The 72,089-nt window shown below is 42.2% G+C and overlaps 1 protein-coding gene across 4 annotated transcripts; it reads right to left on the reverse strand.

Moving 5' to 3' along the window:
• Nucleotides 1-21,386: 21,386 nt before the first annotated feature.
• On the reverse strand, nucleotides 21,387-44,842 carry rb1cc1 (RB1-inducible coiled-coil 1). Of its 4 annotated transcripts, XM_048242284.1 has the most exons (25): nucleotides 44,473-44,842; nucleotides 43,457-43,486; nucleotides 42,924-43,009; nucleotides 42,621-42,738; nucleotides 42,194-42,320; nucleotides 40,025-40,195; nucleotides 39,628-39,830; nucleotides 39,021-39,447; nucleotides 38,015-38,185; nucleotides 35,879-36,063; nucleotides 35,083-35,269; nucleotides 34,442-34,523; nucleotides 34,252-34,316; nucleotides 33,957-34,060; nucleotides 33,618-33,768; nucleotides 31,517-33,387; nucleotides 30,690-30,891; nucleotides 29,292-29,400; nucleotides 28,900-29,191; nucleotides 28,037-28,091; nucleotides 27,658-27,705; nucleotides 24,237-24,295; nucleotides 24,005-24,132; nucleotides 22,824-22,894; nucleotides 21,387-22,514 (listed from the first exon to the last, which is right to left on the reverse strand). In XM_048242284.1, exons 4-25 carry the CDS (start codon nucleotides 42,689-42,691, stop codon nucleotides 22,437-22,439), a joined length of 4,857 nt encoding a protein of 1,618 aa, XP_048098241.1. In that variant the 5' UTR covers nucleotides 42,692-42,738; nucleotides 42,924-43,009; nucleotides 43,457-43,486; nucleotides 44,473-44,842; the 3' UTR covers nucleotides 21,387-22,436. The 4 variants fall into 4 exon arrangements, with proteins under 4 accessions (XP_048098241.1, XP_048098258.1, XP_048098250.1 ...); XM_048242301.1 differs by lacking the exon at nucleotides 43,457-43,486 and having other exon boundaries at nucleotides 33,618-33,744; XM_048242293.1 differs by lacking the exon at nucleotides 43,457-43,486 and having other exon boundaries at nucleotides 22,824-22,891.
• Nucleotides 44,843-72,089: the final 27,247 nt, after the last annotated feature.

The following is a 72,089-nucleotide window of genomic DNA, read 5'->3' on the forward strand; positions in this document are numbered from 1 at the left end:
ACCAAATGTCCAGTCATCATAAAATTCAAGATTTACAAATAGAACATTAATATCTCAGAAAATATGCTTAATTTTGCTTAAATTTAGTTAACTAGATAAAATAATACACTGGGTGATGGGTAGAGCCCCACTGATACTATAAATGTATTCAGAGTCAGACCTTAATTAATCTGCCCCTGACAACATCTTCAAAGAAATGAGTGGTAGTGCCACTTATGTAAATGATTTAACTGCAGAGCATTTGTTTGACTTTTATAGTATGTCTGCAGTAATCCATTGGTTATGCTAACAAGTCCTCTGTGTGTAGGAGAGCTGAGGATAATTCTAAGAATGGTTACAAATCTGAAATTATGTCTTTGTTTACAGTAAAAGTTTTCCATTCTAACATTATCACAACCATCCATGTCACACTGCTGACAAAACTTAAGACCACCCTACCCTTACCACGTTTGTGGCCTACATTTCGAAGTTGACCAGTGCTCTGTTGCCATAGAAAACATGTCACACAAGCAAAGACAAAAGAGTTACATCATTCCACAGCGCAGTTAATCCGATCATGGGCAGTCTTTGTGTCTTTGCTATCTTCAGCAAATGCCCCGCAAAAGTGCCAAGTAAACCATTTAACAAGACTCCCTCGGAACGATTACAGAACCAGTACCGGGATACAATTTCACACTTCAGGATCGCTCAATGGCATAACCTAAGCAGGCTTACCAAGAGCCAGCACTCCAGAGCACAGAGCTGCACTTCCTCCAAACGCTTCACACAGCTCAGTTGAGAGGAAGTTAGGTAACTTCACTCTAATTATCACCGAGCAGAAACACACACACACACACACACACACACACACACACACACACACACACACACACACACACACACACACACACACACACACACACACACACACACACACACACACACACAGACACACACACACACACACATGTACCATGCTGCACAGATTTACTGAATTCTGATTACTGACAAATCATAAACAGTTATTGTAACACACCGAGGAGTAAGATAATTATGAGTTTTGTGTAATTTAAAAAAAAACAAAAAAAAAAACTAAGAAACACAAAAATCTAAAATTACACTTCCCCTATCATAATTGGTAAAAAGGATTAGGGTTTACAGAAAATAAAGTAAATACAAAGCTATTAAAATGATCTGGGGAAAAAAAAAATGATGCATCAATTAGTTGAAGCTTTTGATTCAAGCATTTAGGTATTCCAAGCATTTGGTTTTTCACTCCATTCCAAACACTTAAACGTGGAGGGAAAAGGCAGAAATAGTCATCTCACCATCACGAGCCCCTATCTCTGTGCTGCTGCATTACTACCTGGCAGCTGTCCTAGTCCATAATTACACCACACATTCAGCACTACAGGGTTATGGCAGAGATGGGAGCACTGTCCACCGGGACCGCCCCGCCTAAATGAGTCTGCAGAGGAGAGCCAAAAGGTGCAGATGACAACGCCTTTGATGCTATTTCTAAAAGACCATATAGAGCAAGCGTGGAAATGGGCTTGGGCAGCGCTGCACCTCGGCAAGCTGGAGAGTGCAGGTGAGAAGGACACGGAGTGGGAAGCACTGAGTCTCTCTCTGTCTCTCTCTCTCTCTCTCTCTCTGTCTATCTCTCTCTGTCTCTCTCTCGCTCTCTCTCTCTCTCTCTCTGTCTATCTCTCTCTCTGTCTATCTCTCTCTGTCTCTCTCTCTCTCTCTGTGTCTATCTCTCTCTCTGTCTATCTCTCTCGCTCTCTCTCTCTCTCTCTCTCTCTCTCTCTCTGTCTATCTCTCAGAGTGTGGAGAGATGGAGCATGGAGAGTGATCCGGAGGTGGTGGTAATGGGAGATTTTCAGAGGAAGAAATATTTTAAAATATAGAGAAGCCGCAGCAGATAACAAATGTCCACATTAACAGATATGATTTTTACACCTTGCTTGTTTTCGTGCACAGGCATAAACTGCAAGGTGGGATTTTAACGGAAACTGTGAAGGCCCATGTGTGCCCATTGGGATATTCGTATCCCTGAGAGGCCCATGTTTGCACCAATGTATGACTTCTGAACCATAAGGAACAGTTTAGACCCCTACTGGGGCTGTCGTTTTTATACTATGATTTCCCACTTTAAATGTGAGTTAAACACTCTTATTAACACAATCTTGTATTTACACCAAATGTATCAGACAATGCAGGTTGAAATGGATGAAGGTTAAGTATATTCTGAAAGACTCCTATGGAAGGATTAGGAATGAAAAGAGAGAGAGAGAGAGAGAGAGAGAGAGAGAGTCTATATGACAGGAGCGTATATATATTAAATACTCTGTACAAAACACCATTAAGAGTGTACAAAGTTCAAGTGTAGTCAAACATAGCAGTGTCTGTGGCCTTGCCCTTGCAACAGTACTAACGGCGGTAGTGTTTGGAGGGAAAACATTTGTGATTGGAAAAAAAGGCAGCACAAGCTTTCATTTTCGTAAGTCATTTTCGCTTTCCTCAACCCCTTTTACATGTGCAGGCAACCCTTACACGTGTGGACTTCAATTTATTTGCAACATGAATATGGTATGACATGACTGACTTCAACAGAATCTATGCAAACGCAAAGAATTAGTATAAAACTGACAATTGGGTGCCATCAGGTCGTTTTTTTGGTATATTAATTCAACAATTAAGTAAAGTTAAGGGGAAGGGAATTTAGTCAATACATGTATGACCTGCCTAAGGTTAAATTATTATGGTGAACTCCAGTTTTAAAAATGTTAATCTTTTCAGCATGAAATAAAATTCAGCCTCAAGGCCATTAATTTACACAGTTGCAACAGAGCAATTATCTTGTACTATTTAGTACAAAGGGAACAAGCAGTGCACATTATGTGTGGAAAGTAAAAAGGGTGAAAAATAGAACAAAATAATGTCTAATTGAATGGACACTACATTTGTAAAACCCTTCCCATCTTGATTTCTCTGATTGTTTCTGATATAGTAGATTTGGATAGCAGTTAAGCTTTTTAGTGAATTTAAGCATGCTGATTTCCACATCTCTAATACGTATAGCGTAATGGACACTAAAATAACTGGAAGACCAGTTTGCTTTTGTGCAATTTCTGTTGGTCTTAATGCGTCCTGCGGCAGCCCTATAATTATTTGTCCGCAGCATTGGAGTGAAATAAATAAAAAGTTATTTTTTGAGCCACATTAGCATATGAATAGGAGTTTATGGGAGCATGCTCAGTTAACTGCTCCACCTGGCTCTAAACAAACGTCCTTGTCAAAAGTCCACCCACTGTACTGGCGGCCAGTGAAAGGCCTCCTGCGGGACTTCAGTGACCATTCAGTCCGTTTTTCTCTTTTCCCAAGCACCTGTGACTGTTTTTGTGCTTTTTTGCTTTGTCTTTTTTTTCTGGCAGGCCCATATCATTAGGGACACACTTTCCCTCTCCCTCAAAAAAAAAAAGGAATTCTCCTCCCATCTAACAATGCTATTTGTTTGTTTATACCGGGGAGGCAGGCCGCAGCATCAGTCCAAACGAGTCACAGTTAATCGCAAAAGCAGCCACTGAGCAGCAATAGCTAAAGTTGTGTGTGTGTGTGTGTGTGTGTGTGTGTGTGTGTGTGTGTGTGTGTGAGTCTGTGTGTGTGTATTTACGGCCTATGTATATGAGTTTGTGTATATATGTATATGTGTCTGTATTTGGTATATATTTGTGTGTGTGTGTGTGTTTGTTTGTGTTTACACATATGAAGAAACAAAACGTGGGGAAACTAGTCTCTGCTCTTGATGCCTTGCCTTTTCTGGAGGACTCACAGGTGCAGCTGGAAGGGCTCTCGTCCTCGCCTTCCTCCCGAGGCTCATCCGGCTTCTCCATGGTCCTGGACCTTTGAGAGCTGCTTTGCCATTTTCCAAAGGACTTTGCCACAATCGCTTTGTCCGCTCCTTTCATTGTTTTCTGTAAAACACATTTACAGCATGACTTCCCAGGTTTATCCCTCTTGTGAGCCATCAACCTCTGTTCATTCTCTCTCTCTCTCCCTCCCTTTCTCTCTCTCTCTCTCTCTCTCTCTCTCTCTCTCCTCCCCCCCCCCTCTCTGTCTGTGTGTATCTGTGTGTGAATAAACCTGGTATCATCCCACTAACCCAAACTAAGAGAGAATTATATGATTCTTGGCCACACACACACACACACACACACACACACACACACACACACACAGAGACAGGCACACACACACACACACCTACAGCTTTCCAGAAAAAAATACCCTGATTGCCATGTTTGTGGTACACAGAAAGCGTTGTGTTTTGCAGTGTTTTCCCCGACTGACACCAAGCTAAATGCTAAATGCCGACTTCAAAAATCAAACAAAATATGCAAATGAAAAAGTAAACATTGGGGAAGAAGTGCAAAAACAACCATATTTTCATATTTAATCCAACTTAACAGAAACAAAAATAACACATTATGCCCTAATTGGGTGCTGTACAGTCCACAAATACTATTACAAGGCCGATCAGGATTAGCTGTGGAACATACCTAGTCTATCTATTTTGGAGTGCCAAGACTGCTAGCAGTGGGCAACTAAATTTCAAAAGCTGGCAAATCCAGTTGTCTCCTAAATACAGAAAGTACTTAAATCCAGCGCTAACACAAGAGAAAGAAGGATAAAGGATGCTCTGCATATCACCAAAAAGCTTGTGCACTTTTCAGAATCACTGGCTAGGTTAAACAAATATGCTAAGTAGAGATCAAAACAATCCTTTGATCTGTAGCCTAGTTTTCAGAGGAATGGCTTGGCTCTTGTTGTAAATAACTTGTATAAATCTGTACCATTTGCCTTCAGGTAATATCAAAAGTGCCAGGGATTCACAGGCAAAATAGTTTTGTGGTTAGAAAATAGATCAGATAAAAAGCGTATAAATTATTTAGCTTGAGCTACTAGTTTCTGTTTGCATGCGCTGTGACATCCAAGAGAACACAGCATTTTGGGGTTGCATTTGATTCAGAAAAACACAAATATTTGGAATATCTCAGTCACGTTCAACTGCAATTTTTCCAGCACATTCAGTTATTTGGAAAAGTCCCTCTCTTACCTTCAGCATGGCTCTGGGCAGGTCGCACACAGTGAAAAACATTGTGTCCAACTTCATACAAAAGAGGCTTGAAGAGTCAGAATGCAGAAGCTATGCAACTTGCTGACTAACTTTGCCCCTCTGTTTTGATCGATGGACACAAAGGGAAACGCTGTCTATTCAAAACACACAGCAGCAGCATAACTCTCTGAACAAATGGGGCCATGTCCTGAACTGCCATCAGACTCACAGCAGCTCCCCGTGAGGGCCATGCTGGACTGGCACTGACCGACACCACCACCACCAACACACACACACACACACACACACAATCAGAAACACACACACACATGCGCAAGACTAACAGAGAAACTTTTGTACACATCGCCTCATCTTTCAGGAGTAGTTTTCCTCCCTTCCCCTCCCCCAGTCGCTATCTGTCTTTTTTCCGGTCTTTCTACTCACACAACTTGGACAGAAAGCTTTTTCATTCCCACACTTGGCAGTTGGTGTATACCTCCATTTAAATTTCTCCCCCTTTTTCCTGGAAGAGTAGGAACCATGTGTGTCGTCTTGTCACAACTAGGGGTCAACTGGGCCTTCTGTTGCAACTGACTTCTCTGCTTTCCTGTAATGGAAGGACAGTAGTTAAGTGGTTTGGACATCAAGGCTTCCACCTTCAGCTTTGGTCTTGCATGCTATTGTCTTTATGCAATCACGTATTGTGTGGCTTCTGAGTACAGAAATGCTATAGTATAAACATGTTTTAAAAATCATTTAGTGTCATAGGAGAGGTTTTTGTTGCTTGAACTGTTAAACTGGTATTGTTTCAGAAACAGTTATGGCTGATAGTAATTCAATCATAGCCATTTAACAGCCACCACAGTCATAAACTGTTATGACACGCAATTCAGTTAGTGGAAGTCATTTCAGAGTATGAGTTATTTTCTAATATTGTATACATACATACAGAAAATAACTCCTCAGAAAAAAAATGGCCAAGAAACTGGATTAAACACACCCTTAAAAGCAAGTGGCTAAGAAAGAAAAGAAGGAAAGGAAGAAAGAAACAGTTGCAGTTTTAGAGTAAACAGTACACACTCTTAATCCCTTAGTCTATGCCTTTCCTCTCCCTAATCCTAATAAAATAGAAAGCGTCAACAACGCAGCGTCTGTTTGGGGGGAGGAAAGTAAAACGAGGACCTAATTTAATGCATCTGACAATTTATGGCAGCAGCTTCGGGTCCCAGATTTTTGAGTGTAGCCGAGCAGTGCTGTTCTATATTACCATGTGAGATGGCAGCCCCGGGTTCGTTAGGCAGCGCGAGCTGTGCATATGCATTACAGGACAAAATTGTGAGATGACAGATCTCTGGTGTGATATTGGTAATGACTAACTAATAAGAAGGGGAGGCGTCAGTCTGTTATCAGAGAGAAGTATTAGCACTTTCTGTCAATCAGATCTTTTTCCAAGACCAGTGAAGGACAAGGGGAGGCATTTCTATTCTAACGCAGATCAGACTTGACAGTTTTCGTCTGAATTATTCATTGGGCAGGGACAAGCCAAAGTGGGCAGTGTAAATGAAAGACAAATTAAACCAGGATAAAAACACACTGATGATACAAGTCATGTTTGAAGGGAGTGTGTCATTTCAGTTGGTCCATCAGAGGTTATATTTTTGCTCTAAGAGTTATAATGATAAGAATTCTTAACATCATTTGTTTTCTTAGTTTTTTTCCTCTACATGTGCTCTGGTGGATCTCCCTGTTCCGTGCACGAGAGCTTTCACTGCATTAACTAAGAAGTTACTGGGTGCGTGCATAGCGGCAAATGGCTCTTTAGCAGTGAATGTGAAATTGTGAACCAAACCGATTGTGGGTGAAACTTCAAGGCGCCATGACAGAGGACACATTTTCTCCAACGAGAAGAAAAATCAGCTCGAACTTCTAACGGGGAAGAGTCTGCCAGGTGGCGAACTGGCTGTACCAACAGAACGCACAATCTGTCTGCTTCTCTTTCCAAACCATTGACAGCTGCCACCGACAGCCCCACACTCACACTCACACACACAGACTCTCTCTCTCTCACACACACACACACACACACACACACACACATACACAAACAGACACACATACATTCTCTCTCTTGTTCAGCCCTCCCTCTGAGGCGTTTCATCCTCACAGAGACAGTCACCTGTGTCCTGTGCTTCAGTCTCTCAGGTCCGCTCCACTCAGCTCCATGACCCTTGCAGTACATGACCAACTAGCAGTGTCAAACTGACACCCTTAATTACACTGGGCCGGTGGAGTCACTAGCTGTAGACTATTCACTTCATTACCCACAAACAGAGGGTGGAGCAACACCCGTAGGAACAATACCCTACCCAGGGACCTTGTGGAGAAGCACTAGCAATGCAGGCAAGATTTCAACTTTCTCAGGTCAGACCAAAGCCACATTTGAACATGGCCATAGTGAGTCATAGAGACCATTTCAGCAGGCTCACTGTCTTTCAGGAATGATTTATGAACTATTCAAGTGAATTTGGATACATTTGTATGAGGTATTTGCCTATTTGTTTATTTGTTTATTTATTTATTTATTTATTTCAGGAAAAGTGAGTACCAAATTTGCTATTAAACTCAAGATCAATTTATTATGTCCTGTGCTTTACTGACCTCATGGCTGTATTCATGACTTTCACCCTGTGAAGACATTACTGGTTGTTAGCAGTGGCACCATGAAAAGCTGCTCTGAAACAATGGCATGGAGTACATATATGTGTTTCTCTTTATAATGATCTCTCATTTTTCCAAATAAGGTACAGGGCGTATCTACTGCATCCTGCGGCTTTCTCCACTTAAATTCAGTTTCACTGTGATGTGAAACAGACTAAAAATCTTTTCTTAATGTCTTCTTTTCCATTTTCTTTTTGGGAGCGTAGGGAGTAGGAGGGGGCAAATCATGAACAGAAAATCCCTCCAACAATTCTTCAAAATCTCAGAGAGGCAGAGGACGGCCATATAACTCTTGCACTGGCTGTGCAACCGTGGCTAAAAATAAAACCTGGCAAAGTTCTCCTGATCCCTTATTGGTCCCGTAGTTTGATTTCACATTTTTCAAATTTGCATTCCCCTCCGCGTAAACAATTCATTCTTCTCTCTCCCGCTCCACAATGAGGACTTGAGTGACTCTGGCAGACGATTTTGGATCGGTGCTCCTCAATCCACCAGTGTATGTTATCAGCAGGTAAACAAGCTTTCGAACAAAGCCATAATGGAACTGCAAGCAGCATGAAGAGGCTCATCTCAAAAAGCTATACAGCCCCATCAAAGCCAGTGTCATTTCTGCCACACTGCATTGCAACTGGAAAGCCATGGCTGTTAGTCACCACTCACAGTCATTTCTCCGGCTATTTTCAGATGCTCCCCAACTATTTGGATCGATTATCTAACTTGTCAGAGAGCAAGCAGCTTACTGAAGTAAAACAAAGGATGATTTCCAAAACGTATCTCGTGTTTACTGGATGCTCTGTGTCCTATTTGAGTTTTCCTTTTCTTTCATGTCTTTTGGAGATGGTTGCAGACGTGCTTTAAAAAAGCTTAGACACTCTACAGTGAGATCTTTTAACAATAATACAATAAAAAGCTGGAAGAGTGCTTCTAGAATTCTAGAATGATAGGAAAAAAAGACACAAATCCAAATGATATGTACAGTTAAGCATGAACTCCTGCTGTGTTGTTTATGCTGCCCTGTCATGCTGTATACAGACACAGTCATCTGGAAAATCTAGAGATGACTCCCTGTGAATTTCCTCTCTTTGCTCTGTGTTCAAAGTGGCTTCCTCCTGGTCTGCAGTTGGTACTAACCTTACATGGCTGCGATGAACAGAAAGTCAAGTCATGAGTGACAACTTACTTAACACGCTTACACAGCCATAAACACTGGTCACTGTCAAGAAATGTCCAGCTGAGCTGTGGACAGCACAAAGAGGCACAGACACATGCGCTCATTGAACACACCGACATACTGAGCGTGGCCTGGCACCATGAATCCATGCTTTCAAACAGCTCTATAGGGGAAGCACATCAAAACATATCCAGTCACCAAACTCTATTGTCATCATTATTCCTGCAATGTTGCAGACCTCATCTGTCAATCCCCTGTAACAATAAACAGTGGCAATGTAAACGTTGGGGCCTCTTTTTGATAATTTTCTGCCCTTTTGAATGTAATGGCTTGACTACTCTTAAGGTGTGTGACACTATGTGTATTCTCTCTGCTCAATCCTTCTCCCCCATTTAGCCCAATGAAAAGGGGGAAATTTGATGGCATTAAGTAGATTTCGCTCCATGGTTTACACTTCTTGCCTCATTAATGCAGACTCTGAACTATATTTCTTCCCTCCTCCACAGTCTCATTTCATTTCCATTTCCAGAAAATATTTATACTAAAGAGACATTCCCTTTTATCCCCCCACCCTTCCACAATCCTACAGTCACAGTACTTGCGTATATTATTAACTGAAGATAATACTTGTTTATGTTATTTCTGCTATATAATACCATGGTGTAGTTAGAAACCATCTCAGGGTTAGACAAGGGGAATCCAAGTCAGAATAGGACCGCTTCGGAGACGCCATCTAATCTCCATCAATGCGCCGGGTCCGTTTGTGAGGTTTGCCATCAGGCGCCGATCCTTCGCAGGCAGGTTAAGAGTAAACAACTGTTCTGGAACCTTTGTGAGGAGTGTTAAGGAGAGCACAAAGGAACCAGAACCCCTTCTGACAGCCCAGGGGAGCTTCACTGACACTTTGTTGACGTCGGTACAATAAGGACTATAGTCAGTTCACCGTATGCAATCACTCCACCTGCTTATGAGCCCATCAACATGGCACCACTGCCTTGCTTCTAAAGCCATCCGCCTCATACCGTCCTACTCACCATTTCTATAGGGGTCTTCCATTTGGCTCTCTTAATCTGTAATTTTGTATTTTAATCTTAAAGGTGTCTGTCTATCTTTTAAATGCATGTATTACTGGTCTGTACAGGCATTCTTGAAGAAGGTTATTGGAGTATTCTATTCCAATGTTTTTTTTTTGTTGTTGTTTTGTGAAATTCAGCTAATTGCTCTCCACAGTCCTTTAGATGTTCTGTCAGACAGCACAGAGCAATTGCAGTCTTGAGTACAGTTAAAACATTAAAATCCAGTAGTTGACAAATTAATTGTACATTTTGTCAAAGTGCAACATAGTAGCAATCTATAGTATCAACAAAATAAATTGTCCATAAGACATTTAAAAGGTTAATTAAGTTAATATATCACACCCCTGCATACTGTCAAACATGTATTGTTGTGCCATTGCTAAGGTGTGGAGGGCAGATGATCCATATTTCCAAGTTCTTCCTTCCCACATAAAAGGTTGCGTGAAAACATGTGCACATTTAATTCTATGTCAAAACATTCAGTACATTTGGGCATGGACACCTAGACACAGATTTGAGATTTTCACCATGGCAGGCAGAGCTGCACACACTCCTTTGAGTGGACCAGTAACAAGGCGATGAGGAATTCCATTTTGCCTGTGGATTGTTACTACCAGCAACACAGTAGGGGGTTGTAAACATTTACACAGAGAGCCTGTCCATTGCACATGGTAGCCTGTCGCCAGCAACCCCGGTATCAAATGCTCTGGTGCGCATTTAGTCATTCGGCCCTATCCCGAGATTCTAACAATCACACCATCGACTCATGAACGACCCACCATCCAAAAATGTGACAGCAGACTTATGCTAAGCGGAGAAAATAAGGCAAAACATTGTTAAAACACCCTTAGGCCCACATGGTACCGAGCATCTCGGCAGAGAGCTGCTATGCTCCCTGCTGAGAACTGGGAAAGTGATGTTGGTGTGCCTTTCTCATGCACCAGGGCACTGCCATGGCTGGGCCCCCCATTCAAGCCCTTTTGAAGTCTGTTGCCTGAGACTACATGCCAGCGAGCAGTGTGCCACGTGGGCTAATGCCTCCACGCGCACTAAAAGCCAGGAACCTGGGGCTGCCATAATGTCATGCCCATATGTAGAACGTGGGGAGAAGGCTAGTGGGCTCATCGCAAAATGCTATCCCTTCCTGGACCGATATGATTGCCTTTGGTGTTTAAAGTGGAATTCAATGGGTAATGCTGGTTTTCAGTATGCAGATGATAAGGTTGAATAATTAGTCAGGAGATTTGTAAAATATTATACATAGTATTTGTCCAAGTGCACCAAGATCAAATTGACATTACCATGCAAACTTCCAGGATTTAAGGAGATGCGTGGTGGTGTTACTTCGCAGAACTACACTACAACACTAGCTGTGTGACGATGTGGGTTTCCGACACTCCACATTGTACAGTAATGATTTGAATTTTTCAGTAGTTTCTCACATTTATTTATTCAACAGATGCTTTTATCCAAATGCTTTCATTTAGACTTTATCTAGATATTGTAATCCTGATTATAAGTATAGACTGTCATTTAGGATCTATTTTGATTGAAATTAAATATCTCTATGTTTCTGTTTATGTGCTTTAATGGATAATTTCTTAACTGTTTAAACCAGCACTCATTCAGAGCAGATTGAGTGTGTTAGTAATTGGTCTCATCCACATTATTGCGATTTCATCTTAAAACAGTATAAAAAAGAGAATTAACTTCGTCCAGACAAGCATATTCAGTTTGATGTTAGAAACAATCTGTGTGTCCATAATATACCCCAATAACACATATCATATGACCCATGTGCCCAAATCACATGACCTTTCATGCAAATCACTTGACAGCATTGTTGCAGATGGCTAAAATAAAAGCTTCTGTCCTGTGTAAGTAGGGCGGTGTGGCATTATCAAATGTAGAATTTAACTGCACAACAGTAGCTACTAAAGCTGTTATTGTTCCATCCATTTAGATTGAGATAGGTTTAGGTTGATCAGTGTTGATGTTGAGAAGGCGTGCAATGATGTGAAATAAAACAAATTGATAATCTGCAAATGCATTAACACAAAAGTAATGAGTTTTGAGTCCTGCAACGAGTTTTGAGTACTGTAAGTAATAGAAAGCATATCTGTAGGGGAATAAAGTAAAAAGTAGAAAAATAGAAAAGAAAAGTCAGAAAAAAGTCAAGTACAGTACTGGGACCTTAAAAAGTATTTAAGCACAGTACTAAAGTATTTATGCTTCGTTACTTCCCACCTCTGGTGCAGAATACTTAATAGGGACAGGAAGTTCCTGAGAGGTGGATGAGAACTGTGTTTCTGTTTGCGTGAGGTTGGTCTGTCTGATTTAGACCAGAGCCATTTAAAGGTAGAGTTGCGACAACTCCATTGACACTAATGTTCCATTTTCAATGGCAGCTAATGGAAGCCTCAAATAGTTCCCGGAAGTTAACAATTAATAATAGCAGCAGTGCAGTTACAGCAGTATAGACTGTTTGTAGCCAACATTTCAGACTCAGATTTACATTCCTTTGCCTCATCCGAATAATAATAATAATAACAGTAATAGTAGTAAAGTAATAGTAGGCTATCAATAGCCTAATTATAATAATAAACGATGTATCGACTATGAATTTTCTGCTGCTCAGTCTTTATCAGTTCCTCATCAAATAGGCCTAAATTAAAAGAGGCTAAAAGCCCAATAAATGTGCCACACGTAATAGCCGAATATAAGATACTTGCCTATCCCATTTCAATTAGGCAGCACTACACCACCACAAGCTGTCATTAAGTTTTTGCGTTTAGTAGGCCTACAACTTGACGTGACGTTTCTTGGGCATTTAACTTCACCATCACGTCAAGTTGTAACGTAGCCTATGTGCAATGCTCATCTAGGCTATGGATTTAAGTGGCTTAAAGGCAGCAAAAGTGGGATATAGTGCAACTGCTTCCCCAAAACAATTCCTCCATAACTGTGTATTTAATCGTTTGATATGTGGATAACTTTCAGTGGACTAAACAAAAGGTAAAGATTTTGTTATCACAAGGCTAGCTGGTTCGTTATATGGCGAAGCATAGCCAACTTTGTTTGCAGCAGTGAAGCTGAGTTTGTTGTTAACATTGTTGGTAACTGTCAGGGAATTTAACCCCAACATACAAGAACCACAACACGTAGTAGGCCTATGGCTTTGCCCACAAACTCTGGTACCAAGAGGAGAGCCTGCTAATGTAAGGAAGAATTCCTCACACCATCAGTCTCTGACTCTGCAGCCCAAAAGCTGTGTCTTTTATTGTACAGATGCACATAGAAAATAGAAAGCAAGACATAGCGACTTCATTGTGACATACTCTTATCTCACCCACCCACACACACACACAGACAGGGCATACCTGTCAACACTCCCGTTTTTCCCGGGTTTCTCCCGTTTTTCAAGGTCATCTCCCAGCACCCTCCCGTTTTGTTATTTCTCCCGGAAAACTCCCGTAATTTGCATGGCCATCAAACTTCATTTTAAAATCATTGATGCATTCAGGTTGCCAGATTGTGTATGAAATACATCCTACACATACACGATCACTTAGTTTCAATTTCAACCGTTTTGTCATAGGCTAAAACCTGGCAACCCAAATAAGGAAGCGGGTGCAGCCTGACGGCTCCTACACACAGTTGCGTTCCGTCAACGCATGCCAGTGGGTGTTCCCGATGGTCGCTATGCAAATGACTTGAAGTATAACCGTAATTTGATTGGTTGGTGCTGTCAGTCTATTGGCTTGATTGGCCGGTGCCGTCTGTCGGTGCAGCAACAGCTGACCGTCACGGCTCCCACACACAGCTGCGTGCATCGCGTTGCTGGAGACGCATCCCATTCACTTTAAATGGGCTCACGTGATCCGTTGCCGAACTGAATTGTGGATCCGTCGCGTCGCGTTTCTCCCGCTGCTCGCGTTGAGGAGTTCAGCTGTTGCTGCACCGACAGACGGCACCGGCCAATCAGGCCAATCTACGGACGGCACCAACCAATCAAATTACGGTTTTACTTCAAGTCATTTGCATAGCTACCGTCGGGAACACCCACTGGAATGCGTTCACGGAACGCAGCTGTGTGTGGGAGCCGTGAGTCTCATCGTAAGCAAGCGGGCTAGATGAATGGCCTAGGCTACTCCAGAACTAGCTGTTGTGAAATCAGTGCGATTGCTCGCGACGCGCACATCACGCACTGCGCGTGGGGGCACCAAAAAATCTGGGTCGAGAAAAATCACCACAATAAGTATTAATAACAAATAAAATATGTCTAAAGCATGTTAATATGCAAAAGCAATACAAAAGTAATAGGCCTAGACCAAATTAGTCGAGAAAAAGGTGAATCTCCTGTGCAGCCCTCTCTCCAGTCTCCCTCTGGTGCCCCCCTCCCCCACCTCCCAGTGGTCTGTTGATTATTCCTCAATCCCAAATTTGGCAGACAGTAGACATCGCCTTGAAAAGGCACTAAGAGTCGGGGGCGGAAAAAAGAAAAAAGAAGAGACAGCGGGATGATGCTCGCGCTTCACTTGCAGTTAAGACAATGTTTTAAATAAATAAATAAAACGTTTTGTAGCCCTTGCGTGTATGCATGTCTATGCTTATGCCAGGTAATACTACTACCGTCAATACACTTTGTAACGTAAACTCCTACTAGCCATGTTCATGTTCAAGAGTTAGGCCTACATTGCAAATGACTTGATGCTGGCTAGCTAGTTATTTTACGTTGTGGATATGGATATGGATTATGGGTTATTGAATGCAATTCAACACTTTCCTTTAACGTTAGCAATCGGTGCATAAGACTAGCAGTCCTTCCTCAGGTTGCTAGCTAGCAATGCTATTTCTGATTATGCTTAATCTGGGTTTGCTATTTCTTTGAGCCATCAGAGATATAGTCAGGTAACGTTAGCCTATTGGCCTAGTTTGCTTTGCATTTCAGGACGCTTTTTTGGCGTTTGTTATTATGATCAAACGATCTAATTGTGTGAAAAAGTAACGCTACAAGTGACACTTTCACAACGTAATGAAATGATGATTGGAAACAACTCTTGGTAAAGTGAACTTTGGAAAAACCCTGCAACTGAACATGATATGATTTTGCCAAATTAGACGGCTTTAGATAAATTTACTAGTTGTTGTTCTATGCGGTCATTTCCAAGAGGTTCATACTAGGCCAAGGGCGACATCTGTTGGTGAAACTGCAATTAGAAAAAAAAACTAACTAAGAAATTCTGAATGGTTTTTGTTCCTTTGGTGGTGGTGGTGGTTGGTTGGGGTGTGTGGGGGCACCACCAAGTATTTGTGCTTAGGGCACCCAAATGGCTAGCGCCGGCCCTGTGTGAAATTGTTGGGAATTTAATTGATTAACACATCACATAAACTGTTATTGAGTGTTGTTGATGCACTGAACTTGTTACCTCGGAACCAAATCTGACAGCAAGCAGCTTTGGAGTTTTGGAAGTAGGCTGCAGGCAGGAAGCTGGTGGATACATAACTGGCATCCGTAAGGTAATGGTAAGGTAAAAGCAACGACGTATTAAATATGCAAACACAGATCCGGTGAAAGACTGACTAAAGACTGAAAAAAATTCTCCGTTTTTTGGAAATAAATGTTGACAATGAGACAGGGTGCAGTTCCTGTCTGTCTGGATATGTTGTACTCTGTTCTTAGAACTCAGCACAACAACATTTAACTTGAACTCTCTGTTCTTAGAACTCAGCACAGCACAACATTTCTGCTTACACAAATGGTTATACAATGATAATAATAATTTCCTTACAGTAACGTAAACGTTTCTTCAGTTAGGAGCAGTAGCCTACTGTTTTTTTTTATGTTGCATTCATTTTCATTGGCAAAAGCTAGCCTAATATGCATGAGAACCTATATAGATTTGAGGGAGTTGCAGCTTAGCATCAGCACTGGTCATATTAACACAGCAGGCACTAGCCCAGTAAAGGATCGTGTAAACCCCATCCCCAGAAACCAGTTTCAAACCAAGCTTGCGCTGATATGATCACTGATCAAATTGCTATTTTCTGACAGGATGAGCACAACCATGCAAGTTCTCTGAATCTCAATTCTTTATAGCATCTTAATGCTGTATTCACAGCACGGTGAATGACAAACGGTGACAAAATGCTGTTGTTTATGAGTTCATAGCTGGTTATTTATCAAGGACTATATCACGTTTTATATGTTATTATGATCACTCGCATCGCACCATGGGGTTACTGTGTAGGTAATGCTATGTTAACTTAACATGCCCATCATTACACTGGAGAGATGTTAGAAAACTTTTAAACTTTTTTTTTATTCTCCCGAGACGCTAGCTAGTTAAGGTAGTTCGCTCATTATCTCAGAGTGAAGTGAAGAACTCAGTGAAGAACTACCAGAGAAAACGTTGGGGAGAAAACTCAAACAAGTTAATGTTTAGACTTAGACTAGCTGTGTTAAAGTTTCTCGTTGCAAAATTAAAATCTCCATGCGCTTTTGTAGGCTACACGCAGTCTCAAAAACACTGTTTACAGCTCTTGAGTCGTAACGTGAACGTACTAGGTCATTTTTTTTATAACGATAATTTAGATAGGCCTAGGCTACACTTATGGGGTGGGTGCTACTGCGTTTTCTAAAGAATCTCCCGTCTTGGTTTTGTACAGAAATTAATATTAAGTGACACATGTAAAAGCGAGAAAAAAAGGTCACCTTCCGATATTTAGCAGGCTACGGTCTGGGATTTAATTTAATATTGTTGTAATGGTAGGATAACTACACAGTTTACACAATAATTACACTGTGTTATAAATATTGTATATCAATGCATTTATTGTCTGTCAATTAGGCCTACCCAAAATTGTGGCTCTGTCTCTCATTGAACAGTAGCTTATTTATCAATTGTGAAATTTGTGGCACAATTCAAACTGGACCAAAAAATAATTGTTATCTCTCCATTAACTCCCGTTCATAACTTTTTGAAAGATAGGTCCCATGAACCGGAAGTAGAAGGGGCGGGACTTCACCACTCTATTGTCGCAACTCTACCTTTATATGGCTCTGATTTAGACCTGTTGAAGCTATATTAAAATGGATGTTTTGACTTTTAGACATTTTTGGATCTATTTTAGGAATGTGCCTTTTTCTATGTTGTATATTGTCTTTTTGCTTTTTAAAAAAAAAAAAAAAAATAAAGTTACATATTACATTGAAATCTTCCATGTTTGTCATTTGCTGGAGTTGTGCTGGACTAGTACACCTGGTCTGTGATTGATTTGCTGTGATTCCAAAGCCAAAACAGAATAATTTCCCAGCTGAAACCAGAAGCCACTGTAGCAGCACCAGTGGTTTTTAGTAGGGATAGGCCAAATCGTTATTGATATCCTGGTCAATCAATATTAATCAAATGATAAAGTTGATTACATGTTTATATGTGCTGTAAGGTGGGCAGTTCACATGTACAATGACATCAATCTTGACTGAATGTGTGAAACTAAAAGGCAAGGATGACGAGTTCAATGCTGATGATTAAGTTTTACATTTTGGTATTTGCACAGCCCACACGACTATGAGCTGACTTGACTTGTGGCTGAGAAAACAGTGGTGAATAGTACTATTTTCACATAATTATGACATAATTTTTTTTTTCCCCCGTCATCTACTTCCTGAATTTTTAGTCAACGATACCTGGGACACCGAAACACCGGTGCACATAAAATTTGGTGGGTATGTAGCCCCACTAGACTTTTACGGGACAATTTTGTTCCACACTATCCCCATGCTGGGCCCCAGAACCGCCAAAAAAAACAGTTTTCCTAAATAACCACCTGGACCGTGGCACTGAGGATGAAGAATCTTTTTATGGTATGTTGGTCTCAAGGGCCCACATCAACCTGGCCCATAATCACTCATTTGTGATTTTTGCAATATTATTCTGCTTTAATCGCCCCTATCTTCAGTTAAGATGTTCAGAACTGCACCAAATTTTATGTGTATGATTGACCTGGCATTCTCTGGGGGTATGCCAAGTTTCGTAGAATTTCATCCATGGGGGGGTCTAAAAAAAATTAGGTTATGTGTACATTTAGTGACTGTACACTCATTGGCCTGTAGATGGCGGTGCACACATATACACATGCACACACACACAGGCACCCACATACTATCGGTATTAGAACTGCCGATACATAGCCTAATTACAAATTCAGTAGGATTAAAAGAAAGCCCAAATAAATATTCATCATCATCATGGCTGCATTTCCAGTTTTGGCGATAAGTAGTCGTTTGTCCACTAGATAGCCCATCTTTGCAGTGAGACGTAATTTTGTTGGAAGTTAAAAGTGGGTTGGAAAAACAATGGACGCGAATTCCTACAAGGACTGTTTACAGCAGGGAACGTCTAATAAGGATAGGACGATGTTCACATTAAATGTAATTCCCATTTCTTCTTGAAGCCGAAATAAATCTGACGATGTTTATCAGACATGCTTGGTTTTTACTGCAGGTACGTTAATCTTATAATATTAATAAGGACCTGGGTAATGTTACCTTTAGCGTTAGTTGAGTGATGGAGGCCAATTTGATTGATTGCATTTGTAGAAAACTATAAATGCGGTTATACCAAGCAAATTGATAACAGCACTGTAATTGTATCTTTCCACTGTCATTTGTTGCCTGTGCTACAAAAATCATTCTGTGCAATGGAAGATTTACCAACGTTACACCGGTCTGATACAGTTTTGCCTGAGACGCCTGTTTACGCCTTGAAGTATCCAAACAATGAACCTTAATTTCATTATGGCTGCTTTAGCAACACACCTTAAGCTACTGTGTAGTGGGTCCCATTTAGAAGTGGCTACTTCATTCGCGCTTTCCTTGACTTATGGAGCTGCGTGAATTTTATTACAACTTTTCGCCACGATATGGCAATTTAAGTCCGCTTGATACTGTAAGGCGTAAGCCATTGGTTTCCAAAGGAGATTTTATTTGTGTCGCCAGCATAGCCTATTGATAATTTATGTTGTTAATAGGCCTACCTGTAGCTTAGGGAAGCTAACCGCTTTCTATTAGGATCTAGTTTGTTAGTTACAGTTTTGTCATAACTCCCTGATGCATTTTTGCATTTAGAATAGCCAGAGCGTGGATATCTCAATCGGAAAATTAAACAATATCGGGTGCCTATGGACTAGGCTGGGTGAACTGCAGCCTGATCTGCCCGCTATTTATTTTTTGATTTCTTAAAAGATTGAGCTTGGGCTGGTGAAAGCCAGGCTAGCCATGGACCTCAGTTACACAATGCAAGGGAACATGAATCAGCCTATATTTGCACGAACAATAACGGACAACAGCTCTTCAACTTTGGCCCGTTAAAATGTGTATGAACAGTCTAGCGACGCAAGGCCCATTTGGACATGTCAGTTATTTACACCACTGGTTAGATGTAAAACAGCATTTCGTTTCAGACTACTGTTACTTAATTTGTGCATTAACAATAACGTTTCAGACTACTGTTACTTAATTTGTGCATTGACAATAAAGTATCACATGAACTAAAGATGACTAAAATCTTATGTAGAAGAAGAAACATTCACAAAAAATCCATCCATCCAAAAATGACCTTTGTTTTTGATAGCTGTTGAACACGGCATGGAACTGACAGAGATGTTTTTGTTAATAAATAAATAAATAAATAAATAACATTATGCTGATACCTTTTGCTTTTCCCAAATACAATGTAGCCTACAGGTGTAAGTGACCTTTCATCAATCCAGTTGCAATGGATGAACTGTGATGAACTGCCCTACTTGTGATTGTTTAGAGATTTTAAAGGTTTTATAACAATGCTACATCTTTGGCTATTCTACAATCTATTCACCTTTTCAGAACCAGTAGGCTACTTTCTGTGCAGCCGCACACACACACTCAGGCATGCCAAACAAGCATACACAAAAGTTTCAAGAGTGGGGGATGGAGTAAAAGATGGAGACAAATTGAAGTTTTATTTTCGCGGAACGGATGTACAGGACTGAGCGGCGGTCATATTTTTTACCGCTATGCGGTACATCTAGTTTATATCATAATCACCATGAATACCATGAAATACCACAATATAGTTCTAATATCGCCCATACCTATTTGTTAAGGTGACACTGAGTGGTTTATTGCTGCTAGGTTAAGAGATAAAAGCCGACTGGGCAAACCTTGTGCAAAATGTGAAACCATTTCCTGTGTCAGCCATACACCGGTAGATAGATAAAGTAGATAGATACTTTATTGATCCCCAAGAGGACATTCAATTAAAATTCAATATATTAGTCATTAAAAATACACACTTACACATCTGCGTACCAAAAAGGACTAAACAGATGATTGTGTGGTAAATGTGGTTCTGTAGAATCGATCATGTCAAAACAATACCATTTAATTCCACTCAATATTAAGAGTTCATTTGCAACACAGGTGAAGGGTACAGAGATTAGCAGCTGTGACGCTCAACTAACATCATGGCGAACAGGAAGAGCGCTTCATGTTGTTCTCTCCCTGCCATCCTTCAGTGGCATATAGAAAAATAATTTCCCCCTTCCAAATACATTTATGAATCAATATCACATTGACCAAGAGGTGGAATCAATGACACATTTATCCGGAGTTGACTTGCATGCTGTGACCAGTGTGAGGAGAGTTTGGATGGCTGGAGTCATATCTTAAATGCTAATGTGATGAAAAGGCCAAATGTTCCCTCCCTCCCAAGAAGCTAAACCAGCCCTTGTATCCAGGCAACTGAACATAAAATTAAGCATGTGACATATAAAGGAGTTCATCATCCCACACAGAGAGCGCACAACTAGAGAGGGGTTTAGGATCCAAAAACCTCATGTGTGAGAGGTTATTAGGAAAAGATATTATTGTGCTCCGTGTGTCAGAGTGATTTAAACTGGAACACCTCTCTGGCTTACATAATGCATATTCAATACAAAATGCCCTATGAATCAAAGCAACTGACATCTTTGTTTCTAGATGCAGTATTAACCCCAATGGCGCTTGAATAAGAGGAGCAATGGTCAAGGTCTGAGGCTGTCTAGCATCAACACAGCATTAACTAGAATGCTCAGAGAAAGAAGGGCAATACATTGTTTTGGCCAAACCTGGTTTAGTGTGGGCAACTATTGAAAAGTACCTGCATATCAAATATATTATATCATGGTTGTTCTTGCAAAATCCATAAACAGTTAAAAGACATGGGTCTATTCAATTAGCTCTTGTCTGTGTTGTCCCTTATTGTGTGAGACAATGACAAAAGTGAAAATGAGGCTTTGATCCTTGAAGTTTATGGGATTTATTTTCAAATGTTAGAAAGTGAATGGAGCACCACTGGCAATAAGCACACTCTGGTGTGGAACTGTACTGCTGTAAGCACCTTCCGCTTAGAATGCGTTTGGATCAAACCTTTATTGTTTGAAAACTCTAAATTCTTTTACAATACAGTCATTTTCTCTTTTGTTACGCATGTGATTTGATGAGTAATGTACAATGGCATGTTCAATCCAGTAATAACACACAGCCACAAACATTAAATACATCCTTTCTACATGTCAATGTTCTCTAATAGTGGGAAGTAATGTGCCGTCATCACTAGTTTTTTTTTTTTTTTTTTCTTCTTTTCAACAGCACTGTTTCTTCCCTTTTGTATCGACAAAAGCATTAGTTGTTTGTTTCTCTTTTCTGAAAGTGCATTTGAGGGATTGTGTTGACCACTGCGCAAGGCAGCTTGTCCGGCAAAACAAAGTACAATTTTAATTTAATTATCGACAGAGGGTCATACTGTGAGTAACAAACAGCATATAACCTATATTTCCCACCAAGACACATATCAGGATAAGTAAATTAAAGAAAATATAATATCTATATGCATGCCATGAACATTCCTCCATAGACATTTATAATAAATGTATACTTTCAGAACCTTACAAAGTAATTAGGCTGATTATGATACAGTATTTTCCACAAATATGGACATATGCGAATAATGATGTGAACTAATATATAACATCCAAATACTTTTAGTTAATTGTACAGACAGGTATGATGGCTTTTTGGCCAATATGTGTAGGGCATGCCCTGGTAAAGTTATTTGGTCCACAATTTACAAATCGTCCGGATTAAAAAAAAAAAAAAAAGATCGAGAGAGGGAAATACGGGGTCTTGCAATTGAGAGCAAAAACTCTCATGATTATGACGATGTCTTTCCAGGTGCTGATTTCTTTTCCTTCGCTGATGAGAATCATAAATGATGCAAAACTGTTTTTTTTTGTCTTGTTTTTGTTTTCAATGTAGGCATTATAAACATATACAATATCTCACAACTTGATACTACACTTTCTTGTTCCATGGCACTGCTTTCACTCTGTAGAATTTGGTGCCGAGAGGAACTTTGAACCGATTCTGAGCCTAAAAGAGAAGGACAATGTGGCTTGTTAAAATAAGCTTTCAGACCTAAATCAAGCTAAACAATTAAATAATACATGCAGAATCACAGACACGTTCAGAACATTTAGGTAGACATAAACCAAGAAACAATTCCAACTGAAATAATTCTTGAATTTTAAAATATTTTACAAATATTTCAGAAACTTTTAAACACTGTATCAACAAAAGTCCTTTTTTTATGTGCAGGTTTGTTTGGCTTACACAATAATTTGTGACTGCAATGCATATGCTGAGTGTACAGCATTAAGTGTATAAGTAGCCATACTTTACCTTCTTTGCTTGACAGTACTCCTTTTCCATAACTTTTCCAAGAACCCAAGGTCTTCTAGAGGCACCCACTGCTGTGACAAAGCTACAATCAAAAATTGCTCTACTTGCACCCACAGAAAGCATAAAAACAAACCAAATGAATGAACACCATTTCCCCTTTCTCACTTGTTACACAAATGTTTAAGAGCAGTTAAGAATGCTAAGTGAGTAATTTCAAATGAAAGGACAGCAAACGTTCCAAATGTGTTTCAGCATATTGCATCAGATCGTGACTAAAGGACCTCCAGGATGTGTTCTGTAAGTATTCCTTGGAACACGTCCTCTATGGCACAATTTAAACTCCCTTCCCACCAAAGAAAAAATAAAATAAAGCCTGGACTGGGGCTAATTCGGCTTTTCCATACGCAGATGACATGTCTTCTTCTCGCTGAATTGACTTTGTACATAAAGCAGACAACCATGTAGACATGACAAGAGTGCCCAGGAGCTGGTGAGGTCTCTTCCTGTGACCTCAGCGAACAGCACCGCTCCCTTACGTGGGTAGCAAGTGCGAGCTCTGATAGACACTTTTGCTTCCATGCTGGAAGATCACAACATTGAACATGTTGATTGATTGCAATGCTGCCAGATAAATCATATCGCAAATGGCAACATGTGACAACCCCAGCAAGTTAATGCTCTCCTGATGTCTCCTCTAGAGTGTTCATTCTCTCATTTTTAAAGCGGTCATTTTTATTTCTTTCCTTTATTTTTCCTCACTCTTTTCAACAGTAAAAAGTACTAAAGATAAAAAAAAAAAAATACAGAGGGAGTCCAGACCTCCCTTTGTTGCAAGTTCCAAGTTATGTTCCACTAGTTGACCCTGGAGCTTTGATTCACAAGTGCTCCTACAAGTACAAAGCTATTTATATAGAAAAAGCTTTTGGAATCAAAGAATTCTAAATGACGTGTATGATCCACTATGATGGTGGGGAGGATGGTGTATTTCCATCATGTGGCAATTTGAGGACCTGCTTCTCTCATTGGACATGACCAGCATCCTTCACCGGAGGTTACGTTATTAACTAAACACTTGAGAGAGAGAGAGAGAGAGAGAGAGAGAGAGAGAGAGAGAGAGAGAGAGAGAGAGAGAGAGAGAGAGAGAGAGAAAGAAAGAAAGAAAGCGAGAAAAACAAACAAACCTGGTTTGAGGTCCAGTGCATTGAGGGACTCTGAGTGGAGGAAGTAGAGCGTCGGACCCACGGTAAAGAGGACGTAGTTGTCATGGCGCTCGTCCAAGATGATCAGCACCAAGTCTCCTACCTGGAAACTAGAAAAATGAATTGATGGTAAATTAAGTGTGTGAATGATCATACCCCTATCTATGACATTCAGCACAACAAAAGATAAGATCATAAGCCCCAGAATGCTTACTCTCGAATAGCAATCTTCTCTGAATGTCTTGAAGACACCGACGACATGCTCTGAGACATCTGAAATAAAGACAAAATATTTATGTAACAAGGTCAACAGCCATAACACAATGCTTAAACTCTAGTTTACAGACAAGGTCAGGAGTAGCTTTTGAGTAAACATGAGGATGGTTTCACATGAGCACAGACTTAAACATGATGAACAGGCCGCAACTGAGCTTGACAGCTCTGCCATCTAGTGGCAAATACTATACTAACATAGTCCAGCACACATCCAGGGGACCGTTTCCCAAAAGCATAGTTGCTAACTATGATAGCAACTACCTTGGTAGCTAACTATGATAGCAACTGCCTTGGTAGCTAACTATGATAGCAAGTACCTTGGTAGTGTCACTGCAAAATGTGAGTCCGTAAATTTGAGTTACGCATGTACAAACACTTAAGCTTCATATCGTCACATATCACGTTTCTAATGTTGGAAAATAAAAAAAAAAGAGCATATTTGTTAGCCTTTACTAAAAATGTGACCAAATATCAACACCGTATTTCTGTATCGTTAACGTAAGCTATCTGTAAGGTGTGACTCAAATACTGTCAACTCAGATTTGGCAGTGACTCTACCACGGGAAGATGCATCGTAGTTAGCCACTATGCTTTTGGGGATACGCACCCCTGGCAGGCTTACAAGTGCACTGTTGCCGTGCAACAGGATGCAGGGTTATATGTTACAAATGATTTATGGCTTATCAAAGAGATCCATGATGCAGTGGCAATGCCTCCATTTCATTGTGCAAGTCCACATCTACATGTGCTGCCCGTTTTCCCCTTCTTGGTAATATTTTTCACACATGATGCTTAAGTGCGAGACAAATCTCTATACTATACTATGCAGGTTTTAAACAACCCTAAAGAACCTTGAGAAATATATTGCATGTCTGTTGCCAGATGTGTGGATAATATGAGGACACTATGTGCATTTACAGAACAGCCACTTGTCCCCTCTCCTCTGGTGTTTGAATGGCATGCTCTAGCTGTGGACTATGCTGCTTCCGTGCTCTCTTCATAGGTCATAATCTTCTCCCATGACAACCAATAAAGTTGGAGAATACAAAGCAAGGGAAGTGAGACCAATGCTCTTTACAAAATCTCTCCAGATTTTTTTTGCAAATGTTCAGGTTTTTCTTGACAGTCCATGATGGGGCCTTTGGAGTAAAAACAGCCCACTTTATCAGACACTCCACCATAATTATCAGTAGGCATGGGGTTCTTTTAGTATAGTCATTCTTGTATTTATGCCAAGGCCAAGAGTGTTGGAAAAAAATGCAATTTTCCTTTCATTGACAATAGACCACGATTTCATACAAAGTCACTGTAGCATTCAGTAACTCCTGCCATTTACGTTGGTAATGAAATGACAGGCAAGGTGTTTACCTGGCATGCCCTATAAATGATCTATTAGCACGAAGGTCACTTTTGAAGATTTATTTGGAGACTTGGTGACCCCAAAAAGATACCTTTTTTCTGTATCTCTACCATCCTCCTCCCTGTGTCTGGGGACAAGATAAACATGGGTCTTTGTCCAAGCAAGTTTGGCACATTTCCAGTTGATGGGAACCTTTTCATTACTGTAAAGTTCCTAGTTTTTTTAAACATTCCCTGACTTACAAAGGTCAAAACACTTTCCTTTTATTTGAATTTAGCGTATTCTCTTGTCTTCGTATGAATGACTAGGGGATTTGACATCTGTATCACTACCTATCACTTTCTTGAATTTCCCCTGGGGATCAATAAAGTATATATCTATCTATCTATCTAAGTGAAAAGGGAAGTCATGGATTACAGCTGAAAGTTCACCGACACTCTGATTAACTTAAAGAAGTTAAATATAAATGGAAAAAAGCTCCTGTTAAATTTAGTGCCAAGGTTTTGTATGGATGCCAATAATTGTGGCACGTGCGTTTTTGGTTCAAATATTTATATAATGTTTTTTTCTCAATATAAAGTTGCTTCCCTTCAAGGCTGAATTTTTCCTCATTGTTTTCATTGTAAGATTACAATAAATCACTAAAAGATGATTTTTTTAAATACCTGTTTTACAATATTACCAGTGGTGCCAATAGATGCGGAGGGCGCTGTATTTACAGATTTGTAGTCTTATCAAGTTCATCCAACACAAAAAAACTATAAATATGAAATGTGTTTACCGGTATATATAAAAGTGTTTATGTTGATGATGTTTTCCACTGGTGCCTGGGTTTGGGCCTGCTAGGACTAATGCAAATTATCCTGGGTCATTTCTGAGGAAATCAAACCCCTCACTTTTGAGAGCAAAATAAATTACTACATAATCTGAAGTGCCAACCTAAAGTGTCTTTTAATACTAAAAGCTGGTCAAATTGAGATGGTGCTTAAAGACAGACACTACTTGGATGGATTTATTTTCATTTTATTTCTCCTGTGCTGATTGTGGGTTTTGCACCTACTAAATTCCCAGTATATTTGTTTCTCATGCTATGTGATTAACACACAACAAAGGAGCTCAGCTCATCAGAAAGCTCACCTGCGCCTCACATGGTTCTACTGTAAATAAACTGGCAACTGCTACTCTCATTAGCAGATTAAACCTATCTGAGGAGAAACGGTCCACGGGGGAACCTAATTGAATTACATGAAACGGCCTTGTGTACTAATTAACTGCCATTGATAACTCTGTGCTTTCCCTCTCTGGCGACAAGCAATTTGCTATTCCTACCTTGAGGGTCTTCTTAAGATAATTCTCTTTTGAAGAAGACATTAAACCAGTAATGACAGAGTCGAGCTTAGGGAGAGCTGGGCTTGCTATACCTTTGGTAAGGCTTTGTTTGTAAAACGCTACCAAGAATCACAGAGGTGTTAAGATATTTAGACTGTTCATAAACAGAGAGATGGATCACTCAGCATGCATGTTGCAATGGGCATGACTTTGTATTAGCTGTCTGTTTGCTAAATCTACACGTGCCAGTATTCGCACACGGTGAGAGTGGTGGCAGCAAGTGACAGATCCAACTGGTGGTTTAGCTTTAGCCTGCTACAGTACAGTGCCAGGGGGCGCCATCAAGGTGCTCCAGGAAAGCAACAGAATGCGTTTCCTTCTAGAACCTTCAAATTGTGTTCAATAGTACACTGGCTTATAATAGTAAGTCTGCCATTGCCACTGCACATCTTCAGGGCCTGGTGTTGCACAATGCAACTTTGATGCACCACGCAGGAAAGCAGGTGACCCTTTTCATCACTTTTGACACACTGGTCAGCCATTGTAAAATGACGACATAGGGCAACCGATCGACCGATGTTGAAAAAACGTCAGCAAGGCATACATTCTAACATTGTGTTAAAGTGTGCTGCAATGAGGTTTGCTGTGAGGAGATCAAACGTGTGTTTACCAGTCTCTGACTCAGCCTCTTGTTCTCTTCCTCCTTCATGTGCAAAGTCTGACAAGACAGATAAAAAACACCTTCAAGGACTGCTCAGGTATTACATAATAATTATTAATCATTACAGAGATCATGGCAAGACACAAGACAATACAAATATGGGCCCCATAACAGATCACATTGTAAAACTGGTCTTGTAAGATGACTTTATACAATCACTGATTAAAAAAAAAAAAAACAATCCATGAAATGCACCTTAACCTAAACAATAGCTACTGTATCAACTGCCAGTCTTACTTGTAATACTAGTTTGAACCTGGAAAAATGAAACAGAATTTTTGTTGCATGATAATTCCGTGACCCCAGTATTCAGTGGTTTTCAGCTTACCCGTTCTAATATGAGGATCCGTTGCTTCTCCTCTGACAGTAGCAATGGATTATCACTGAAACAGAAAAACCTGAAGTCATTCACAAGAGCAGTCATGCCCCTAACAAAACACAATGTGATGTGAAGGCCAAATTACTCACACAGTGTTATCCTTGCCTGTCTGTCTCTCCCTCTTTCTGTCTGTCATTTGGTCTCTCCAACTGGTCGACAGAACGTTTAGGGCACCCCTCAACTAACCTGCCTGGTGTCTTTGACCGTACGCTGAGCCTCATCTGAAACAGGGCCTGGCGCGCATGCTTACTAAAACACCTGAATCTGAAATCCATCTGTTTAAAGGCTGCACAGGTGCATGCTAAGGGTCACTCTGAGAGTTTATCAATGGCTGCTTCAACTGTTATTTTTAATAGTTGCTTCAATGGTTATTTTGGAATATTTGGAATGAACATTTTGATATGATTTTATGATATTAAGTGGGAATACTGTTGACATTTTAAACAATGAAGGTTGAACATTACTGTGATAAATAAAGGTTTCAAACAGATGTACCTTGATAGAATTATATTGGAAGTTTTTGGAAGTGCTTGAGTTTTATATTTTGCTTTTGAATGTCATTCTTTGACTGGCCATTTCCTAGCATTGTACCCCATTGGTAAATCATTATACAGTATATACAGTAGTATAGGTAAGCGCCATAAATTCACCATGCATCAAGATTAAAAACTGGTATTTTATTTCTCATTCAATCAAGGTTCCAGCCTTCCTTGCCTCCCTCCAACACTCACAAATAGAGGGGAGAGGGGAGGAATTTCTGGTAGGCAGTGAGGTGGAGTGAGGTGGGGTGGGGCAGGATGTGCTTTGCTTACTGTGTGGCCATCATGCTAGCATCCACGGCAGAGTCCACCCTCTCGTCGTCTCGGAGACAGGCGACCGAGGCCAGCCTCTCTGGGTCGGGTTCCTGGAGGACGAGGGGCATCTCTCCGCCCACGGCACCGGCGGGTTCCACAGGACTCTGGCTGGAGGAGGCCGCGCCCACGACGGGGCTGAAGAAGGCCGAGGAGACGAGCAAGCCGCTGCGCAGTCGGTTCAGCTCCTCCTCCAGGTGCTTCTTCTCCTGCAGCACGGAGGCGCGGTCCTCCGACAGCGTCTCGATCAGGCCTGCCAGCAGCACAGCAAAGCCCATAACGGTCAGCGCCACAGGACAGGGAGAACATTTCCCCACCTCTCCTCACGTCACCGCTCTAAACATTTCACTGACCTTTGTCTTTCTCCTGCTGCTGGGTGACTTTCCGGAGCTTCTCCGTCAGCTCGTTGATGATCTGTTCTTTCTTCAGTTTCTCGCGCGTCAGAACAGTGTTGAAATTTGTCTGAGGAGAGACGCACAAATGATCACCTCTGAACTGCTGGTTTATGCACAAATGGCAAATAAAGAACCTTGACCTCCATCTACTGGAGCTCTAAACGCAGGTGCTACACCATGCAACCTTTGAATGTTCAGGCATTCAGTGTTAAAACACAGTGAGGTCCAGCGAAAGCATTTTCTAGCACCATCTCTTTGAGCAATGACCTTTCTGACAATTTAAATCTGAATATTGTATTTTATCTTTTGATTTTGTAAACTGGCTGCACAATAAATCTGAATATTGTATTTTATCTTTTCATTTTGTAAACTGGCTGGAAAATTTGCTTAAGACTGTGAAAGGAGTCAATTTGCTTAAGACTCTGACAGCAGCAGTGGTGTTTCCCTTCCTGGGCTCTACAGTGCGCCGTTTCACATTCGCACATGCGAGTAAAAATGATGCCGTGCGAGTGCAAAAAAATATTTAGGCGCACTGGTGCGAATGACTTCTAACCATGTCAATGTTTGTCTACAAAATACACCGCAACATCGAGAAACATTACTGGTGCAGACCATAGAATCACGTCGCGAATGCAGCATAAAAACTACACCTCCCATCAACGTTAGCAGTTTTGCGTTGGGACTCGCTAGTAGTTGCCTCTATCAAATCCAAGAGTGCGCAGAAAAAGCGGAAAGTTAGACTAGCCAGCCAAGATGCAAAGATTGAAGAAATTAGTTCTTCTATCCACCGAATTCATTGGATATAGGAGGAACAGGATGAGATTCTGAGAATGCAGTGAGAGAAGGAAAGGTAACCTAACATGCCTTTAAGCCCAGTTGACGTATTGGCTGCAATATGCAAAATATAGCTGTAGCGAACCGGGACAAAAGTAGCCTCCTGTAATACTCCCATTTTATTCAAAAGGTAGAACGCTACTGACAACTCCAAGTGCAAAACGAAAGTAGGCCTAACGTTTGCCTACTGCCCCCATCAATGCAGATATTTCAAATAAAAACTGAAAGTATAAAACAAATATGGCAATGTATTATATTATTTTACATTAACAAAATGTAGGAAAATAGAACAGACTGAAAATAAAGTAGGCACTGATCTTTAAAATCCTGTTTCCTGTAGCCTAAATGTTGTCAGTCATTCTTAATATTCGCAATTGGTGCACTGGCATGTTTAACTGTTAGCTGCAGTATAATGTTAGATTATGTGTAAGTTAAGTACAGAACTGACTGTGCACCCATATTTTGGTCTGTGCTCCTATTAAAACTTGGGCACACAAGTGCTCCCCCCCCCCTTGAGCCCACCTGCTGTTCTGCGATGAGCGAGGTCTTCAGGTTCTGAATCTCCTCGTTCTTGCGGTGCTCGAGCTGCTCCAGTCTGGCCAGCAGGTCTGCATTCTCCTCCCTCAGCTTCTCGTGGAGCTGCTCCTGCAGACCCGTGTCCAGAGACACTGCTGCTCCAGTCAGCTCTCTGCTGCCCTCCGATGGCTCCTCTGAGAATGACACCCTGGGAGAACAAGAAACAGGCCATGGAACCATCAGACAAAAAAAAAAACCAACAAGAATGATTAGTGTATGACATACACAGAAAGAGAACAAAAAATGGTGAGATATAACTCCCTGATAAAAAATGACATTCTGTTATGTTGACACTGTGGCATTTAGCTGACTGACTTTATGACATAATGTGAAAATTATGCATTCATGTGTACACACACACAGCCTAAGCATGCCTATGTCTACGCACAAATGAGGCACAATGGGCCTTTACACAAACAGAAGTGGGCATTCATATTAAAAGTGAGTCATTTACAAGATCTTTTCATCCAAAGCAGCTTACAGCGTACTTGTTTGCCCTGCAATTGTCCATTCATGCATGTCAAAACAGCTGAGACAGAAGTACAGAGTCTGTATTAACAGATAACTTGCGGTTATCTTCTTCACTGCAACTTCTCAGGCTAATATTGGCACTCATTATCCATACCTAATACTCTCTGTAAGAATACTTGTGTGATGCTATATAGTCTCCAGTGTGTTATATACCCATCTGTTCACCAGCACAGCGAGTATGCACTCCTCAGCCTTTCCTTTTTAATCACATCTGAAATAAGACTCTTCCGATGGTTACTGACCTGTCAGAGGATTGTCTCTCTTGGAGCTGGTTTTCAAGTACTTGTATTTTTTCTAACAGTCTCTTCTCCAGCTCCTCCTTCTGGAGTTCAAAGTCTCTTAAGGCATCGGCCAGTGCCGCCCTGACAGCCTCGGCCCTCTCCTCCGTCTCCTGCTGCTGCCCGTGCTCGCACCGCTCGGCTAGGAGCGCGTTCTCCGCCTGCAGGTCACCGAGCTGCGCCTCCAGCTGCCGCTCCCGCTCCTCGGCGTCCGCCCTCAGCGCCTCCGCCTGTTCGTCCCGCTCATCCCGCAGCGCCTGGGCCCGGAGGTCAGCCTCGCGCCGGGCCTCGTCAGCCGCCTGCCGCAGGGCAGTCAGCTCCTCCTCGTGGCGCTCCACCAGCTCCGAGATGCAGTGGTCCTTCTCGCGGCGCAGGAGAGCGCGCAGCTCGGCCAGGCCCAGCTCTTGCTCCTCGTTGCGCTTCTGCAGTCGCTGCTCCAGCTCCTCGGCCTGCCGCTGCAACTCCCTAGCCTGCGCCTCCAGCTCCTCCTCGCGTCGGGCACGCGCCTCCTCGCCCTGGAGCCGCGCATCCTCCGTCTCGGCCTCCTTGAGCGCCATCTCCACCTCCAACTTGCAGCGGGCGTCGGCCAGCTCCTGCACGCGCTCCTCCAGTTCCCGGAGGCGCTCTGCCCGCTCCTCCAGCTGCCGGCCATGAAGCTCCTGCTGGCCCTGCAGCGCGGCCTGGTGCTCCTGGGCCAGGCGCTTCAGAGCGTCTCGTTGCTCCTGCCGCTCGGCCTCCAGGGCGGCACTGTGCCGCTGGCCCAGGGCCTCCTCCAGCTCCCGCGAGTGCTCCCGCTCTGCCTCCTGCATCTCCTGGCGCGCCTCCTCCCGCCAGTGATCTGCGTCCTGCTGAAGAGCTTTCAGCTGGCCGGCCAGCTCATCTCCGGAGGACCGGGCCGCTTTGATCTCCTCAGCCCGCTCCAAGAGCTGGCGCTCCAGCTCCTGGAGGCTCTGCTGGTGGGAGGCGCGGAGCTCCTCAGATGCCCGCTCCCGATCTCCTTCCAGCTGGGCGATCTCCTTCTCCTTGCGCTCCATGCGGCCCTCCAGCTCCAGCATGGCCCGCTGGACGTCGCGCACGATGCCGCGGTTGGCGTCCAGCTCCTCAGTGAGAGCCTGCACCTGCCGTTCGTGCTCGTGCCTCAGGTCGTCCAGCTCGCTGCGGTGGCTCTCGCGGACCTCCTCCTCGTGGCACAGCCGCAGGCGGCTGACCGCCTCACGCACCTCCACCGCCACCGTCTTGAGGGCGAAGCTGAAGTCCCGCTGCTCGCGGGCAACCAGGCCGCGGAAGTGGTGCAGGTCGTCCCGGACACTCCGCAGGCCGCTCTGGGACTCCTCAGCCGCCGCCCGGTAACGGTCAGTGCACAGGCGCAGCGCGGCCATCCGCGAGTTCTCCCGCTCCAGCGTGGTGGTGTCCAGAATGCGCTTGCTGTCGATGGCGTTGATGACCGACGAGTAGAGCGACTCCACCATCATGTCGGGGCTGGTGGGGTCGCTGATGGGGTTGGGTGACGACAGGTTCTCCTCGATCACAAACTCGTTCACCGCCGACATGAAGTCCGACTCAGGGCTCTCGGCCAGGGAGTCCAGGTCCAGGGAGCCTTGCTGCAGGACGGGGTCCATGCTGGGGTGCCCGATGGTCTCGAAGTCAAAGGTGTGGGCGTCGATGCTGTCGGGGGACAGGTCTTCGAGGGGTGCAGGGACGGGCAGGGCCTGGCAGGTGGGGGGTGGGATGGTGAGGGAGGATAGTGATTTGGAGGAGGTAGGCGTCGTCCCCGTTGTGCTTTCTGACCGGGGGAACTGTGACGATGACCTCTGACCACTCTGACTGCAGGAAGCCTGAGAGGGGGAGAGATTTATGAGGAAATAGAACCATAGATTCTTACTTGGAGTGCTATGCTATCCCATTTTAATTGCTTTCAGAGTCTTAGCTTTCTACTGCAACAGGCTCAGAACTGCTACTATCCGTTGTGAAGTGCCAGTCTGTGTACTGTCTTCTGGATGGATGGAATAACACATGTATCTGCTATTCTCCCGAAATAAATAAAAAAGTAAGTTGCACTCCTCACCCTTTGTTCGCTTAGTAAGTCAGTGATGGTTTGAGACATCTCATCTACACTTTGCGCAGCCTGGACCAACTGATGAAGCATCTGAACATGCTGATTCAAAGGCTCAAAGTCGCAAAGTGTAGGAACCCTGGAGGGAGGAACAGGAGCAAGTCTAAGACAAGATTGGAGATGGTTTAGATGAAGTGTTTAGGTGTTGTGAGGAAACCTCTGAAGTTTTGCAATGTTTTGATTGTTCTGAATGCGATGACAATTTCTTTATAGACAAACAGCAGTTTAAAAACCTTCATCAGACTGCAGCCTGCAGAAACATATTAAGGGAATCAAAATGCTGTGTCCTACCTGAGGAAAGGCTGAACCTCGACAGGACAGCAAGACTTTAGATACTGCAGGTCCTCAAGAGAGATGTCTGGAAGCTCAAAGTCAAACTTGCGAGGCTTTCGAGTCTGAATATCAAGGAGTAAAAACACAATCACAGCTTAAGCAGGTCATTGATTTGTCGTTACAAGACTATTGTACCTATTGACATGCACATATGTAAATGTATCAGCATTTGTACACTTACACATGTACTGTAGGCATGTATTATCTTAACAACAACAACAACAACAACAACAACAACAACAATAATACTCACGCAAAAAGACAACGGAGGCCATGAATCAAGTCCCCGAAACAAACGATTTCTAAGAAATGACTTCCCTGGGAAAGAAATCACAGCAAATGTAAAAAAATAGAAAACAAAGCTACATCATATTATGAATCATGGCAGTTTTAAGACAATAAACAAGGCATGAAGTGACAAGAGAATGAAATGTAGCACTTACTGAATAACTTCCCAAAGGTTTCCCTTTTGGCTTTCTCAGCTTCATAGAATCGTTTCCCATCCTTCACAAGTGCATTGGCCCACTGGGAGGGGGAGAAGAATACAAGGATACAAGGAAGTTTATTTATGTTTATTTATGAATACAAAAATGACTAAGTAAAACTCACATTAACAAGTAACTACACCTAAAAACACCAGTGACCACAGACTAATGGCCAATGGCAGCTTTAAAATTCACTGTACATCATTCAAAATTGGTCAACTTCTGAATTCTATGATGACCTTTATGTTCCATAGATTATCCGTGACTGGAGTTGTTAGAGGCGAGATCATTTTAATGGACTATTTCCTTAGCCATATAATGGTGCCTATTTAATGAGCTTTGTTTAAATCTTCCATCATCACCTCTCTCAAACACAGGACTCCTTTACAAAATTCAAACCGACCTGACAGAATGATAAAACAAAACATGCACGGGCACAGAAAAACATGGGTGTGCTTTAAAAGCTGAAGTAAATAGTGCCACTGAAATCACAAGTAACAACATGTAAAATGTAAAGGGCAAGAGGAGGTATTTTTTTAAAAAACTTGAAGGCTTAGGTATTGCCTTGGAGATCGTGTTTTATCTCTCTGGCCACTGACCGCTCTGTAGTGTCTGATGAACATCTTCCTCCTGACCACCTCCACCACGGCCAGGCAGTACATCTGGGGGACGGTGCTGAGCGCGTCCACCACGCGCACTCTCTCCAGCAGCTCCGTCAACAGCCTCAACAGCGCCTGAAGCTTCTCCCCGTCCTGGTCCGCGTGCAGCATCACGTAGCAGCACCACCTACCACACACAACCAAACGCACACAGGGCGCACCGAGTTCAGTAAGGCAAAACGCTACAGGTGAAACAGTTAGCATGTTGCAACATGATTTTTAAAGCACATCATCGCTCACTATTGAGGCATCTGTGACACTGGTGAGGCTGCTGTAGGCCAGCTGACACTGTGGTATGAACAGCATGGCAATACATGACTAACACGGCTATTAACATGAGCTAACATGGCTATTAGCTCAGTTTTCAAGAAATTACTACGAGTTCCATTGTATGTGGTTATGTGACGGAAAGATAAAGACATTTTGTTTCCATCAGCTAGCCAGGATATGCACTTACTGTATATGCAGTTCTGTGTTTCGGGTGGGAATATCGTAACAAAGAGAAAAAACCTTTCACAACATGACAATGTTAGCTATATTTCCTGTTGTGTTAGCACATTTCTAGCAGTGCCAATAAGACCAGGTTGGGTTCGCAAAGTTCATAGCTTTTAGATAACCAGCTCACTAGTTTAGACTAAAACTCCATAGCGCTGCTTTAATGCTACACAACACCAAAACTTTCAACACCACTGAAGTGCATCACACATCCATGGACTGATCTGAGTGGGGAACCTACTTAAGACGGACTTGTAAGTTGTTAGCGAGTTCCTGTTTGGCAGTGGTGCACTTCTGTTTGATATCCAGCAGCTTCCTGTGGTTGGTCAGCATGATCATTAGCTGGTTTGCATGACTCAGACACAGGTCAGGCAGCACAGAGGTGTCCTTCAGGTTTTCAGCCCTCTTCTGATTGGCCAGAAATCCCTGGGGGGAGGGAGGAAGATAACTTTGATGACCATTCTGAGAAGACACCAGTGTCCACTGACAGGAATGAAGTAAAGCAGGTGACAGCTGTAAGTGACTTGACCCGAGTGCTGTAAGTCAATACTTGATGTTTGAGCCACATGTCAGGTCTCTAAACACACATTTAACATTCGACTACCATAGCACCAGAGACGGTTAACTTTAGAATCTTTGTTAGAACTGTAATAATTTTTGTAATTGTACTTCCTGTAATGTGTTTAGAGCTGGGAGGGAGAAATTTGTCCTAATAGCTTTCCAGATACTTATTCCCAGATACCATCTGGCACAAGCCAAACACAGCGTCCAGTAGCTTGTAGAAATCGGAGGCAGAACACGTGCACACACCACAGCAAGTGTGCCTATGTAAGTGAGTTGCCTTTAACAGGGCCTGATAATTACAGGTAGTAAGGTATACTTTTCACAAGTGATTGACAATCAAGTACAGCTTTCTCGCAATGTTACAGCAAACTACATTATATGGCAATATTCAGTATTCCGTTCATGTTGCATGGACTTAACTAGTCAAAGGGCTATTTCATAAAAGCTAGGTATTGGATTTACCCAGGCTATATTGGATGAATTTAGCCTTGACTAGGTTTCACCAAAACAATGGTATATAAGATAACAGCCAGGCCTGGTTAATTCTAGTGTGAATTCTGGTGCCTTAGTGGTTCAGCCAGCTTCCAACGGTGTTTTAACTTTAAAAAAAATTAAATACTTCGCTTCCTTGTTATTCTCCAGCAAAATCTGTTGCTCGACAGTTTGAGTAAGGCTATTTCTGTGTCTTTTTTTATTCCAATCGTGAAATCTTAGGAAAAGGAAAGGAAAGCCATGCACATCTATCCTGAATTACTTCCACCTATCTTGACCTAGCCACATCTACTCATTCAGGCTCAGCATTCATAAAATGTGTTGAGCTAGGATACCCAAACAATGGCAGGTCAAGCCTACCTTTTTCTCTCATATTGGATTTTTTAATTTCAATTTCAATTTAATTTCACTTATAGAGCGCCAAACATTACAAGTCTCATGGCCCTTTACAGAGTGTTAAAACATTTAGAGAGAGCCCATGAGTAACAGGGGCGAGGAAAAACTCCCTAGAATTGGAGATACATATAGTTAATTCTTAATTCTAGTTATGCTGTTAGGCAGCACTCTGGGATCATATCTTCTGCACAGAGAAAAGCAACAATGAGCCCTCTGAGCCAATGCAGTAACATATGGATGGTAAGCTATTAGAGATGTGAATATTCACTGGTCTCACAATTCAATTCGATTTGATTACGATCATCATGTCAATGCTTAAAGGGCAGATGTCAGGTTAACAATTTTTTAAAATTATTACTGTTAATGCACCACGACAGCATTTCAAAACACAAATGAGTGATGACATCATAAAAGGGAGTCGTGCCAAGAAAGTACTATGTAAATATATACTGTATGAAAATATGGAGAGTTTTGAGGCAGAGGACATTCAAAAAAGTATTTTGTATTTATCTTAATTACAAATTTAACCTGACAACCTGATAGTACTTTCTTCCCTTTTAAGATGTCATCACTCAGTTCAAAACAGTTGCGTTTTGAAATGTGATCTTGACAGAAATGGCTGTAAATGTTGTCATAGTGCATTTAGAGTAACGATTTCAAAAATATCTTCACTGATTTATCTACATATTAACTAAGATTAATTAAAAATGTTGTCCACCTGACATTTGCCATTTAATATTGTGTAGTCTCTTGCATTACAAATAGGCTATAACTTGCATTGCTTTCACATTAAATTAAAGTAGGTGCACAATATAAATTCCCTTGTAAAACTATGATGATGACTTTTATAGACTTGAGTGAAGAACTCTTAAGAGTGACAGAAACAGGGGGTGGGGGTCTTTTGGAGAGTACTACATTTCCTTACCTGAGCAAGTTCCTTCTGTTCATTGACTAACTTTTTACAGCTTGCAATCATTTGGTCAAGGGCATACAGTCTGTCCTCCAGTCCCTTGATGGCCTTCATGTTCTGATTATCAAGTTTGGCAATGGTGTCCCGGCAATCTCCTAAGAATGGCTGAATGATACGTGGGTCCAACTGTAGAGTTTAAACACACACACATACACACACACGTCAAGTTGATACTGGGGTGGCTTAAGTATTTGAGGTAATGGTTAGACTTACAAAACCTTGACAAGGAAAGTATGCAATACTGCTCTACTTTTCATTCTCCAGTATGATATGGGCCAGCCCCTTTCTGAGGCGAGTTTCAGTGAAGATATCTGCAGGTGAATGATAAGGCTTGGGCTGCAGCTCAGCATGGCCTCTGAAAAGGTTCTGGGGCATTTAAAGGTAAACTATTCACGCAAGTGAAAGGGAAATTGAAATTGAAATTCCACAGGCTGGTTTGGTAAATACTTGTTCCATTGATAACACAAAGTCACTAATACAGTCTACTATTCATATCAAACAGGAGTCTGCTTAAATTAGCCTTGACAGCTTAGCTACAACTCTTTTAGAACTGCTGTTTGCTGCCATTACCCCTGAAAGATCATCTGCATCTCAAACATTTGCATAACCTCCACACTTAAACTGTCCTCTCTCAAAGATCTGACAAAAATGTAAATAATGTCCTTGAAGAAAAGAGGATTACTGTTTCTCCATTGTTCACTGTTTAGGGGTCAAAATAAACACCTTCCTTTGTTACAGTCATCATATGATAAAACACAAAATAACTGTGAAAAAATAGCTTCACTTCAGACAATCAGCATATGAACAGACTTTAGCAGAAAGTATAGACCAGACCTTATAGAAAATGTCCAGCCATAATTTAAGTAATTTCCTTATACTAATATTAATATAATAACCATAATAACACTAGAAACTGGTGTGCAGTTCATCCATGATGGAACCAGAAAAGGAAGGCTCTTACCCTGTTGATGGAATCGAAGCACTTCCGCACCACGGACTCTACGTCATTAGGTCGGTCCTGGACGTTGATCCAGTCCAGGAGGGTGACATTAAAGGAGATCCCGGTGCAGGCTGCCTTTTCGGGCGAATCCGCCTCCTGCAGTGCTGCCTTCAGCTCACTGCTGTCAGTCATATTGCCATCGCCGCGGGGGGCGTCAGCAGCCTGGAGAGAAGCTCCGCCCATGGCGCCGAAGGCAGGGGGCAGTTCGTGGCTCTTCCTAAGTGTGTCGGCAGCGCTGGGCGTGACCGACTGGGCCGAGCGATCCTCATCCTCCTCGTCGGTCCTCTGCACGGGAGAGCTGGACTTCTCCAGGCTCTCGCGGTAGCTGTGGCGGGTCAAGCACTCCAGCAGAGGAATCTTGGCCATGACTGATACAGCCGTCCCCAGTCTACAGACCATACAAATTTAAGGTAAGATTCTTCAATGGTTTCATATCACGTCATCATGGCATCATGTCAAATATTCCCAGATACTGTCCAAACTATGTGTGTGGGTGGAGGGGGATGGGGGTAGATTGTCACTAAGGTGGCATGAATATATTCTAGGGGAAATACTGAGAGTCACTTACTTGGTAAGTTTTATTTTGATGTCCTCAAAGTCTTGCTGATAGTTCATGTAGGCTGAGTCAAACTTCAATAGTAGTTTTTGATAGGACAGCGTACAGTCATCCAGGTTGGCCATAATGGCAGCCCAGCCTTGGTGTTGCAGATGTTCATCATGAACCAGGCGCTCACAGAAGGAGCAAAGTTTCTTGGCAACTTCATACATTTCCTGTTAAAAACAGATCAACATCAAAATATTCTAAGCTGTCAGTGAAACGACAATGTTTGAATAAACAAATCAAAACTAATCATAGCCATTAGGTGGCTTTGGTAGATTAACATAGTTTACCAAAGGTCTACGTGTTATAACGTCCCTACACATTTAAAAAGATGGATGGTCAGATGGTCAGAGAAAGAGCTCACCACTGCGAGTTGTGTTCGTGAGGCAACGGTGTGAAAGACTGCTGGCATCATAAGGGACTCCTCCACTTTCAGCTCCATTTCGTTCTCAATAGAGAAGGTTGTCTTGGGAATGGTAGGGGCACGGTCACATAAAATCATCTCCTTATTGAACAAGAATATGGGGTTGGTATCCTGTCAAGAAGAAAAAGAGTGTTAAAAAATAGCTTATTAGACACAACATAGAAAATGTGTATTTAAATGTCTTGAATATTACTTAACTTATGTCAGGCATTGACTAACAAAATCAAACCATTTCCAAAAGTGCTTCAGAGTAATGACAAGTAAATGGTGACAGGTAAATCACTAGAATCTTTAACAAGAGGACATATCAGCTACTGGTCTAATTGGTCCTGTTCAACCTCATTCATACAGATGCAGTCACTGGGGTCTTAACGCGCAATATGTACAAAACATGCGCTACGGACACATTATCCAGAGCAGTGATAACCTGATCTTGAACACGGCACATTTCGATTTCCCTATGAATGAGATAACTATGCCAGTCTCTACTCTCGTGTATTTCATATAGCTGTGAGCTGAGGTAATGGCCACCAACTGCCAAGCAGGCTCCCAGTAGAGGTTAATGCCAAGCATCTGGCTAGGAACCCCGATTATCTCCAGAGGGACAGAGCAAACACCACTGCCATCTGGATAGCCTCCAGTGTATCAAACTCAAACACTGTCACTTTAGCTTCTTTTTGAACGCCATGAATGTCTAGGAAGAAGGTAGCTTACCTGACACTGATGGCAATACAAAATAATAGTATTAACAAGTATATCATTTCCAATCATAATGTGAGTAATACATTTAGGCTTCTGCTTCAACAAAAAATAATTATTCAACTAATAGCACTTTCAAATATAAAGGACCATTCTCCAGTTTGACAAGTTTGACTGAGGCTCATTGAATCATTTGATTAGCGAAAGCATTAAAACATGCCAAACAAATCACCTCAGATGTTTGAGGCACAAAATGCTATATATCATTCTAAACATGCCTATATTATGCCTTATGTGTGCGGCCAGAACATTTGACATCATTTCATAACAGGGCCACCAGCTCAACTGCAATTACATGCCGCCCTCAGTAGAAACAGGACAAATAAAAAAAAATCCTGGGGAACTAATTATCATCAGTGGGTATATTATTTGTCTCTAACAAACAGCATTACTTTTGCAGAGCATGAAAAGCTAGGCATCATCTTTTGACAGTTTGAAAACAAAAGTTCAAGTAGAGGCTTCAACATCCTGACTAGCAGTAAATGAATCTGATATTTCATGCTGAGGGACAAAACTATTTTATTTCAGCATGCCTTGTTCTGCCACCACAGCAATATGGGGTGAAATAACCTTCATCATTGTTCTGGAATAGAAGCTAAATTATTTAGAATAACCTGAATGATCTGCAAAATACCAGCTGTACGTTCCTGGTGCTAGATTACTGTCTTTCAGCAGGTCTGTCTGTCTACCTTCACTGCATTCTTCAGTGATGGTTATTTATGGGTCGATAACAGCTGCAGACACATGCCTAAACTCATCATTAATGACCATAGTAAGGCGTCAGCTTTTTTCATTATTATATGTGCCCTCTTATTTACTTACTTTTTTGTTTACTTGAATGTTATGTTTGTCTGTGGACTTAAATTGGTAAAATATGTCTTGTCTTCACCGTGGGATAGTGAGAAACGTAATTTCGATCTCTTTGTATGTCTGGAACATGTGAAGAAATTGACAATAAAGCTGACTTTGACTTTGAGCTATCGGATGAATCAGGCATATTCACATCTCAAATACATGATAGGGGAAAATAGGAGTTGCATTTTATTATTTTAAAGAATGAAAATGATCGGAGTAATTGTGACTGCAATTAATGCCCTACCGCAGACACTTGCCAACACATTTTTCCTGACTACACTTTATGTAAGCCAGAAAACCAAACCCGAAATACAGTCTCCATTAACAATTAAATTAACTTTCCATGTCTCAAAGCACCATCGACAACAACCAAATTAAACAGGCAGTAGCAGTCCCTGTTCCCTTATTCAGACAAAACAGACAAGCACAACTCTGGATGAGATTATCCAGGATCCTTGAGATGGAACAAAACACAGCCTTATTGTAAGCACTCACAGTGCCGGCACTGTAGCTGCAGACCCGTCGATCTGCAACCATGCACTCCCCTCCATTGACCACCAGGACCTGGTGCTGAGTTGCAATCTTGTATTTAACCTGGATGGCATGTTTGAGATCAGCCACCCTGCAAAGACATAAATACATAAAGTTCAGATTTTTGATTACTGAAATTCTGTAACAAGAGATGTGGACAGACATAGAACAATTAATAGGCTTTGACCCAAACAGCAGAAAACCATTTCCTTGGAATGTATAGTGCTGGTATATCTTACAAAGGACAAGACATGACATCCTCTAATGTTATACCTGTGCATTATAAACATATAACAGATAATGACAAAGATGTAGAAAGAGCACTGTGAATTAAATACTTAAGCTCAATTATTCACCTCCCTCCCTACTGGTACCCAATAAATAAACTTACGTTTGGACGGCAAGTTCAGTATCAAAAGTAAGTGTGCTTCCATTGTTGACTTGGAACACATACAACTTCATGTTGAATTTTCCAAAACTGTAGTTCTGCCTTCCTGGTTCATTTAGTCCTATGGAGTAGGGAAACATGCTTAGGCACATAAGGAAAAGTCAAATAATAAGAACCACAGTCAATGCTAATTACACATTTTGTTAACCACTGTTTGTCAATATCCTTTTACAAAGTTTCTCCAACTCAGTGGCCTATGGCAGTATTGTTCATATAAATTAACTGTTTGATGTAACTGAACCCCACCTAGACTTGCTGCCAATGTAGTCTTGACACCAATAGCAGACCACAGTTGAACATCAAATGTCAGTTGTTAAAATCACTCTGCATTTCTGAGGAGAAAATGGCATTGTTACTAACTCACTTTCATTTGCGTTTCAAAGGTTTTTACATTTCTACGGGTGATGTCACCGTGTTGCAACTTTAGTTTATTAAATATTAAACACAATTTCAAGACATTGTTGTCAGGTGATTACTACTTTGGTTGTTACAGTAACATAAATAGGCCATGGTCTAGCTAAACTGTGACTGGCACCACTGAAAGAGTTCAAGGCGTCGTCTGGCTCGATCTGACAGGCAACCACACCTAACACTCATAACTACGTGCTTCATTCGGCAATAGCAGAGGACATGTACATCTAATAACACACAGTTATGTATAAGACAACAACAGAATATTCAGGCTGAGTCATGTTGGGAGCTAGCCAGCTAGCAAATGTAGCAAGCTATGATAGCGGAGTTAGCCACGGCACAGCTAGCTACATGCTTTGTAAACATACCGTGGACGGCAGCCAACCAGCCGTTTTTACCTCGGGATAAAAAATAAAACAGACTAGTCACTACAGGCTTGCTTATGTACGTTGAAGCTTGGATACTTTCTTCATGTGGATGCAATTTAGGCTCTACATTTTCGCTCACATTAATATTAGTCAAGGGTTGTCAAGAAAAGGACGAAAGAACCGTATCGAAATGAGGTTCTAGCTGATGTTTGACCATGTAGTCCAGACCTAATGGTTGCGCCTGTTAAAGCAAAATTGTGAAGTACAGGGCCTCGCTTTCACGGGCTAGCTAGTCAATTTACAACGGGCAAAGATACAGTAATTTTAGCGTTAACGTTAGCGGTCAGTGTGATGGATTGCATCATGTGCAACACCTGGGCAGCCTAACGTTACACCTACATAGCCAACAGGACAAAGCTTATAAGTAGTTGTTTATGCCCGATTAATCTGGTATTACTGACGACAACGGTGTGTGTGATACCTTAATGTCACGCCTTTGTTTAGGTGCCCTGTCTAGATGGGGCCCAGACGCATCCCATACGTTTAACTAATTAGCCAGTTAGCACTTAGCTATCATATCAATTCTAGCACAACGCAAGACAGCTGGTGTAACGTTAACATTAGCTAGTAGGACAACTAGCTAGCGAATGACATGATCCGCAAGTAACATTTTAACACTTGTAAGTTATTAATCAAATATAAATCCGACTCCAGTCCATAACCACCAAAAGTTGGAGATACGAGTTAAAGCAAAAGCCGACTAAGCTAACATATGTGCTAACCTTAAATAACGTTACCGCTAACTTACTGCACAATATCTGTCAGAATACTAGGTCTAGCAAAGGAGGGTAACCATTCGCAAGCTAGGTAACAGTTACGCTACCACTAGATACATTTTACTCCGCTTTCTGGAGGACTAATGGAGTTGATCTGACGGGTCAATCACATATCAACGTTACAATATTTTCCATCACGATTATGCACAATTGACTACGGAAAATTTGAGTCGCTCTTACCTTCGCTTGATAAATCGCATCCTCTCCTTTAGCGAGCTAGCATAACTTCATATAGCTTACTGGTAGAGTTCAGATAGCTAGCTACCGTTATGCATAAAGGCTAGCTACCATTACCTCGCATTAGCTGAAAATAGCAACCTTGCTTGCTTAATATTTACACTCCTACACCAACATACAGCCTTGATTCAAGGCAGATATGTGTCATTTGTAATACAACTGCTCATATTGTTCTTTGTGTAAATTAATGAATATTCCTGTTGACATCGACCCCTTCCTCTGGAGTTGTGTAACACAAGCTAATGTTATTCCAACAGCAGGCTAACACTGCTGTGTTTTGTTGTTGTCGTCTTCGTCACTGCGCAGCGAGATGCACTGTGGGACAGGGCTAAGGCGCATGACCGCAACATGATGGGTGGGTCAGGATTTTTCTTACAGGATTTTTTTACTGGTATCTTATTGGTTGTTTCACTATAATGACATCTTTTGGTTGGTTTGGTTACTCTTCTACTACACATAAAAATTTAGATTTCGTCTGAAAAGTGTGTGTCCGCCTACAGACTTGCATAGCTTACAGTTACAAACACAAACACGGCGAAATATGCTAAACCCTACATTGAGAAACTTTTCGTCTTCACCTTGAATGAAACCTGAAAGTCTACATTTTACAGTTTGTATTGATTGATTTCAGGTTTATGAGCAAACATTTCCAAACCATATGCCATCTACCAAAGCAATTTCATTTCCACGATTCAAATGTTCAGATTTTTAGAGCAAAACTGTACACAAATTCCTTCACATATCACTAGCAGCACTATGTTCTCACTTAAAAGCAAGTGAGCAATCAATAGAGCATCACAGTCCCGCCCACAGCTGATTCAGGAAGTAAGAATTCAATACAATAGGCCTTTATCACAGCAGCCGAAGTAGGAAGTGAACAGCCCTACTCCTGTGTGAGCACAGGTGTTTCTAATTAAGTGTCAGATTCGGCCACAGTTACTTCAACCAGAGGCCTCGTTAATGTTTTTTAGGAACACCTGTGGTTTGCCTGCTAACAGGAAAGTGAACAGCCCTGCTTCAGCTGCCGTGATAAAGGCCTATTTCTCCATTGACAATTGGGGTATAAGCCATAAAAACGTAACCACACATGGTAGACTTAAAACCAGCTACGGCTGTACTAAGCGATTGTATATGGTCATATAGAGGGCGAAAATTCAAGGGGCACTAACCTTGTTTTGAGATAAATTTCTTTTAATCGCGATGTCTTGGATAAGTACTTAATGCCTCTGCTCTGCATAAAGGGGGATTTTGACCCCCTCGTGCGATCCGGGTTCCCGGAAGTGGCTCCTGATGAAATATCTTGCTCCGCCTTAACAATCTTTGATCATAGTTTGAAACTTTCTCAGTGAAAATTATTGACAAAGATGGAGGAGTCTTTTACTGCCTATGGCGAAAATCTTAATGTGAATAAAAACTTTCTAGATGAACATTGGTACTTGTATCAACAAGGATTGTGGTTTATATATCACACAAACTTAGTCAGGGCCAATACACCATCAAATAGAACACAGTAAATGCTAGTTTAAACACTTAACTTTTCAGGTAGCCGATAGGCTAATCATTAGCCTTTCAGACATAGACCTCTCCAGAATAAGTCCCGCCTCCGTAACTTCCGTATCCATCCAACTTTTGGTCGTCAAATGTCTATGGGAAATAACATGGCGTTTCGAAAGATCGTACCTGTCAAACTCTGTAGGTGACAAAGCTGGTGGGCCGATTGGCCTACACACTTCTGCCATCTAGTTTCCACTGGATTTTTTGATTGTCGGTGCCGTTTAAGTAGTAAACGATTATTAATGCTAACTGGGAGCTAGTTCCGATGTACACGGGCAGAGGAGGGCGTTAGATCCCTATGGTTATTTTGCACACAACCAACCGGTCGCAACCTAACGTGATAGTCATCTTCACGTGTGATTCATGCGTGGTTTCAGTGGTCTATAAATGTCAATTGTTTGCAAGGTTCAGCCTCTTTTCAACATGACTTAACTTTGGTTTGACTGTGCGAGTTTGTTGGCTGTTATTGAGATATTTTGAAAAAGAAAAAAATTACCGACAAAGACATGACGAGATGAGATTTTTTTTCACGAATAACAGATAATGATAAGCAGACTAGGAATCAGAGGCTGAATCGTATTGAGTCGCATGCTTTTTTGCATGACCTTGATCAGAACAGTAACGTTTTCAGAATGTATTAACAACCTATCAAACATGATGATTTCACGCAGGGTTAGTGCCACCTCCGTAGACAGGCTCTGGTGTCACAAACTCTATTAGGTGAAGACAAACTATGAAACATTGCCATTGCTATGCAACCTTGACTGGGGGAGTCGCGGCGTCTGAAGCGTGCGTTAGCTTAGTGCTTCTTACTGATATATTTCTACTTTAACGGCACCGACAATCAAAAAACCCAGTGGAAACTAGATGGCAGAAGTGTGTAGGCCAATCGGCCCACCATTCTTTTCTACTTCGCCACCTACAGATGTTTTACCGGCCATGGCTACCGGCCATGGCTGCCCCAAGCTGAGTATGCCCCATGGCTGAGTAGTTCCTTTGCTCGGAAATGAACATATGTACACAGTCTTGTACCTTTACATTTTTTTGGACTTTCTCTTCGTTTTTTCACTCGAAATGATATGTTGTATGCTTATGAGTTACGCCGTAGCTGATTAGCCTAGACATGCTCTAAAACCAAGGGGGCAGGCGAATTCCCGGAAGTAGAAGCATCCATGGAGCAGTGGTTATCAACTCTCTGCTAACCCCATAGAACGCCCATTCATTTGGGATTTTTTTGAAATCCTGTGCCGACATTGTAGCTTCTGTATTCTCTACATAAACAATAGAAGGCAAAACAGGCTCATACCTTGTATGTAACGTTGAGGTTCCCGTAAGTATAGTTAGCGAGTCTGGTTGTAGGGAAGCTAACGTTTGACGCAATATGACGCTATTATGCCTGTCGCACAGTAGGGAGAGAACCGTATTGTTTGGATAAGAAGCTAAGTCCTGCCAGCACGGAAACTCATGAACAAAGCTATGTAGCCTACAATACCATTGTATGTTAAGGTAAAGCATTACATAGAGGAAAGTAAACCTAATAAAAAAACGGCACTAACGTTAATCATTTCAGAGGTTTTCGATGGATTGACTGTAGGTCAGAAAAGTCGAAAGACGAAGGCTATAACTTTTTTGTTTTGTTTTACCATGATTGTGTTTGAAGATGATCATGTCTGGTAGTTTCAACATTAACACAACTTGATATCACTTGTTAGGATGATATTAATAATAATACATAAATAAATGTTTAACTTTGATGACTTTGAAGGTGAAGGAATTGCGAGAAGAATTTCTATGTGAACCATCTATCAATGGAGTTACAAGATTCAGTTCGATGGCTAACGTCACGAAGTTAAGTGCGAGTCTGCGCAGTACGATGGCAAGCCAACTGAAAAAACCTTTAGTGCCCTCCCATTGAAAACAACGGAGTCTGTTCGTCCATTTCTTTTACTGTCTATGTCTAAAACTCTTTAGATACGGATTTTTCCAAAACGTCAATGGGAGAAATTAATGGGAAATTTACTTCCGGAAACTAAGCTCTCTCGGAGGAGGGGCGGGACTGTGATGCTCTATAGGGAAAGCGGGGTTGGTTGTCACACGGGTAGGTTGCATAGACAGTAAAGGTAGGTTGTCACTATGTGCCAGATGTCAGCCACTAGAGGGTGCTGGTCAAAACCGTTAATACAGAAATGTTCGGAATTAGTGCCAGAGGTCATCTACAAATTTAAAGGAAAATTCCGGTATTTAGCACTTTAAGTCCCTTTTCTGGTTTGTTTTGGATGAACTAGAGTGGTGGACACCGACATTTTGACGATTGGTCCTGTCTCGACCTTTCTGACTCGCTTTGAATCGCCTTTGACTACTTCAGAGTGGCTGCCTAGGCATGCACAAACATGTCCTTAAAACAACCCTTAAAGGGACACCAGGCAAGCCTGATGCTTTTTCTCTATGAAACTCCCCCTCACTCGGTCTGAAGCTCTTTTCCTTTTCTTTGCATCTTCCGTCAAGGGTTTACGCTGCTTCATCGCCGGCTCTGCCATTATACACACGTTTGCAACAATCTCTAGCGCTTCATTAGCCTGCCTCTGTGCTGTAAACTGATCCTGCTCAGGGGGCCTGCTCAAATTGGTTCGCTCTGAGCGGCGTGGTTCCGGTTGGGGTACTTCCCTCTCTCCTCCCGGGGCCTCCATTGGTAGAGGTAGGAGGGCCCAAGTGGGTGTTGTGGCGGCTGTCAGGCCACCTTGCTCTTGTGGGTCTGGGTCAGGGTAAATGAGGCATGGGCGCAGGTGGTTACGATGGAAGACGCGCACTGGCCCATTACTACACTCAGGTCTGACTTTATAGACGGGGTGGTTCGGTTGGGTTTGTCCAATAACTATGTAGAGCCGGTTTTCCCATCGATCATGCAATTTCCCTTTCCCCTGTCTTTTCCTGTTTAAGACTCGCTCACCAGGTAGGAGAGGCACTTCTCTGGCAGTCCGATCATAGAAGCGCTTGTTCTTTCCAGCTGCCTTCTTAATGTTGTCCAGGGCTCTGGTGTATGCATATGCCAGTTGTTCTTGATGTCGCACCACCCAGTCCCCTGTGCTGCCTTTCCTGGTCACATTTGTGGTCCCAAACATCATTTCCACAGGCAATCTCATATGTCTCCCAAACATGAGGTAGGTTGGGGCATATCCTGTCGAGCTATGAATGCTGTTGTTGTACGCCTGGACTAATGATGGTAGGTATTCTGCCCACTTTGCCTGTTGCTCCTGTTCCAATGTGCCTAAGAGATTCAGAAGGGTCTGATTCAGTCTCTCGCACCCCCCATTTGATTGGGGGTGGTACGGAGTTGTATGGGTTTTGTGACACCCATACAGGTGGCAAAGTTCACTGATCAGGTCAGATTCAAAATTTGCACCTTGATCTAAATGGATGGTCTCTGGACAACCAAATGGCTGGATCACATGATGCCAAAGTGCTCGTGCTGTTGTGATGGCGGTTTGGTCCACTGTAGGAACGGCCCAAGCAAACTTTGTGAATAAATCAGTCATGACTAGGATATTTTGGAAACGATCTGTTGGCCTACTGAGTGTTAAGAAGTCCACAGCCAGTATTTGTAATGGTGCGCAGGTTATAATAGGCACAAGAGGGGCTTTATCATCGGGTCTGGACTTACGCAACACACAGCGTGGGCAGGTCTGGATCCACTCCCGCACAGTCTCTTCCATCCTGCTCCAATAGAAGCTTTTCCGCAGGAGGTATATGGTTTTCTCCAGTCTTTGATGACCTGTGTGGTGATGGAAGACTTCCCAAAGGGAACGGGCTTGAGCTGCTGGCACGACAATCTGCATAAAAGGCTTATTAGTACGAGTATCTTGAACACCCCGGCAAATTACTCCCTCCCGCAATTCAAGCTTGGCCCATTGGCTGAACAGGCGTTGCACGTCCCGTGAGTGTTTTTTTCTTTCATCTGCTTTTGGGAGTCGACCTTCTGCCAGGTGTTGACCAATAACCTGAAGGTCCACATCCTTTCCCTGCCACTCCAGCGAGTTGGGTCCCACCCCCAGCCCTCAGGGTAACACTTTCTCCCTATGTCCTGTTCCTACAGCACTAACCAGTAGTTGGTCTTCCACTGCAGCAGGAGCCGCCGTACTTGGGAGGGGTGGCTGGGTACCAGGCAATCGGGACAGAACATCAGCATTAATATTTTCTCTCCCTGGCCGATACTTGATGACATAATCAAAACTAGCCATCTGTCCCACCCATCTTTGTTCCACTGCTCCCAATTTGGCGGTATGGAGATGTACGAGAGGACTATTATCGGTGAATATAATGATGCGGCCCCCCCAGACATAGTCTTTGAACTTCTCTACAAGGGCCCACTTGAGTGCGAGCAGTTCAAGCTTGAATGAACTATAGTTAGAGTCGTTACGTTCACCCAGGTGAAGGCTGCGACTTGCATATGCTATCACCTGCTCCAGGTCATTCTGCTGCTGGGCCAAAACAGCTCCCAATCTCAGGTTGCTCGCATCCGTATAGAGGATAAAAGGTAATTCAAAGTTTGCATACGCTAGAACTGGGCCTCAAGTAGTTTCTGCTTCAGTTGTTGGAACGCTAGTTCACACTGTGGTGTCCAAGTGATGGGAGGTGAGGAGCGGCTCTGACCACGGCCAGTGCCAACTAACAGTTCGTTAAGGGGTTTGGCCACTTTGGCAAAGTCTTTGATAAACCTCCTGTAATAACCTACAAAGCCCAAAAAGGCCCTGACTTGGCGGACTGTTGTAGGGGGTTTCTAATCTTGGACTGCCGCTACCTTTTGAGGGTCAGGGGCCACCCCCTTTTGGCTGACTGTGGCCTAAAAACTTCACCTGTCGGCAGAAAAATTGGCATTTTTCTGGCCGTAACTTTAAACCATAGTGTCCTATAGCCTGAAAGATACTTTCTAGGTCTTGAAGGTGGGTTTCAAAGTCCTTAGAATAGCAAATGATATCGTCCAAATACACTAGTGCTGATTCTGTCAATTGGTTGCCTAGGCAACGCTGCATGAGCCTTTGGAATGTTGCTGGGGCGTTCATTAGCCCAAAAGGCATTCGCTCAAACTCAAAGAGCCCAAAAGGTGTCGTAAAAGCATTTTTTTCTTGGTCATCCTCTTCTACTTCGACCTGCCAGTAACCGCTAGCAAGGTCGAGTGTAAAGTAGAACTCAGCTGCACTCAGGTTGGTTAACGACTCCTCAACTCGAGGGAGAGGGAAGGCATCTCTGTGTGTAACGCTTTAGTTTTCTATAGTCGACACAGAAGCGCCATGCACCTGAGGGCTTTACCAAAACTATAGGAGCTGCCCAAGGGCTACAACTTTCCTTGATTACACCGCTCTGCAGCATGCCTTGAAGGAGGGAGCGAAGCTCTTTATACAAGTTTGGGGGCACTGGCCTATGGCACTCACGCACAGGGGCCACATCCCCAGTGGGAATGCAATGTTTAACTGCTGTAGTCCTACCATAATACTCTTCGTGTTGGGGAAATATATGCTGCCATTTGGATAGAAACTGTCGAAGTTGTTGTTGTTGCGAGGCATCCAACCCTTCCCCCTGTAAGCTTGCTAGATGGGGTGGGTCACTTTGCTCGTCTGTCAGCTCTTGCCCAAGTTGCACTAGTTGGACCTCAACCACTCCCTTACTAACCATCTTTAGGGAAATGTCCTGACCATCCCTAATGTTTCCAGGGTCAATACCAGAGACAGTGGCTAGCCACTGTAGCCTATGTAAAGTAACAGGGTGGGTGTGTACATTACGCACTCTCAATGGGACTCTTCCCCGATGTACAGTGCCGACAGATCTAGCAACTTCCACCATGCTAATCCCTTCTAAGGACTCAATGACGACGGGACAACCCTGTAAGGGTATATCATTGTTGACTCTTGCCCACACTAGGGCCTCTGCTTGGGCAGGAATAGTAACGCTGTGAGTATAGGCCAGCCTGGCTGTACGTGGCTTTCTTCTCTGCATGTTGGTGGTGCGGATCCTACAGCAGTCTGCAAAAGCGGTATCCCACCCCTTGCCTAATGTGCCGTGCTGCCTGGGGGCTGACATCGTTGGACCGCAAAACAACTCCTGCCAACAAGCAGATATTACATTCATTCCAAGTATGGCCCTATCAGTTGTCTTTCAAATTCCCTCTGCACGCAATAGGACGCAATAGGATATTTGTTTTCAAGTAGCAGGGAATTCAAGGCAAACCGTTGCAATTCTGCCATCAATCATTATGTTAAGCCCACCAAATGACTCTATACACGATTTCAATGTCCTGATTAAGTTTCGATTTCTGGAGCTCACAAGCCAACGGAGAGTTGCTAGACTAGCGCTAGGGGCGCGTCTAGATTTCTAGGCTAGTGGTCCTAGGTTTTCCCTGGCTGAACCGTCATAATCCGCATATTGATTGGTCGACGGGGTCCATCCTAGAGTGGGGCCCTACTTGCCATGCCACCTGCCTCTTTTCAGGTCCTTCCCCTGCACCCAAGTCTCCAGATCCCACCGAGTTGAACAATGTTCCCACTGAGTATCTTGATCTGAAGGAGGTATTTAGCAAACAAAGGGCCTGCACACTTCCTCTACACAGATCTTATGATTGTTCCATAGAGCTTTTGCCAGGAACCAGTCCCCCACGTGGTCGGATCTTCTCTCTCTCCATCCCTGAATGGAGGGCCATGGATGATTACATCAAGGATGCCCTCTCCACTGGTTTTATATGCCCTTCCACTTCTCCTGCTGGTGCAGGTTTTTTCTTTGTTTTGGAAAAAAGATGGAGGTCTGTGTCCCTGTATAGACTACAGGGGTCTGAATAAAATCACTGTACGCAACCGATATCCACTTCCATTGACCTCTACTGCCTTTGATCTCTTAAAAGGTGCCACCATTTTTTTCAAAGTTGGATCTTCGCAATGCTTATCATCTAATCCGCATCAGAGAAGGTGATGAGTGGAAAACTGCTTTCAACACGCCCTCGGGACACTATGAATATCAAGTGATACCTTTTGGACTCACCAATGCCCCAGCAGTTTTTCAAGCTCTGATAAATGATGTTTTGCACGATATGATCAATCGTTTATCTGGACGACATTTTAATTTTTTCCAAGTCACTTCATGAGCATTGTCAACATGTACGTCAGGTTCTTCAAAGGCTCCTAAAGCTGTATTTTATCTATATGCACCTTCATGCACGCACACACATACACATACAGACACAGCCAAGGGAATATGTGCAGGACACGGTTTTGGCGTTCAAAGATGTGACAACCAACCTCGCTCTCCCCTAGCACTCAAATAGCACTTAATTCTCCAGCTGGATATCAGTCAAAATTGGAACACTCGAAATTGTTCACACACCAATCGGATCCTCAAATAGATTAGAAGATCGATTAACCCTTAGAACCCTAAGCTGTTGTTAGGGCATTTTCACTACCTTTATTCATAAGGATTTATTCTGATCATTGTAAGTGCCACACACACATATTATATATTGTTTTTTCAGCAGAGTCTAGGCTATCCAGATCTGCCATAATTTCATGTATTAGTACTAGCATTGATTTTATTTTGATTTTTAAAGAATTAAAATATAAAAAGCGTATTATAAAAATTCTTATATTTTGACATGTATCTCACCACAGCAAGCTCATACCTCTACATGCATTTCATGTGTGTGTAGAGCTGACTATCCTAAATCAGGCAATATAATTGCCATGTTGGAGGGATACTCTGGGGCTGAGCAATTTACAGAAAAATGTGGTGTGTGATTTACGGAAATAAATTCCATTTTTTATTTAGTGATGAAAATGACCTTTCTGGGCTCCATATCTGTGACACGAACTGTTCTGACCTGACTTGACCCGAGTTTGCTTGTTAGCCTGTGTGCGCCTATGGTGTAGGCCTATGCACTCATAATGATTCTCAACTTTTTACTGCAATGCCATGAACAAAGTAAAGGCAAAAAGGTGTTTCTTTGTTGAACAATTTGGGATGCAATGTGAGCCTTGAATTGGATGCCATTCAGGAATTTGCGAAATTGCAGAATTTGCAGGATCTCAAAACCGGATTATGAACATGCTTTGCCATAGAGAAACACACGATAGCGTTGGATTATAAACATGCTTTGCCACAAAAACAGACAAAAACGTGGGGTAAGTCCAGCTATATGAAGTTATTATTTTGCTGTCACTTCGTCTGTTATAACCCAGATGGATGTACTTGGTATCAAATTATAGCTTTGTGTCTCCTCTTTCATCTGACATGTGTGGCCGATCACGGGTCCGCGAGTAATTCAAACGAGAGTAATGGGTGTGCAGTGTTGGTTTGTATACGTTATTATTTTGCAGTCACTTCTTCTGTTTTCATAAGCCAGAAGGGTCGATATGCATGGTTGAATGGATATGCTACCATTGGATAGCCCTGAGACTCCTCTTTCATATGATATGCTTGCCATATCTATGCGATCACGGGTTCGCGAGTAATTCAAACGAGAGTAATGGGTGTGCAGGTGAACGCAGAGAAGTATAGACTGTAAATATGATGCAATTTGATTTAATTTCATGATTTTTTAAAATTTTCATACTTGATCGCACAGACAAGTGCGCAGGCTCATTTGAAAGCCCACTTCTCCTCTGTCACGCAATAAAGGTTTAATCTCGCTGTGATGAACAATTGCGGAGCAATGTAACAGAGAAGAAAGGGTGTGTTTTTTGACGCACTTTGCGTCAATCGGGTTCGAAGGGTTAAAGGGTCACATAGTCTTTAGCTATATTTTTTGGTCAACTTCTTGAAACAAAGTTGAAAGTCTACACTTCACATCTTGATTACTTCATTTCAAATCCATTGGGGCGGTGTACAGAGACAAGATTATGAAAAATGTGTCATTGTCCAAATACAGTGTGTACAGAAAATATTCACACTTCACTTTTTCCACACTTTGGTATACAGCCTTATTCCAAAATGGATTAAATGTATTGTAGTCCCCGTCCAACGCATCTTGAGTCCGGCAGCTGCTTTACCGAGTAGGGCAAACCTCCACCATGAGACAGGGTGGGGAGGGGGGGAGACAGGGGTGGACAGTGGAAAGGTAAGAACTGGCTTCAATAAGGATACGTGAAACACCAGACTCACTTTCATGGATTTTGGGAGTTCCTGCTGGTAAGTGACGCTCGCTGGTGTTTTATGCCCCCAACGTCGTCTTCCAGGCAGCGCTGCCACCGCTGACTTAAAGGTACCTAATCCTAAACCTAACCCCAACCCTAGCGCCTTCCAGGCAGCGCTGCCTTGAAGACAACGTTGGGGGCATAAAATACCAAGAAACGTAAGTGACTGGGTTCAATCGTCGAACGATGTGGAAAGGTCCAACATGACGTGGAGCCAGCTTCCTAGAATCCACTCTCAGTGGGAGATCCTTGGTGGACAACCAGACATGTTGACCAGGTCTGAACTGTGGAACCGGCATTCTGCATCGGTTGGCCTGTCTGTGGTGGCAGGCTGAAGAACAGCTCAAGGCAATATGAGCCCGTCTCCAGACTCTCTGGCAGCGGGACACGAACGCCTCATCAGAGGGGACTGCCGCAGAAACCTGTTGACTGGGAAACAGAGGAGGTCTAAAGCCAAATTGACATTCAAAAGAAGACATACCATTCGAAGACCACTGAAGAGTCTCTGCCCACATTAAAAAATGGCTCCATTTCTCAGGATTTGAGGACACAAAACATCTCAAATACTTCTCAAGGTCTTGGTTAATGCGTTCAGTATAGGCCATTCGATTGCAGGTGAAACCCAGAAGAGAGGGTAACAGAGGCATCAAAAACAGACCAGAAGGCCTTCCAAAATCGAGACGCAAACTGAGGTCCACGGTCCAACATTTAGACCCAGAGGAGTAAGGGTCTTGAGGTAGTGAATATAAAAGTTTTCTCTTTGGGATAGTAATTTATCCAAATTACCACCCCGTCTAGACAAGGAAACTTTCTCTATTCCTATATATCTAAGGGAAGCTATTGGGTGACGTTCCTCTAAAAATGTGCTGCCACTGGATAGTTTACATTCTTACACGGATAGTACTACGATGTTCAGCAATCCGTGTTTTTAATTCCCTACAGGTTTTTCCGACATATACCTTGCCACACGGACAAGTGATTAGATAGATAACCGATTTGGTGTTGCAAGTAATCATACCTTTAATTGGGATAATTTTACCAGTATGAGGGTGTCTGAAAGTAGTACATTTGTATTATTGCATTGTGCACAAGACCCACATCTACGATTTCCAACTGGGATTGGGGTCAACAAAGTTTGAGAAGGAACGACCAAAAGAGGGAGATCAGAGTGTACTAATCTATCCCTTAAATTTCTTCCATGTTTAAACACAATCCAAAGGAATGCCCCGTCTTTTGCAATGTATGGATGGTGTGTAGGGGTTATCATGCTTAGAGAGAAAATATGATAGTGCTTCGAGACCTCCATCATGGGATATAGGAGTTGACATCTCTTCTCATCCTTGGCCACCAGAACCTCCTCCGAATGAACTCAAAGGTGCGCTGCACGCCCGCATGGCCCAACAGACATGAACCATGACCCCATTGCAGGACATGTGATCTGATTGTACTTGGTACAAGGAGACAGCCCTCAAGCAGGGCAAGTTTCGGTTTTGAGGGCCTGTTGAACTGTGTCTTCAATGGAAAACTGCACTGGTGCCACAATGCAGGAGGCGGGAAGGAGTTCGGTCCTTCTCAGAGAGGTCAAACTGGCGGGAAAGGGCATCTACCTTTGTGTTTTTCAACCCTGGCCTTTTATAGAGCATAAAGTTAAAATGGCTAAAGAATAGCACCCACCTTGCTTGCCGTGGGTTCAGTCGTTTGGCCTCTTGGGTGTTCAACCCCCTTCAACCAGTGGTGTCATAGCACCAACTTGACAGCCAACAGCTCCTTGTCTCCCACAGCATAATTCCTTTCTGATGAGGTCAAGCGATATGAGAAAAAGGCACACTAGTGAAGTCTCCCATCTTCTACTGACCTCTGTGAGAGAATTGCTCCTACACCGACATCAGAAGCGTCCACTTTGACCACAAAAGGCTGGGCAGGATCTGGATGGTGTAGAATTAGTGCTTCTTTAGAGTGTCAAACACCATCTGTGCCTCTGGTGTCTATTGGATCCGTGCTCAGGACCCCTTGGTGAGTGCACTGACCTGAAGTTCCTAATAAAAGCGATAAAAAACGATAAAAGTTAGAGCTAGGAGAAGCCCAGAAAAAGCTGCACCTGCTGTAGGGTTTCTCCCATTTCACAAACAGGCTGTTCTCATACAGTCTCCTCAGGACCTGCCGGACATGTAGATAGCACTCCTGTATATGGGTTTACTTCTTTGAATACAGTGTTAAGAATGAGATAAATTAGAGAAAAAAAGATTTAATATGTAAAACTCAGGGATGTAGTGGAGGTTAAACGTAAGTAAACCCAGTTTACCCACCTCTGGAATTTCAGAAATAGAGTTTATTCATCTCTTTTTTTTATTATTATTATTGCAAACACCATTGACATTACAGAAAATGCAACACTACGACATGCACAAGAATACTACACAAGACAAACAGATGTACATTACACAAACACATACTGTAACTTAACAAGACATCACATTGACTTGGCTTATTCATCTCTTATTAGAGTTTATCCACCTCTCAAAAGAGTTTATTCAATTGCAACTTTTAACATTTAAAAATCATACTGTATTATCCACTTTCATTTCATTTCATTGACTCCTGCTGCCTGCTTTGCTACCTGCTGCCTGCTTGCTATACCTGCTGCCTACTCAGGAGCTTGTTTAAGTGCTGCTACCTGCTGCCAGAGGCCTTCTGCTGCACTGGTCTGTGGTGATCCTACCTGCTGCATTACTGCTGTTTGCTGCCTGAGGCCTGCTGCAACATTACTCTGTGGATACCCTATTTGCTGCTTCATTGCTGTTCCATACTCTTATGTACCCCTCTCACCCTGCCCACCCCCTGGCTAGCTAGCCTGCTAGCTAGTGTTAATTTCGTCAGACAAGACGAGAGGAAATATGTTCGTCAACAACCTTTTTTTTCATGACTAAGACGAGACGATGACGAGACGGCACTAATGTCCTGAAACACTAACTAAGACTATCTTAAGATGCATTACTGTTGACAAAAAAAGACGAGACTAAAATGTTTTGCATGAAATAAAAACTAAGATAAAATCTCTCTTCATTTTCGTCTACATAATGAGAAGACAGAACATCTAGCTGTTACGTTTTCAAAATATTCCGAATGAGTTCATGGTCCTGTAGGCTAGTCTACGTGCTGTTGCTGCAACCTTGTGGCTGCAACACGAAACTACATGGAACAAGAACACCGGAGATTTCTGCCAGAGTTAAGCTAACTACCTAGCTTTATGACACAATGCTACATACCCAGAAGTCGAAGCTTCTCTCATACAAACTAACATCCCCCAGAATGTCCATACGAAAATGTTTAGCATGTAATGTCAACTATTTGACTAGTTACACTGATGATGCAAAGTTTGCTAGCAAGTAAGCTAATATGAAAAGTTCGCTAGCAAGTTAGCTATGGATAAGATGGAGTTTGTTTGGGGAATGTGTTGCCTTTGGGCGCATATCGCCATCTAGCGTGGCGGAGTAAAACATTAATACTTGGGTCTACGACAGTGTTTCTCAAACTTTTTCAGACGAAGGACCACTTAACTAACCCTAGCTAAAAAAAAAGAAAGATTAGACCTACTTCACCAGTATATTAGTCTACACAATAGGCCTACTCACTGAACCACCTTGCTTATTGTCTTTGCACTTTGCTTATTGTGTCAGAGGATTCATATGATTTAAACTGGCATATCTTACATAGACAGTGTTGCAGAACTGTTTGGAGTTACATACAAGTTGGTTCAATATTGCAAACAACTTATCTATATTATATTTTACCACGCCTGCTCAAGGACCACTTGGGATAGCTTATGGACCACCACACTTTGAGAAACACTGGTCTACGAATATCATGACAGTGGTCCATTCAAATCTTTTACTGTCTATGGTCAAATCTCAGCCGAGCTATAATTGTAGCTTGACTTACCTGTGCATGTAAACATACTGACTGACAAAAAATCAGAATGAGTAATTATAACAGACGAGTAGCTCTGTGGACACACAATATTGTGGGAAAATTGAGATGTGTGAAACACTGTTTGACTCAAATGGTAATCAGAAATAATTTGTTATAAAAAAAAGACTAAACTGTTTTGACTAAAACTGACTAAGACTAAGATACCTTTAGTTTTCATTTGATTAAAACTAGACTAAAATGACGAGACTTTTAGTCGACTAAAACTTGACTAACAAAAATGATATTTGAATGACTAAATATGACAAAGACTAAAAAGGACATTTCGTCACAAGACTAAGACTAAGACTAAATTAAAAATAGGTGACAAAATTAACACTACTGCTAGCCCCTTGGTGAGCTAGCTGGTTAGCCTGGTTTGATAACCACAGCCCCCTGCCAGCAATTCTGTGCTAATATTAGCCAAGCTACCCAGCCTTGGTCTGCTATTTGCTCACTGTTTGGCGGATAACGTTTCTGGTGGTTACATGCTAGCACTTATGCGAACTATGGACTAACGTGACTGTGGACATACAACTTGCGGGTGAGTGTGACCTAACTAACTTAACCAGTTAACTGTTCTAATCTGTTAGCGCCTATTTTCTCCGGACCTGGCATGGCCCGCCGCAACCTACTCAATGTTCTCCTTCTCCTTGCGTTCCTTCTTACTGTTTTGCCCCTCTCCTCTGTTGAGCATATGGGGGAGTCGACATTCTTCAAACCCCCTCATTTGCCTAACCATCAAACTGACTCAGTCAACATCTATAATAGAGACTTGGCTTCCCTGCTGTGTACAATGTCTCTGGAGCTACCATCAGTTGCAAACTTTACCATTCCTTCTTTTGTCTTCATGCTATGTTATGAGTCTATTTAGCAACATGATTATGTTACCATCTAATCTCCCTACATCTGTCAAACGTAAACACAATGACTCATCTTCTTCTCTTTGTCGTGCTCTGATTGTGTTATTACTCATAATCTCTGGGAATGTTCATGTTAACCCTGGCCCTTCTGATATTGCTCCCCTCTTCAATAGTCTTCAGTCACATGATCTCTGCTTCCATGATTTTTGTGAAAGAAACAACATGGGTTGGAATCCTCCAATCCCCATGTCCTTGTCCTGACTGAGACATGGCTCCGTAAATCTGGCTTGTATCCTGATACCAACATTACTGGCTATAATCTATTCCGCCAAGACAGATCATCTGAGAGTGGAGTAGCAATCTACTCAAAAGAACACCTACACTGCTCAGTGTATTTGGCAAATCTATCCCTAAACAGTTTGATCTCTTGGTCATTCAGGTCAGGATATCAAACAATTACTCCATTACTCGCCCTCCCTCAGCCCCTGCATGTACTCTTGAGGCCCTTAGTAGAGCACTGGCACCTTTCACTAGGTCTGAGTTTGTCCTGCTTGGTGATCTCAATTGGGACATGCTTAAGCCTCCTGAGAAAGTCACACAGCAGTTAGACTCCCTTAATCTCCACCAAATCATCACCCACCCAACCAGGCTCAACTCCAACTGTCCGTATAAGGCTACCTTGCTAGATGTAATTATTACTTATTAATTATTAATTATAACACTCCCCACTTGTATCAATCTGGTGTGTTCTGCAGCAACCTCAGTGACCACTGTTTTATCGCATGCATTCGCAAAAACATCTCCGCCAAACAGCCTATTACCATCAGCAATAAGCGCTCGCTAAAGCACTTTAACACCCAAGCTTTCCTCCATGACCTGGCCAACATTAACTGGCACAGAGTCAGGCTGGTTCCCTCTGTAAATGATGCGTGGTCTCTGTTCAAAGATCACTTTAGTGCTGTGGTCAATAAGCATGCCCCCCTCAAGAAACAACGGTTAAAAATCATCACAGCCCCTGGTTCACACAAAAGCTCACATCTCTTCTCAAACAAAAGAACGCTGCATGGAGAAAAGCCGTCAATCGAAATCTCCCACAGACTACCTTAAATTCCGCCACCTCTGTAATAAGGCTACACAAGCCTTACACCAGGCCAAATCTGGTTACTTCAAGGCTCAATTTACACAGTGTAGCTCCGACCCCAATGTTTTCTGGAAAACAGTGAGAAAACTTCAGAACAAGCCCTCAGCCACGCCTGTCTCACTCAAAGTGAATGATCTTGTCATTTCAGATAAGACTGCAATGGCAGATTTTTTCAACAGTCATTTGATAAAATCTGGCTTTGTCTTTGAGAATACACTGTCCAAAGACCCTACCACACCACCAATCACAGCCCATAGTCCTTCCTGTCCCCCCAACCTCCACCCTCCCATACACAGTTTCTCCATTCGGCCTCTTACAGAGGGGGAGGTTCTAAAGAAACTGTCTGCCCTTGACCCTAAAAAATCAGCTGGGTCTGATGACCTTCCCACATTTTTTATTAAAACTGCAGCTCCCATCATTGCAGCACCCATAACTGAACTCTTCAACCTTTCACTCCATACGGTGGTGAGCAGTCAGACCTAAACAGCTACAGACCTATCTCCATCCTGCCCTGTGTGTCCAAGGTATTTGAGAAGCTTGTGAACAATCAGCTCACATTTTATCTTAATACTTTTGGTATACTTTCTGGCGTACAGTCTGGTTTCAATGCTGGGGATGGATGCACGACAGCCACTTTAAAGGTGTTAAATGACATTACCTCCACTCTAGACACCAAACAACACTGTGCTGCTATTTTCATCGACCTTGCCAAAGCCTTTGATACCGTTGACCATTCCATCCTCATCAGCAGGCTGAGCAGTATTGGGGTCACAGGTCACTCACTGGCTTGGTTCACAACTGAAACTGTCACTCAATAAATCTAAGACAAAAGCCATGTGGTTTCATCGGAAGGGTGTTCCCTCTCCATCTCCATTAAACATCTCCACTTGTGAGGGGGCATTCCTGGAGCAAGTCTCCATTTACAAATACTTGGGCATCTGGTTAGACACTACTCTATGCTTTTCACATCACATCTCCCGGTTACAGTCTAAGGTGCGGGCCAAACTCGGTTTCCTTTATCGCCACGCCTTCACTCCCTCCTCTAAACTCACGCTTATCAAAATGACTATTCTCCCCACACTTGATTTCGGTGACACTATCTATAGAACTGCACGTAAGGGCACTCTCGCCAAATTGGACACACTCTATCACTCTGCTATCCGTTTTTGCTACAAATGCCCCCCTCAACACCCACCACTGCAGTCTTTACTCTCTGGTAAATTGGCCCTCACTTCACACTTCATCCTTCACACTTCACACCAGACCTCTCAAGTCTCACGCATTGAGCGTGAGACACACGCGTTTCAATGACTTCACACGGTCACACGCCACACATGCCATTTCTCACTCCGAGAAATTATTAACTTGCCCGCACAGAAATTTCTAAGGGCTATATTTTACAAACGTGTCACACAACGTTGCTGTCTGTGCGCTCATTCAGCTCAGAGAGTTGCTGTTCTGTTACTAACCTATCGGCCAATCAGAAAATAGGATTTCTCAACCAATCAGGAAATAGTTTTGTTTTGATGTGGGTCCGTAACGTGGAGACTGCTGATCCGCGGAGTCGTGGAGTGAAATTAGGCCCGGTGCTTCGTCTGATAATTTGCTGCGCAGTTGATCAAGATACCGCGGACCGAAAACAAACGTTTCTGCTATCGATGTCATTAAACATGGAGCCATACAATAAAGTGGTGGTATAAGCGTTCATTCAATGCAGGCGTCTGCGCGAGAGAAACTGAAACTAATCGATAACGTTCGTATCAAAGCTCCGCTTCAACCTGTTGAATTTAATTGTTTAACGACACTTAATAGAACAACGTTGATTTTTGGAACTTCCATAGAAACAGAGCAGAGACTATAATACACTGTATAGCACTGAGTATTGTATAGTCAAATTTGATTATAACGTGGCCAAAAGCTATTGTAGCCTTCTTTCTATCTGTTAAAGATCAACAGATCAGTGATTTACGCCTATCTGCTCGCCAAAAAAATTGGTATTGTGTTTCCTGAATCCTTACATTCAGGCATTCAAATTAAACTTAATTAAAAAACATGTTTTTTTTTCTCCATTTCCTACCAATGTATGATGCTTGCATGAGGGAAACATCCCAAAACAATAGCACCCATATAATTGTTGCTGTTTTGAGAAGTATTTCTGTTCTTATGCAAGCATCATGCAACCATGCAAAAGCAATGAAACTAATAATTATATCTTACATAGTAAAGCAGTCCTCTGATGTGCATGTCACAAAACATTTAAGTGAAAGTGCATGTATAACAATATAGGCAAAATAATGATTGTGATAATGATAATGACAATTTGATTTGGAGGGAGTGGGGTTGGGTACGTGTAGATGGGCCCTATGACCCCAAAGTCTGCCATGACTGGGCCTCAGGTCAAAGAAGTTTGAGAAAGGCTGGTCTACATAACCTGCATCAGATTGAGGTTTGCAGTGATGCGCCTGAAGGCACGGGTTGAGGACCCAGTCAGTTACGTCACAATATGCACATTTGTTTAAATTCATACCTACGTAATCACCATGACCAAAAGTGTACTTTTTTTTTACTTTGAATCTTGAAAAAAAAAATATTGACCTACTGTACCTACCGACACAGTTTTTGGCTGTTACTGCAAACAAGAATATTTTTAAGGATGGCCTCATGACTGTGAAAATGGCTGACATTGAACCACAGTGCTTCAAATGGGAGTCCCCAGTATCAGTCATCAAGGCATCAAAATCTGCCACAAACACTTACAACACACAACATCACTCATAAACACACAGACACACACACACACACACACGGACAGAACCACCACTGTTCAAGAGACCATTTTGCTAAATGTGCTTTTTCTCATTTGGTTGTTTTCTGTTTGTTTAGAGAAGAATGAGCCACTGCTGTTCAAAGGGCCCATTTGGGTGAAATTATTATTATAATTTATGTTATTATTATTATTTGTTATTATTTACTATAGGGTTCTAGAATAAATAAAACAGTGTGTTTGAAATAATGGAATTTGTGCTCTCTCATGAAGCTGGGTCTATGGGACATGGGGAGGGTGGGTCTGTTGATCGGGCGTGGCGCCACGAGTAGTTCAAGCAGACGTAGGACTTTCATGTACTTCGATCAGGGGGGAGGGGGCGTGGCACTGTGCCAATGCCACGCCCCCTCCCCCCTGAGAAACAAAGTCTCACTCCTTGCAAACTTCAAAACTTGAGAGCCCTGCTTCACACGTCATTTTCACTGGCTCACTCTAATTTATAAGACCCTCCTTCAACGGACACCGTCATACCTGTCCCGCCTGCTGCATCGACAACACCCGGTCCTCTCCCCACATCCTGCTAATAACCCCTAAAACCAGATCCACACTCGGCCTTGCATCATTCCAGTCAGCTGCTGCCATTGACTGGAATGCACTACAAAAACACCTCAAACTGGTCAAATTCATTTCCATCTCAGCCTTCAAAGACACCATCTCACACCTTCTCACAGATTCCTGCAACTGCTTCCCCTCCATTTTAACCCTCCTGTCAATCAATTGTTTTCTTTTTATGTTTTTATGTTTTCATAATTGTTATTTTTTTATATTCTGTGCTGTTTATGTAATCCTTTTCTTTGCTCGTGCCTGTATGTCTGAGTAGTTTTATGTGAACCCTGTGGGTCCCTGTTGCTGTCTTGTTGTATGTCTGCACAGCTGTGTTTGTGTACTGTTGCTTCTCTATCCTTTCTCACTGCCCCTTTCCCCTTCTCCTCCAAGAAGCTTGTGCTTCTTGTCAGGCCATCACTGTAAATAAGAACTTGTTCTTAATGATCTGCCTGGTTATATAAAAAAAAAAAAAAAAAAAAAAAAATGTACACTCACCAACACGAATATTATAGGCTAATATGGGGCAGCCGTGGCCTACTGGTTAGCGCTTCAGACTTGTAACCGGAGGGTTGCTGGTTCGAACCCTGACCATAGGCACGGCCCTTGAGCAAGGCACCTAACCCCTCACTGCTCCCCGGGCGCCGCTGTTGTTGCAGGCAGCTCACTGTGTCGGGATTAGTGTGTGCTTCACCTCACTGTGTGTTCACTGTGTGCTGAGTGTGTTTCACTAATTCACCCATTGGGATAAATGCAGAGACCAAATTGCCCTCACGGGATCAAAAGAGTATATATACTTATAAATTCCACCACACGGCTAGTCATCACAGCACAGCAAACCCACAGTGCATTATGACCCTGCAGCCCTCTAGCATCTGCATCCTCTTGTGGGCAGGCGACACATAAAATGGACATACAGAAACACAAAATACCATAAATCTGGGGGGAATCAGCTGACTCTGCCACAACCGACTACTGAATCCCCAAAGAAAAGAAGCGAAACACAAACCAAATAAAGTCAGCCCTCCCAGCAGGTACCCCCAAACATGTCCGTCTGCGGTATCCCACGCTTAACTGTCCGTCAACATTCCAAAACACCTTTATAACGATGGAAGTACATTTATGCAGTGATCGGGCTCTCTTTTTAACATTGATGTCTATGGCAGAATCCAAGAATTTCCCAGAATTTGTCCAAGCCTTATTTTTCTGAGCAATGGATGCACATTTCGGACACGGTATCATGATCTCCAAACCCTCCTCCCTATTTCAGTAGAATGTCGTGATAGTATGACCCTCCAGTCGAGAGAAAATCAACATTAATGAAGGTGTACACCAAGTTTATTTTGTACTCCGGCTTGTCTGGCGTGGAACCGAGGCGTTCAAACGTAAGTCCTACGTCAGTGACACGCCCCTGTGCAGGCGGGAACTGAACCAGAGCCCGTCTCTGACTGAACTCCACTTTGCCCTCATAGACATGAACTAGGACGACCCATCTTGCTACGCATTCATTATCTTTGAGCGAGCCGTCTGGAGAAGGCAGAGGGAATTCTCAGGGTAAAACACAGGCAAATCACGGCTGAATCCAAGCACACACAGCAACAATAGACATGGTTACTTTCCTTTAGATGCAGCAAGAACGGTCCACATCGCGGGGAAAATTATGAAAGCTCAAATATGGTTGTTTTTGTCAGCTATTGGTACTAGTCAGGGGGCCAAAACTGATATTAAAACTCTGTCGGACACTTTTTGGTACAAGCATACAACCTATCCAGTATTAATATTTAACCCCTTAACATGTCTTCTAAGTATAAGTATATAAGTATAAGTAAATATACTTTTTTGATGCGTCTAGATTTCTAGGCTAGCAACTATATTGTTTCAGATTATTTGGCATGATATTGTTTTTCCTGTTTTGTAGATTAGATTTATATTATGCCCTTGGATGCATGCATGCATGTTTTGTATCGGGAAGGTGTTAATTATCAAAACAGTAAACTCTTCTTTTGTGTCCCTGACCAGGACTCAGACTGAGCACATGGACATGGTCCCTGGGTGCCTACTGTTGGCTGCCTACCTGAGAGTCACTGCTTGGATGGGGAAAAACATACCTTTGCCATACGACTATTATATAGTTATTACTACTAACTAGTTACTTACCCCTAAGCCTAAAGAAGTGAGAGAGCAGTTATGTTAGGATGGAATTAATAACTATAGTGATATGTTAATTAAATATAATTTGTGTTACAACCTGGTACATTAATGAAGTAAAATAGCACCATAGACCACCATCTACAGTTGTACATTTCCGCCTTGACATTAAAGAATTATAACTTCTGCAGTATTGCACTGTCTCTCCCTACAAGCTTTAAACTTGGCTTGACTCATTCCCATAGATAGGGGTAGTGATTGATAGAGGTTTTGGGATACTATGCTATGTTTCCAAGCTGATATTCACTTTGAAAACTGGTTCTCTTTAGGCGGAGATAGTTTTTTTCATGTTCTAGTTCTGTTGTCTTACACTGTACAATAAATGTCAATTCTGACACTTCTGCAGACAGCCCATGAGTGTTAGCTTTCATTTAATACCTTTTTTTATGTATATGGTCCTTGTGGTTGTGGAGATATTCAACATTTATTGCTGGCATGTCGTGTTGAGCAGGAAACCAAAAAATTGGCCTGAAATTGGCTTGTACAAGTCACACAAAAAAAAATTCAGCTTGACAACCATCCTAATTTCTTACCTATGGGTGTCTTCTACCTAAAAAAAAAGGGTGACAGCTTGTACCAAAACATGTCCGCAAAAGTCTTAACGGAAGCCCTTTTCAGAATTGGCCCCCTGACTATACACAGAGGTACACAATATACCGCCTTGTGCAAATCGTCTGTGCCATTGCCATTCACCGTGAATGGTGCTCTGCATGACCATGAGACGCCATTTTTAGATGAGAGGCTTATTCTAACTTGTTTAAAAAGAGGTATAATATGTCTCCTTTAATTTCGCGACTGAGATATCGACGCTCTGGTGTCCCCTCTGCGTCGCATTGGCGGAGCGAGGGGGTGGCTTCGGGGGCTCAAGCCCCGAATCTCTTTTCAAAAGCCCCGAATCTTTTTTTGTATGTGTTTTCAATTTCCAACGATTCTAATTTCTAATTTAACTTCCCCTCGGTTTCTCTATAAATGTTACAAAATGTAGGCTACTATTACTGAGCAAATATAACTTATTTTCAAAGCCCAATATTGACAGATGATCTTATTTCCCACACGATGAGTTTAGGCAATGCCAGAGCCGAGATGTAGCGGTTTACGTCATAAACCTGGCAGGAAAGTTCAGAGCGGCGCAGTCAGTTTAAACAGCAAGCCGGTATAAAAACTATTGTCAAGACGTTAGGCAATTAGGCTACTGTACCCCGAAATACAAAAATAAACTTCAGAAAGACAGAAAGTTTGTTGTACTGTATTCATAGAGTCTCAATGACCGAATCAGTATTTACCTGCAGTTGAGTTTGTTCAATTCATTTATTGTAGGCTAGCCTAGGCAAATATGAAACGGAGATGTAATGTGGCTACCGGCGGGATTTTGAACTTGCATGTTTCATGCATTTTAGAGCAAAAAATACCATGGGACTGATGTGTTCTCCATTTGAGGAACGTAATCAATTGTGCATGTGCACAGACAGCTCAGACACAGAGCGCATATACAGTAGGCCTAGGTAAGGCTACTTTCACTTTCTTGCGCATTCATTGTGTAAAAGATGCTTAATACTAAAACATCGATCAAACATTATCAAATGTATCATGACGTGTTGTCACAAAGACTTACTTAAATTAGAAAATTTAAACCAAAATCATGTAAGTGTAAGTGTTCTCTCATTGAGGCCTGTAGGCCTATAAGGAAAATGCGATTTCAGTTTGTAAAATGTACCCCCCCCCCCCCAACTGAATTAGTCCCCCTATGTGAAGCACTGAAGGGGAATTTTTTTGAAAAATAAATTTTAAGCCCTGGATTAAAATTAGCTTCATGTGTTCCACTGAACATTTGAGTTCACAATGTGTGGGGCTGTGCCTGTGCTAAGGCTACTTTGGCCAGAGTTCAAAGTAAAAATGTATTGAGACAAGGTAGCATCCCATCAGGGTTATCTCAACATAGCAGGCTATACTAGCCTATAATATACAAACCATAACTCATAAAAAAAAATGCTTAATTACTAAGTTCATGCTGATCAGATAGGCTATGCCTATAGAGCTCTTGAAAGACCCAAAGTGCCAGTCAGATATACCTTGAGTCTCAATGTGTCCATTAGTTTACATAGAATTCACAAGAAGTCATTATTTAAGGGGTTATTTTTCAACATTTTCTTTCAGCTAAGGTATAAGCTAGGCCTCTTACACAACATAAATTGTCACTATAGGCTATGCTGGCGACCCAAATGAAATCTCTCTCTCTCTCTCCTTTCAATAGAATAGGTGACTGAAAAGGCAGCATGGTAAATAATGAAGTGATAACAATTCAGTAGATAGTACAGTATATTTGATTTCATGATCTCTGAATAAGGTCAATCACCCACACTATCTTTTTAGGATGGAAATGTGTAGAATGTCTCTCCCTAAGCTGTCAGTTCAGTTGCATACTGTACTTGAATCCCAGTTAGAAAGTCGTGGGAAAAAAGGATAAGTAAGTATAAGTATAAGTATATATACTCTTTTGATCCCGTGAGGGAAATTTGGTCTCTGCTTTTATCCCCAATCCGTGAAACACACACAGCACACAGTGTACACACAGTGAGGTGAAGCACACACTAATCCCGGCGCAGTGAGCTGCCTGCATCAACAGCGGCGCTCGGGGAGCAGTGAGGGGTTAGGTGCCTTGCTCAAGGGCACTTCAGCCGCTTTCTACTGGTTGGGGTTCGAATAAGTAGAATGAAATTATGTCCATTATGCTCCATATGCTTTGAGTAGACTGAATTGGCAGCATGGTCGGGAAGTTGTGGAAAAGGATGGACTGATTACAATTCAACAGATTATAATTAATTTCATGACCTTTTGTTCCGCAATCTTTTTAGGGTGGCATTATTTAATTAAGGATGTACTTCCTTCATTAGGGATTGAAATTCCCAGTTTGTCAGAAATGAGCTAGCAAGCTAACTATCTTGTGTGCAATAATATATATTATATGTAATATCATATATAGCCCACGTTACCTTCACAATTTCCCTGCATTCATCTGCATTAACATACTGATTGCTGTTTTATCCAAAATGTGCAAAGTAAAGAAGCATCATATGGGCCCCTCTGACTATACAGACAGGCTATTAGTCAAAACCCCAGGCATGAGGTCAATTACTATAAGTCTTAGAAAATGATGACTGATACTTTAGTGTGATATATGATTCAGTGACCTCTGAATCAGATTAAACACCAAAAGCATTTTCCTAGTGAATAATGCTTCAGATATAATGCTTCAGCTTCCAGTTGGCATCTTGGACGCCATCTTAAAAATGACCCCTTTGCTGGGGTCAGATTTTACTAGATTTTTAATATGGTATTAAGTACATCTAAAGGTATCATAATCAGTTGAAAATCCATTTTTATCAAATCCATTTGTTGAGGTTAGGTGTTTTTTTTCCCCTTCATATTGACCCGCCTAAAGATTTATCATGACTTATGAGTGCATTCTACTATGTATGAAATCACTACTAGAATATGTTTTATTGTGCTTGAAACATAATGGGGTTCTGAACATTCCTTTTGAAAGACTGAGCATGAACTGTAAACAGTGTTGGACTCATGATTAAACCTGGAAGAAACTTCCTTACAAAACTGCTTTCCAGTCCTGCAAAGCTCCTTAACTAAAACACAGCTTGTTTGTGCATTACATCGGGATAAATGTCACAATGCTCAGGATCGTGCAAATCATACCACCAGATGACAACTGAACTGTTTCTTTTATAAAGCCTTGAGTTAGTTTCCAAGTGATTAAGTACACCATCAAAAAGAAACCGATCATAAAACAGGCACTGCTGCATCCTGACACCTAAAATGTCCTAGCTAGCATGCCATTCTGGGACATTCGTTGGAGCACAGGAAAAACAGGAGAAAAGATCTCCATTCTGAGGTTTTCCAGTGTTGTTATTCTTTGGATTTCTAGTTACAGTAGTTCTACAGGAGGCTGGATAGCTAACGATTGTTTGTCAACTATATGAATTTTGTGGCAATGTATGTATTTTGTGGTGTCTAGAATCCAGTCATAGTGTCATTAGCTGTCTTGTTACTCCTAAACACTGTGCTGGTATTCAGGCACACGCCCATGATCATGGGAAACTTTGAAAGCTTTATTAATGGAGAGGGACCTTTTACTCCTACCACAGGTTGCTGAGGAGTTGCATCCATTGCTCGTTTAAAGTTATCAGTTTCCGATCTCAAAGAAGGTTCAGGAGTTGTATAAGAGTATTGTCCCCCGTTATAGTAGCAAAAATAACAACCATGTTCACTATTGAACTGTTGTTTTATATTACAAACTACTGAAGCTACTGAAAGTGCATTATGGATCAATGTGATGCTGGTTCTGTGTGTCTAGCCGTTGTATTGCATTTTCCTCTTATTCAGCAACAAATGGAGTCAACAATGTTTTCATATTTTGTTTTTCCTTGCCAAATCAAATGTTGTTGTTTTTTCCCTATGTCTTCGGAGCAAAAACCTGACATTAAATGGACGATAGCTAACACTTTGAACTAACACATTGATTCAGAGAAATGTTCACTGAACATCTTGAGTGTGGTTCAAGAGCTGTTCAGGTTTGTCTCTCCCAATGAAAGGCATCAATAGAAGCAGACTCTGTCCATTGGAGAGGGCAATTTCCAGAGTAAAGATGCTCCGGCCCTAGGCCTGCTGATCCCTATAAAAGACGAGATGCGTAATTAGAGCTAGCATTTAATAGAAGTGTATCTTTTGGCAGGGGAAAACTGGTGGAAGCAAATTTTTATTTTGATGGTGAAGTGATTCCTTTGTGGGAGAAACATTGAACATTGAAGAGTTAAGGCAGGTGGTACAATTTCATGTTCAGTGACAAAGGGAAGGTCTTGGACCCCAGATAATTAATTGTTGAGGCTTTCAGTTTCATTGATATAACCTTCTTGCCTGGTAAACTTAAGCTGCGGTGCATTTGGGCTTTTGCCGTATTAGGTGGCCTTTGTCTGTGTATGATATTGCTGTTACAGTTCTGGAAAAAGTAGAGAGAACTGTTAAATAATGCAGTTAGGACATGTCCTGGGGTAACATGTTGTCTAATTACTAGCATTGTATGGAATCAATGGAATTTTGCAGTTATCAATGGTGGAGGAGATAAAATGTCAACAACTTAGTCATTTTTATCAAGACCCTGAGGGGCAGAAGTACATTTGTGAGCGCAGCATAAACAGTGACTTCGCCAGTCTGCAGAAACCACAGGTTGTGTGTTTATGTTCTATTATTTATCATATCTGAATCTCACCACATAGCCAGCACAT

Source organism: Alosa alosa, chromosome 1 (genome assembly GCF_017589495.1).
Source record: "Alosa alosa isolate M-15738 ecotype Scorff River chromosome 1, AALO_Geno_1.1, whole genome shotgun sequence".
In the NCBI taxonomy this organism is placed as follows: Eukaryota; Metazoa; Chordata; class Actinopteri; order Clupeiformes; family Clupeidae; genus Alosa; species Alosa alosa.

Coding starts and splice junctions, on each gene's coding strand:
- rb1cc1 (XM_048242275.1), bottom strand. CDS start 42,691: ATGAAGTTGTATGTGTTCCAAGTCAACAATGGAAGCACACTTACTTTT. Junction 34,061..34,251: donor GGCCTCCGTTGTCTTTTTGC/GTGAGTATTATT, acceptor CTTGATATTCAG/ACTCGAAAGCCTCGCAAGTT. Junction 24,133..24,236: donor GAGAAGATTGCTATTCGAGA/GTAAGCATTCTG, acceptor TCATTTTTCTAG/TTTCCAGGTAGGAGACTTGG.